The 61272-nt window shown below is 43.2% G+C and overlaps 1 non-coding gene and 1 pseudogene across 1 annotated transcript; both read right to left on the reverse strand.

Moving 5' to 3' along the window:
• Positions 1–12014: 12014 nt before the first annotated feature.
• LOC112233560 lies at positions 12015–16331 on the reverse strand. The gene is made up of 4 exons (XR_006081595.1): positions 15744–16331; positions 15228–15325; positions 14915–15092; positions 12015–12059 (listed from the first exon to the last, which is right to left on the reverse strand). It is a non-coding gene; the product is annotated as an uncharacterized LOC112233560 (transcript).
• A 6609-nt stretch (positions 16332–22940) lies between these two features.
• Positions 22941–36850, reverse strand: LOC112242013 (annotated as a pseudogene).
• Between the last annotated feature and the right edge of the window lie 24422 nt (positions 36851–61272).

Consider the following 61272-nt stretch of genomic DNA (forward strand, 5'->3'; position numbering starts at 1 on the left):
AAAATGGAATTAGGTTAAATAAAACAGATTAGATAGAGATGTTATAAAGCCATAAATATTCTATACATTTTCTCTCATTACTGTATTATCTAGGGATAGTGTAGAGTAACAGCTGTTTCCTGAAGTGACCTTTAACCTCCCTGCTCCTCAATACTTCTTCCACTGGATCAAAGCTTCAGCCAAGTAGGATACATGATAGTGGCAACACATGGAGTTGGGTTGATATAGTCATGGTAGGATACATGATAGTGACAACACATGGAGTTGGGTTGATATAGTCATGGCAGGATACATGATAGTGCCAACACATGGAGTAGGGTTGGATATAGTCATGGTAGGATACATGATAGTGACAACACATGGAGTAGGGTTGGATATAGTCATGGTAGGATACATGATAGTGGCAAAACATGGAGTTGGGTTGGATATAGTCATGGTAGGATACATGATAGTGACAACACATGGAGTTGGGTTGATATAGTCATGGTAGGATACATGATAGTGACAACACATGGAGTTGGGTTGGATATAGTCATGGTAGGATACATGATAGTGACAACACATGGCGTAGGGTTGGATATAGTCATGGTAGGATACATTGAGCGGCAAGATGTTCTTTACCATTCGGCCATCAGATTTGCCACCAATGCTGCTTATAGGACACATCACTGCACTCTATACTCCTCTGTAAACTGGTTATCTCTGTATACCAGTCGCAAGACCCACTGGTTTAGTGCTTATTTATAAAACCCTATTAGGCCTCACTCACCCCTATCTAAGATATCTTCTGCAGCCCTCATCCTCCACATACAACACCCATTCTGCCAGTCACATTCTGTTAAAGGTCCCCAAAGCACACACATCCCTGGGTCGCTCCTCTTTTCAGTTCGCTGCAGCTAGCGATGGGAACAAGCTGCAGGAAACCCTCAAACTGGACAGTTTTATCTCCATCTCTTCATTCAATGACTCAATCATGGACACTCTTACTGACAGTTGTAGCTGCTTCGCGTGATGTATTGTTTTCTCTACCTTCTTGCCTTTGTGCTCTTGTCTGTGCCAAATAATGTTTGTAGCATGTTGTGCTGCTACCATGTTGTGTTACTACCATGTTGTTGTTATGGGGTGTTGCTACCATGTTGTTGTCATGTGGTGTTGCTACCATGTTGTTGTCATGTGGTGTTGCTACCATGTTGTTGTCATGTGGTGTTGCTACCATGTTGTTGTTATGTTGTGTTGCTACCATGTTGTTGTTATGTGGTGTTGCTACCATGTTGTTGTTATGTTGTGTTGCTACCATGTTGTTATTAGTACCATGTTGTTGTTATGTGGTGTTGCTACCATGTTGTTGTTATGTTGTGTTGCTACCATGTTGTTATTAGTACCATGTTGTTGTTCTTTAGTAATAAAACATTAGTGACATAATTTTGTATTTAATATTACATAGTACATTTTCATAATTGTAATATGTATGTTTAAACCTAAGTGATTGAGGAGAGAGCATCATTGCTATATTCTAATTAAAATCATTGACCCATCGTAACGGCATTCATAGGAGGAAGGTGAGGACCAAGGTGCAGCGTGGTACATGTTCATATTATTTATTCGAAACTGAACACTAAAATGCAAAACAACAAAGAGAACAACCGAAACAGTTCTGTCAGGTGCAGATACACAAACAGAAAGCAACCACCCACAACTAACAGTGGGAAAACAGGCTACCTAAGTATGGTTCTCAATCAGAGACAATGAAACAGAGACAGCACACCACACACACACACATACACACACATACCACACACACACACACACACACACACACACCACACACACACACACACACACACATACACACACACACACACACACACACACACACACACACCACACACACCACACACACACCACACACACCACAGATAAACACACACCGCCTGAGTTTGAAAAATATGATTTAATCCAAGACGTAACATTGAAACTGACATACTCCATATTTAGATCAAATAAATTGTTATTTGTCCCATCAATACAACAGGTGTAGTAGACCTCACTGTGAAATGCTGAATACAGCAGGTGTAGTAGACCTTACTGTGAAATGCTGAATACAGCAGGTGTAGTAGACCTCACTGTGAAATGCTGAATACAACAGGTGTAGTAGACCTCACTGTGAAATGCTGAATACAGCAGGTGTAGTAGACCTTAATGTGAAATGCTGAATACAGCAGGTGTAGTAGACCTTACTGTGAAATGCTGAATACTTACAAGTACAGTAGTCAGTACAGTACAGAGTCAATGTGGAGGCTATATACAGGAGGTACCAGTACAGAGTCAATGTGGAGGCTATATACAGGAGGTACCAGTACAGAGTCAATGTGGAGGCTATATACAGGAGGTACCAGTACAGAGTCAATGTGGAGGCTATATACAGGGGGTACCAGTACAGAGTCAATGTGGAGGCTATTTACAGGGGGTACCAGTACAGAGTCAATGTGGAGGCTATATACAGGATGGGGGTACCAGTACAGAGTCAATGTGGAGGCTATTTACAGTAGTTTATGTGTCGGGGGCTGGGGGGTACCAGTACAGAGTCAATGTGGAGGCTATATACAGGAGGTACCAGTACAGAGTCAATGTGGAGGCTATATACATGATGGGGGTACCAGTACAGAGTCAATGTGGAGGCTATATACAGGGGTACCAGTACAGAGTCAATGTGGAGGCTATATACAGGGGGTACCAGTACAGAGTCAATGTGGGAGGCTATATACAGGAGGTACCAGTACAGAGTCAATGTGGAGGCTATATACAGGAGGTACCAGTACAGAGTCAATGTGGAGGCTATATACAGGAGGTACCAGTACAGAGTCAATGTGGAGGCTATATACAGGAGGTACCAGTACAGAGTCAATGTGGAGGCTATATACAGGGGGTACCAGTACAGAGTCAATGTACTGAGGTACAGGTCAGGAGCAGGTGTTGAAATAAAAAACTTGCAGCTTTATACAATTTGATTTAATGACCAAAAGCACAATTCTATTTTTGTAAACATGAGACAAGTGTACGAGCATATAACACAGTGGCCTTCTCTCATGAACTTTAAGTAGCCTTTATTTGATGTGATATAATCCTTTCGAGACAAGATTGTGTCACGGATCTGGGGAAGTGGACCAAAGCATTTCTGCAGCATTGAAGGTCCTAAAGAACAGTGGCCGCCATCATTCTTACATGGAAAGTTTGGGACCACCAAGACTCTTCCTAGTGCTGTCCGCCCGGCCAAACTGAACAATTGGGGGAGAAGGGCCTTGGTCAGGGAGGTTACCGAGAACCCGATGGTCACTCTGACAGAGATCAAGAGTTCCTCTGTGGAGATGGGAGAACCTTCCAGAAGGACAACCATCTCTGCAGCACTCCACCAATTTGGCCTTTTTGGTAGAGTGGCCAGACGGAAGCCACTTCTCAGTAAAAGGCACATGAAAGCCTGCTTGGAGTTTGCCAAAAGGCACCTAAAGGACTCTCAGACCATGAGAAACAAGATTCTCTGATCTGATGAAACCAAGATTGAACTCTTTGGCCTGAATGCCAAGCGTCAGGTCTGGAGGAAACCTGGCACCATCCCGATGGTGAAGTGTGGTGGTGGCAGCATCATGTTGTGGGGATATTTTTCAGCGGCAGGGACTGGGAGACTAGTCAGGATCGAGGGAAAGATGAACGGATTGAGAGGATCTGCAGAGAAGAATGGGAGAAACTCCACAAATACAGGTGTGCCAAGATTGTAGTGTCATACCCTAAGCGGCTTGAGGCTACAATCACTGCCAAAGGTGCTTCAACAAAGCACTGAGTTAAGGTTCTGAATACTTATTTAAATGTGATATTTCAGTTTTAATTTTAAAATGCTTTTGCAAACATTTCTAAATCCTGTTTTTGCTTCGTCATTATAGGGTGTTGTTGTGCAGATTCATGAGGAAAACCTCCCAATTTAATCCATTTTGGAATGTTCCAGTAAATTCAGGAAGTAAACTGAAAATTCCAATTCTCTTCTATGGTTTTCAATGAGGAAAATTTGGAATTTGGTTTACTTTCTGAATTGACTGGAATTGAAATGGAATTGACTCCAACCCTGGTTTTACTACAAAGCTGTCAACGTCATAATTTAGTCAATCAATGTTATAATACATACCGCTCACAGATGTGCTTGTTCAGAGAACATTTTCTAATTGGATAAAACAGAATTAAACAAATCAAATGTATTATGCACCTGAATAACTTCAACAATCTGGTTGATTCTCTGGTTGATTCTCTGCTCAACAACACTGACTGTGAATCAATCTGGTTGATTCTCTGGTTGATTCTCTGCTCAACAACACTGACTGTGAATCAATCTGGTTGATTCTCTGATTGATTCTCTGCTCAACAACACTGATCGCATCAAACTTTGCTGTGTGTCCAGGCGGTCATTTCTGTCATCAGCTACTAACACCAGTGCTGCACCTTTGTCCTTGAGAGACTGGATGACGGCATCCTGCTCCCTCTTCCATCGTGAAAACACTGATGGCTCAACATGGTTTTCTGAGAGACTGGATGACGGCTGCCTGCTCCCTCTTCCATAGTGGGAACACTGCTGGCTCAGCATGGGCTTCCTGGTTATGAAAGAAAGTGTGGTGGTCAATGGTAGCCACTCCCATTGTGTGAAGCAGTTGTAGTCTTTGTTGGCATGTATCCAGACCCCAGAATGGTAGTAGAAAGGAGCCTGTTCCCCGCATGCTTCCTCACAATCATTGGCTGCCTCGACCACTCCCCCACCTGACCACAGGACCAGCACTACTGTCTGATCTTCATTCCTACAGCCTTCATCTCCGTCCCTGGAGTCTCTTCACTGTCTGATCTTCATTCCTACAGCCTTCATCTCCGTCCCTGGAGTCTCTTCACCGAATAAGTAAAGCTAGTATAAGAAACCTGTCCCATTCTACTTGTCTATTATCTTTGTTTAGAAATGGTCATTTATGTGACTTACTGATTTTCCCCACAATTTATTTTAATGATTTAGAAATATAGAAATAGTAGAACGAGCAAAGTCAGAGTCTGGTATATAAATGTATACAGTTTGTTTACAATGTATATGATGGTGTGTATAGACATTATGGACCGTATTTTAAAAGGAAAGGTGTGAAAAGCAGTAGTTATATAGGATGAGCCTTGACTAGAATACAGTGTGGAGTAATGGGTGGTAGACGGCTAGTAACAGTGACTAAAGTTCAGGACAGGGTACTGTGAGGAGGCCGGCTAGTGGTGACTATTTAACAGTCTGATGACCTGGAGACAGACCACACATTAACCACACAATAAGTATTGTGGTGGCAGCATCATGTTATGGGTATTCTTGTCACCGGCAGGGACTGGGGAGTTTGTCAGGATCAAAATAAATATGAAAGTGTGTATTGAACATTCATATTGGACAGCCTTACCTATAGAGTAGCACCACCACCAATCAGCCCATTCTCTTCTTGATGTCAAAGTTGCATTGTATTGTTGCTATAGGAGTTTATGATTAATAATCCTATTTCAAGACACACTAAGATGTCACCATACTATTCATTTAAAGCCCCTCTGTCAGATATAAATCATCAGAGTGGGCCTCCATTTAAATGTAAACAATGGAAACAATGGAACAAATGTATCACTATCAGAGGGGTGTATTATGACATCATTATAGAACTACTCAGACATTCCAAATATCACTTGATTATCAGAGGGTGTATTATGACATCAGATAGAATACTCAGACATTCCAAATCAGGCTTCATCCATATCATGAAGGTGGATATTGATCCAACCATTTCCAAAGTTATGACCGGGCTGATGGAAACAGGATATTGTACTTGACAATAAAATAATGGGTCTTTTTCTCAGTCATCCATAATTTAATCATCATTGATTTAATAAGCATCATATCTTAGTTAACACTGTATCTGTGAGCTGTTGGCTACAGTGCACGGGACAAGAGCACGTTTGCTATATAACTCATCAGTAAATGAAAAAATGGAAAAACATTTTTCATTCAGTAGAGTTGAAAATGCAATGGAAACCCATTTAACTTGCATTTTTCATTCTGGTGACATGTGATGATTGAATTCAACAGACAAAAAAATTTTTGCATGGAAATTTAGCTACTAATGTGGATATTGATCCAACACCTGCTGCTTATTCAAACCAGTCCCACTGGGCACAGCGTTCAACATCTAGTTTCTATTTACATTTCTTTGATTCGTCAACTAAAGTGAATTCAACATGAAATCAACACAAATGTCCACCGTCATTGGATTTAGGTTGCCAGTTGGGTGAAACACAAAATGTCACCAGTCACTGGTTACCAGTTGTTCAAATTGAATAAAAATACATTTCTTTGTAGATGGATTTTTACAAATCCAATCCGTTTTCCACATTGATCAAACATCACATGGATTTGTTTTGTTCAAATCAAATGTCACAAATGTTATTGGTTAATACACATGGTTAGCAGATGTTATTGGTCACATACACATGGTTTCCAGATGTTATTGGTCACATACACATGGTTAGCAGATGTTATTGGTCACATACACATGGTTAGCAGATGTTATTGGTCACATACACATGGTTAGCAGATGTTATTGGTCACATACACATGGTTAGCAGATGTTATTTCACATTGGTCACATGGTCACATGGTTAGCAGATGTTATTGGTCACATACACATGGTTAGCAGATGTTATTGGTCACATACACATGGTTAGCAGATGTTATTGGTCACATACACATGGTTAGCAGATGTTATTGGTCACATACACATGGTTAGCAGATGTTATTGGTCACATACACATGGTTAGCAGATGTTATTGTGAGTGTAGTGAAATGCTTATGCTTCTAGATCCGACAGTACAGCAGTATCAAACAGATAATATCTAACAAATTCCACAACTAAACCTAATACACATAATCCAGTAAAGGAATGGGAAATATAGAAGTATAAAACATGGATGAGCAGAAACACAGCAGCTAAGATGCAATATATAGTGAAGAATAGATAGTGAAGGATACAGTATTTACAGTTGAAGCTAAAGATTACATACACTTAGGTTGGAGTCATTAAAACTCATTTTTCAACCACTCCACACATTTCTTGTTAACAAACTATAGTTTTGGCAAGTCGGTTAGGACATCTGTGTTAATGACACAAGTCATTTTTCCAACAATTGTTTACAGACACTAAGTTGACTGTGCCTTTAAACAGCCTTGGAAAATTCCAGAAAATTATGTCTATAGCTTCTGATAGGCTAATTGACATAATTTGAGTCAATTGGAAGAGCACCTGTGAATGTATTTCAAGACCTACCTTGAAACTCAGTGCCTCTTTACTTGACATCATGGGAAAATAAATAAAAATCTGCCAAGATCTAGACCTCCACAAGTCTGGTTCATCCTTGGGAGCGATTTTCGAATGCCTGAAGGCGTCCTCTGGTCTGATGAAACAAAAATAGAACTGTTTGGACATAATGACCATCGTTATGATCGGAGGAAAAAGGGGGATGCTTGCAAGCCGAAGAACACCATCCCAACCGTGAAGCACACAGGTGGCAGCATCACGTTGTGGGGGTGCTTCGCTGCAGGAAGGACTGGGGCACTTCACAAAATAGATGGCATCATGGGTGAGGAAAATTATGTGAATATATTGAAGCAACATCTCAAGACATCAGTCAGGAAGTTAAAGCTTGGTCGCAAATGGGTCTTTCAAATGGACAATGATGCCAAGCATACTTCCAAAGTTGTGGCAAAATGGCTTAAGGACAACAAAGTCAAGGTATTGGAGTGGGCATCACAACGCCCTGACCTTAATGCTATAGAAAACAGATCATTTTTACCCTTTTAAAAATAGTTATAGGGGGAGGTCCGGGGGATGTCTGTCTTTGAAAGGGTCATTGTAATATTTAAGATGTCCCCTTTACTGATGACCTAAACCTAAAAGTCAAGGGGTCTGAATACTTTCCAAAGAAACTGTAAGTGATTGAGGAGAGAGCATAATTGCTATATTCTAATTACAATCATTGACCCATAAGGGACCACATGACCAAAGCAATGCGTGACCCATGCAGAATTAAAACAATATTCATCTTAATGAGAAATATAATCTAATAAACAAATGTTTGCATAACCAAAGACATGAAAACGGGTGGGAACATTGTATTTAGCTAGGATTTCATAAGGCCAGGAATGTCATTGAGAATAACAATAGACAATAGTTAATGTTGCTAGTTTAGGGATGAAGATAGTGAAGGTTCATCAATGTTAAGGATGTTTTTTAATTTGACGTGGAAACAATGTTTATTCAACCAGTGGGAGGCTTGTAAAAGCCCACAGGAAAGTGGAATGAGGAACTCTTCATTGAGACAATCATGAAACAGCAATCTGTGGGTGAGTTGTAGTGGATATTATAATATAAGGATCTGCTGGAGTCCAAGTCAAACCAAGATTCTTTATTTCTGAGCTCAGAGAGAACAACAGAGTTTGGTATTTGGTATTGTACTAGGATCCCCATTAGCTGTTGCAAAAGCAGCAGCTACCCCTCCTGCGGTCAACACAAAACATGACACAATTGTCACGTCTCTCGTCGGAAGGCATGGACCAAAGCGCAGCGTGGTAAGTGTTCATGAATTTTATTTAATCAAAAAACATTCAAACAAAATAACAAAGAGAAGAACGAACAGTTCTGTAAGGCACATCAACTATACAGAAAACAACTACCCCAAAAACAGGTGGGAAAAGGCTGCCTAAGTATGATTCACAATTAGAGACAACGATAGACAGCTGCCTCCGATTGGGAACCACACTCGGCCAAAAACAAAGAAATACAAAAACACAGAAAAAGGAACATAGAATGCCCACCCTAGTCACACCCTGGCCTAACCAAAATAGAGAATAAAAGCTTCTCTATGGCCAGGGCGTGACAGCCGCTCTGTTCTGGGCCAGCTGCAGCTTTACTAGGTCTTTCCTTGCAGCACTGGACCACACGACTGGACAATAATCAAGATTAGACCAAACTAGAGCCTGCAGAACTTGCTTTGTGGAGAGTAGTGTCAAAAAAGCAGAGCATCTCTTTATTATGGCTAGACCTCTCCCCAGCTTTACAACCATTGAATCTATATGTTTTGACCATGACAGTTTACAATCTAAGGTAATGCCAAGTAATTTAGTCTCCTCAACTTGTTCAACAGCCACACAATTCATTACCAGATTCAGCTGAGGTCTAGAACTTGAGGAATGATTTGTACCAAATACAATGCTCTTAGTTTTAGAGATGTTCAGGACCAGATTATTACTGGCCATGCATTCCAAAATAGACTGCAACTATTTGTTAAGGGTTTCAGTGACTTCATTAGCTATGGTTGCTGGTGCTTATATAGTTGAATCATCAGCATACATGGACACACATGCTTTGTTTAATGCCAGTGGCAGGCCATTGGTAAAAATAGAAAAGAGTAGAGGGCCTAGAGAGCTGCCCTGCGGTACATCACACTTCATATGTTTGACATTAGAGAAGCTTCCATTAAAAACCCTCTGAGTTCTATTAGATAGATAGCTCTGAATCCACATTATGGCAGAGGTTGAAAAGCCATAGCACAAACATTCTTAAACAACAGGTTATGGTCAATAATATCAAAGGCTGCACTGAAATCTAACAATAGAGCTCCCACAATCTTCTTGTTATCAATTTCTCTCAACCAATCATCAGTCATTTGTGTCAGTGCAGTACATGTTGAGTGCCCTTCTCTGTAAGCATGCTGAAAGTCTGTTGTTCATTTGTTTACAGAGATATAGCATTACATTTGGTAAAACACAATGTTTTCCAACAGGTTGCTAAGAGCTGGCAGCAAGCTTATAGGTCTGCTGTTAGAACCAGTAAAGGCCGCTTTACCACTCTTGGGTAGTGGATTAATTTGGCTTCCCTCCAGGCAAGAGAACAAAGACCTTCCTCTAGGCTCATATTAAAAATATGTCAGATAGGAGTGGCTATAGAGTCAGCTACTGTCCTCAGTAGCTTTCCATCTAAGTTGTCAATGCCAGGAGGTTTGTCATTATTGATCGATAACAATTTTTCCACCTCTCCCACACTAACTTTACAAAATTCAATACTTGCACTGCTTTTCTTTCATTATGTTTTTTTACAAGTTTTTTTCCATCATTCTTTATATCATTGATCTTGGCTTCATAATAAAGTTGATTATTTTTGTTGAGTTTGGTCACATAATTTCTCAATTTGCAGTATGTAAGCCAGCCAGATGTGCAGCCAGACTTATTAGCCACTCCTTTTGCCCCATCTCTTTCAAACATACAGTTTTTAAATTCCTCATCAATCCATGGAGCCTTAACATATCTAACAGTCAGTTTCTTAACAGGTACATGTTTATCAATAATTGGAAGAAGCAATTTCATCTGGTAAAAACAGGTCAACACATTATCAGTCAACAATATAAGACAATGGGAGCACTGTGTATGTTCTCTGATGAGTTGTGAGAAAAATGAGATGTGAAATATCAATATACACGCTAAGAGAAGTAATTTCTCTCTCCTGTGTGGATTCTCTAATGACGTTTAAGTGATTGTTATGAGTAATATGTTTTCCCAAAATCTAAGCTTTTGTAAGCCTTCTCCTCTGTGTCATGTTCTTTCAGGCTTCCTAAATGGGCAAAAGCTTTGCACCCTGGGAGGAGTGGTAAATGCATCTCCCCTCTGTGTATTTTCTCATGTTGGTTCAGGCTGTTTTTCTGGTTAAAACTCCTTCCACACTGGGAGCAGTGGTAAGGCTTCTCCCCTGTGTGTATTCTCTCATGTTGTTTCAGGTTCCCTGACTGGTTAAAACACTTGCCACACTGGGAGCAGTGGTAAGGCTTCTCCCCTGTGTGTATTCTTTCGTGTTTTTTCAGATCCCCTGACTGGTTGAAACACTTTCCACACTGGGAGCAGTGGTAAGGCTTCTCCCCTGTGTGTATTCTCTCGTGTTTTTTCAGATCCCTGACTGGTTGAAACACTTGCCACACTGGGAGCAGTGGTAAGGCTTCTCCCCTGTGTGTATTCTCTCGTGTTTTTCAGGTTCCCTGACTGGTTGAAACACTTTCCACACTGGGAGCAGTGGTAAGGCTTCTCCCCTGTGTGTACTAGTTCCTCATGAGCTTCAGGTGTCCTGACTTTCTGCCACAAACACTTTCCACACTGGGAGCAGTGTAAAAAAGACCCGAATGAAATCTCCACCTGTGTGTACGTGTTTTTCAAATAACGTGACTGGCTGAAACACTTGGCACACTGGGAGCAGTGGTACGGCTTCTCACCTGTGTGTATTCTTTCGTGTTTTTTCAGATAACGTGACTGGCTGAAACACTTGGCACACTGGGAGCAGTGGTAAGGCTTCTCACCTGTGTGTCCTAGCTCATGTTGTTTCAGGGTCCATAACTGGTTAAAACACTTGGCACACTGGGAGCAGTGGTAAGGCTTCTCACCTGTGTGTCCTAGCTCATGTTGTTTCAGGGTCCCTAACTGGTTAAAACACTTGCCACACTGCAAGCAGTGGTAAGGCTTCTCTGTGTGTATTCTTTTGTGTTTTTTCAGATCCCCTGACTGGCTGAACCACTTGCCACACTGGGAGCAGTGGTAAGGCTTCTCACCTGTGTGTACTAGCTCATGTTGTTTCAGGCTCCCTAACTGGTTAAAACACTTGCTGGGTTGGGTTTAAAGCAAATGGTGCACTTGTTCCAACAGCATGAACCCAGGTTACGGAGTTTTTTGATGGATCAGCATGGGAGGGTTGGAAAATGCCAGTGGTAAGGCTTCTCCCTGTGTGTATTCTCTCTGTTTTTCATTGACTGGTTAAAACACTTGCCACACAGCATGGTAAGGCTTCTCCCTGTGTGTATTCTCTCAACAGTTTCAGGGCCCCTAACCAATTTACAACCCTTTCCACAGTAAGAGCACTGGTGTCTTCTTGCTGATTGTTTGGAAATCCCTGGCTCTGGTTCCTCTGAGTCTGGTCTTTCTCCTGCCAAAGACAGTGTTTAAAGAAAAATAGAGACCCGAATGAAACCTCCACATGATAAACCATCCAAATGTCAGTGTTGATGTTTCAGAGCTGGTAAATCCTAATCAGATCCCTCAATAACCTAAAAAATTTAAAACAATCTTAGTGTGATTTTTCAAACAAATGTTGAGTTTCCAGTAATTTTTCCATTGTGCTGGGGAGAATTCTGTTGCCACACAAATTTGTACATCCCTTTGTCAAACAGTTCAATGCCACAGATGTCTCATCCAGACTTTCCAGGTGGTGCAATTGGCATGCTGACTGCAGGAATATCCACTAGAGCTGTTACCAGATAATTGAATGTTCAATTCTCTACCAGAAGCCTCCCAATGATCATTTTAGAGAATTTGGCAGTACATCCAACTGGCCTCACAACCACAGACCATATTACTAACAGACGCCAGCCCTCCACATCGTCTGAGACCAACAGAGTTTTGTTTTATTTGATGAAGCCCTTTTTGGGGAAAAACTCATCCTGATGTGGGCCTGGAATGATGGAAGCCCTCCAGGGCCCACCAAATGCTCCCCTGCCCAGTCATGTGTCCAAAGGGCCTAATTTATTTATTTACAATGACATGACTTATATGAGCTTAAATGCGTTGAAAGTGCTGTTTATATTTTGTTCAGTATACACACAGACCAGTGCATTCGTTAAGCATTGTCACCTTTTCCATCCTTTTTTGATTTCCCATTTTGCATAATCAATGCTTGGATATTGTCAGAATTGGTGGGTTTTCCTTGCTTCCACTAGATGTCAACCTTCTTTGACTTTGTTTTGGCCACAGGGGTTCTCAATAGGAATTAAGGTCTGGCAAAGTTGCCTTGGTCCATGGACCCAAAATATTTCTCAATGGTTCCTGGTTGGAACATTATTGAACTTATGATAAAAACATCCTAAATATTGTACCATTCTATATATGGCTGTGTTTTGATATGTTTATACGACCAGTAATATAACTTTTTGGAATTCTCAGGATCTTTACTGTTGGAAGTTGCACAGGCGTTTGATTTGTCTTACCAAACGCTAACAAAAGGATGTTTATGGACATAAATATGAACTTTATCGAACAAATCAAACATTTATTGTGGAAAATTCTTTACCCCAAGTGCATTCTGATTAAGATCATCAAAGGTAACTTTTGAATATTTATAATGCTATTTCTGACTAATGTTGACTGCAACATGGTGGATATTTCTTTGGCTGGTTTAGGCTCTGAGCTCCGTACTCAGATTATTGCATGGTATGCTTGCAGATGCGTAAAGTTTTTTCAAAAATCTGACACAGCGGTTGCATTAAGGAGAAGTTTATCTAAAGTTCCATGCATAACACTTGTATTTTCATCAACATTTATAATGAGTATTTCTGTAAATTGATGTGGCTCTCTGCCTTCTTCACAACAATTGAACCGCTCTCCTTGAAGTTAACCCTGCATGTTTTGGAACTACTGAACATAACACACCAATGTAAAATGAGATTTTGGGATATTAATATGCACTTTATCGAACAAAACACACATGTATTGTGTAACATGAAGTCCTGTGAGTGTCATCTGATGAAGATCATCAAAGGTTAGTGACACATTTTTATCTCTATTTGTGCTTTTTGTGACTCCTCTTTGGCTGGAAAATTGGCTGGGTATTTCTGTGACTTGGTGGTGACCTAACATAATCGTTTGTGGAGCTTTCGCTGTGAAGCATTTTTGAAATCAGACACTGTGGCTGGATTAACAAGACTTTTATCTTTAAAATGGTGCCTAATGCTTGAATGTTTGAGAAATTTGATAATGAGATTTCTGTTGATTTGTATTTGGCGCCCTGCAATTTCATTGGCTGTTGGCGGCAGAACCCCGTTCCCATACAGGTTAAGACTCCATAATGTTTCATCATTAGATGCTACAGTCCTCCTTTAAGACTCCAAAATGTTTCATCATTAGATGCTACAGTGCTTTCCTCCTTTAAGACTCCATCTTTAAGTGGACTCCTGTTTCATCATTAGATGCTACAGATCCTCCTTTAAGACTCCATAATCCATCATTAAGACTTTCCATAATGTTTCATCATTAGATGCTACAGTCCTCCTTTAAGACTCCATGTTTAGAATGTGTCTGGAAGCGCTACTCTATTCTACTCTCATCCTTTCAGTTTTTATAATATTTAATAATAATAATAATGTTATAATAGGTAATAACTAACTTTAATAACTAGGGTTAATACCTGCCTGGCGCCCCAACAAAATATTTCTTTACCCCCCTCTAACAATACCGCTACAGAATTAGCATAGTAGGCCATGTAATTTAAGGTAATCTGAAATATTTAGGACTAACTTATTCCTTGCCACCCATTCTGAAACTCACTGCAGCTCTTTGTAAGTGTTGCTGTCATTTCAGTTTCCGTGGTAGCTGACGTGTACAGTGTTGAGTCATCCGCATACAGACACACTGGCTTTACTCAAATGTCGTTGGCATGTCGTTGGTAAAGATTGAAAAAAGTCAGGTCATCATTTTTAAGGAAAAGTTTTTGTAAAACAAGCAGCTTACATTGGATCATCTTGAAACTCTCTCTCTGAAGCGAACTTTATCAAGGTTTTATATGGTCTATTAGTTCCTCTCTAAAGCTAACTTTTATCAAGGTTTTATATGGTCTATTGGTTCCTCTCTTTTCATTGGTAGAATCCTTTTCAGTGTTATGATATTCATAACATCCATATCCACCAGTCTATCTTCCTGTCAACTAACAGAACTCTGCTGGTTGTCCTGGTAACAGATACCAGTGGGCAGATTGTATTTTATTTGTTCAAACTGAACTACAGCACTTACTTTGATGTGTCAAATCTGATCCTTTCTTCTCTTCTCCTCCTCTCACAGTTCCACTCAGCCCCGTTGTTTTCCTGCAGTCCACCAGCAGCACAGACAACCTCTTCATACCCAGCAGTAAGGCGCTACTGGAAGAGGTACGACACGGGGACTCCGGGAGGGAGGAAGGGCTAGCGTTGTCCTGGTAACCATAAAGAGGGGACACAGACACATATCATTATGGATGCTGATGCCACTGTTGTCATGAAGTGCTTTACAGAAATCCAGCCCAGACCCCGATAGAGCAAGCTGTATGCTAGACCAGACCAAGCTGTACCATCTGGTGTTCTGATCTGGAGAGACTCTTCTCTTCCTCGTCAGCATCAGGATGTTGTTGATGCTCCCCAGAGGATCCACGATAGTCACGTCTCTCTCCTGTGTGAACGAGAACAGCAAACAGACGGTAAACTTATGACCGTCTATTACAATCAAGAGGCATGAATATGTCAAAAATGGCCACTTCCATCATGATTTTGTAAAATATTGTTTGTGTTGCAAATGTAAAGGGTCATTTCCACAAAATGGGTGCCTTTTACATCCCTTTGATATTTTAAGTAGATTTTAAAAGCCTGTTATATTAGATGAGGTGAACTTTAATGTAGACCACATGGAGAATGAGAATTCAATACATCGAAGTCCCAAAAACATATGTACCAATGGCAGATTATCCCTTAAACAATTCCCACAGTACTGAACAACATATTCAAGTGTAGAACTGAAGTAGAATGCCCCTTTAAAACAATACATTATTTCAAGAACTACATAGTGTCCCTGTTTTTAAGACAGTACTCACTGGTGGTAGTCTGATCTTCAGCCTCCTCCGCTTTCACTCCCAAAACGTCTTCCTCCTTTTTATTGAGATAGCCTCCTCTTCCTCTTTTACTCTAAAAGGTTCTTCCTCTTCTTTCACTACATTCTCTTCTTTCAATGTTATGGCATCTTCCTCGTTTTTGATTCTGAAAGCTTCTACCTCCTCCCCTTCCACTTTGACAACCTCTTTCCCATCTTCCTCTTTCACTGTAATATCATCCTCTTCTTCTTTCAATGTGATAGCGTCCTCTTCCTCCCTTTTCATCCTGAAAGCTTCTTCCTCTCCTTTCACCAGAGCTTCTTTCTCGGTCGAGCTTTGTGAGCTCATGCTCCGGTCGATTAGCCTAATGCAGTATCAATTTAGTAACACATTTGCTAATTTAACGAGCAAATGACGTTAAAATGAACTAGTAGATGGGTAAACATAATTATATTCAAAACACTAAGAGTAATATACACACGATTGGTCTAAAGAGCTTCAAAGACTCAACTTTATGTTCGCTAGCAAAACAACACGTTCGTTGAATCAGAAGCCTTTTGTCGCTGTTGAAGAAGCCTCCAGTTCCGTCCACTAGATTATACGTCACGCAAGCAGCATCACCTGAAAGACTCATATCGCTCTCTGCTGACTGGAGTGGGTAACGCAGTTTGGAAAAATATTAATAACAATGTTTATTCTGGCAAGCCATGTCATGCGAAGAAATTTAAAAAGAACCAGATGTTATGTTTTCTCTTACTTCTTACAGGCAATACTTTCCTCCAGGGCTGACCTGCCCGTTAGACAGGATTAGGTGACAGATGAAAGAGTATTCGATTTTTGTCATCGTTATTCTGAACCCACTGCCTGCAAGCCATCGTTAAATTAGCCTCAGTGATTTGTATTTTCCTTCAACTTTCTGAAGAGGAAACAGCCAGGAAATGCCCCTGTCTGAGTGCATTTGTCTACCACTATGTTTAGCTGTTAGCGATGATGCTAATGACAACTATCTTCTGGTTGATGGAAAAGCTTTCCCAAAAACCTTGTCAATTAAATGTTAACTACAAAGTAGTCTATGCCTCCCTGGCAGAATGATACCATGACTATTAGCATCAATCCAGTGATTTGTTCAGCAGACTCTGCAATCACATGTGTGCTACAGAGACACCACTAACCAAGCAAGGCTCTTGCTGGTGTCACTTCAATTAAAGGGTATCTACACACAAAAATGAACATGTCTTAGATTTTTCTCAGACTTCAAACGTGTTCTCCTGATGTGGTTTAAGTGTTGTTGTGGACTTAGAACATCCAATGTTGTTGTTTTCTATTAACAGTGTGATTTAGAGAGAAAAACAGACAAACAGGGACAAATCAGAAACCTGGAAAAACTAAATGGAGAAAATGGAATTAGGTTAAATAAAACGGATTAGATAGAGATGTTATAAAGCCATAAATATTCTATACATTTTCTCTCATTACTGTATTATCTAGGGATAGTGTAGAGTAACAGCTGTATCCTGAAGTGACCTTTAACCTCCCTGCTCCTCAATACTTCTTCCACTGGATCAAAGCTTCAGCCAAGTAGGATACATGATAGTGGCAACACATGGAGTTGGGTTGATATAGTCATGGTAGGATACATGATAGTGGCAACACATGGAGTTGGGTTGATATAGTCATGGTAGGATACATGATAGTGACAACACATGGAGTTGGGTTGGATATAGTCATGGTAGGATACATGATAGTGGCAACACATGGAGTTGGGTTGGATATAGTCATGGTAGGATACATGATAGTGGCAACACATGGAGTGGGTTGATATAGTCATGGTAGGATACATGATAGTGCAACACATGCTCCTTATAGGACATAGTCATGGTAGGATACATATAGTGCAACACATGTAAACTGGTTGGATCTGTCATGGTAGATACATGATAGTGACAACACATGGAGTAAGGGTTGGATATAGTCATAGGATACCATGATAGTGACAACACATGGAGTAGGGTCAGATATAGTCATGTAGGATACATGATAGTGACAACACATGGAGTAGGGTTGGATATAGTCATGTTAGGATACATGATAGTGACAACACATGGGGTGGGTTGGATATAGTCATGGTAGGATACAATGAGCAGCAAGATGTGCTTTACCATTCGGCCATCAGATTTGCTACCAAATGCTCCTTATAGGACACCTCACTGCACTCTATACTCCTCTGTAAACTGGTTCTCTCTGTATACCAGTCGCAAGACCCACTGGTTTAATGCTTATTTATAAAACCCTCTTAGGCCTCACTCACCCCTATCTAAGATAACTACTGCAGCCCTCATCCTCCACATACAACACCCATTCTGACAGTCACATTCTGTTAAAGGTCCCCAAAGCACACACATCCCTGGGTCGCTCCTCTTTTCAGTTCGCTGCAGCTAGCGATGGGAACAAGCTGCAAGAAACACTCAAACTGGACAGTTTTATCTCCATCTCTTCATTCAAGGACTCAATCATGGACACTCTTACTGACAGTTGTAGCTGCTTCGTGTGATGTATTGTTGTCTCTACCTTCTTGCCTTTGTGCTCTTGTCTGTGCCAAATAATGTTTGTAGCATGTTGTGCTGCTACCATGTTGTGTTGCTACCATGTTGTTGTTATGTTGGGTGTCATGTTGTTGTCATGTGGTGTTGCTACCATGTTGTTTGTTGTCATGCTACCATGTGTTGCTACCATGTTGTTGTCATGTGGTGTTGCTACCATGTTGTTGTACCATGTTGTATTGCTACCATGTTGTTGTCATGTGGTGTTGCTACCATGCTGTTGTCATGTGGTGTTGCTACCATGTTGTTTTTACGTGGTGTTGCTACCATGTTGTTATGTGGTTCTGCTACCATGTTGTGTTATGTTGTGTTGCTACCATGTTGTTGTCATGTGGTTCTGCTACCATGTTGTGTTGCTACCATGTTGTTATGTGGGGTTGCAACCATGTTGTTGCCATGTGGTGTTGCTACAAGTTCTTTAGTAAATAAACATAAAGTAAATAAACTTAGTAAATAAACTTTAATAATTGTAATATGTATGTTTAAAAGACTGTACTAAAGTTTTTGAATAAAATAAAAGGTTTGAAAGAAAATTTAATTTACTTTCAATGAATTTAAATCTTTCTCTCTCTCTTTCTCCCCATCTATCTCTCTCCCTCTGTCTCTCCCCTTGGCTGGGAATGTTAAGGGTTAAGAAGTTGTGAATCTAGGGGGCCCTTGCACACAGGGGAACTATATGGACACAAAATAATTAACAACCTGGACTCCCAGGTGTCTTTGAAAACATCTGTTTTACTAACGACCTAAACAGATCATTTTTACCCCCAGTAAAAGAGATGTCCGGGGGATGTCTCAGTCAATCCCCCCCCAAAAAAAAAAATCCCCAGAGGCCTCACACCATCCTCTTTGAAAGGTTCATTGTACTCTTTAACTATGCTTCCTTTACTGACGACCTAAACAGATAATTTTTACCCTTTTAAAAATAGTTGTCAGCTATCCAGATTTAATGGTCAAGAGGTCGTGAACCTAGAGGGGCCCTTGAACACATGTTGTGTTTAGGTACATATGTTTTCGGTTTATGAAGGAATAAATGATTGAGAGGATATAGACCACAAAATAAAAGATAACTGTATTCTTGAACGATGTGCCCTTTACTAATGACTTAAACAGATCATTTTACTCCACAAATAACCTTTTACTGCAGGGGGCTAAAACAGGGGCCTTCAATGCTGCAGACATTTTTTGGTATTTACCACAGGTGGACTCCAATTAAATTGTAGAAACATCTCAAGGACGATCAATAGAAACAGGATGCACCTGAGCTCAATTTCGAGTCTCATTCAGCAAAGGGTCTGAATACTTATGTAAATAATTTTGTGTTTAATACATTTGCAAAACATTTATAAAAAAGCTTGTTTCTGCTTTGTCATTATGGGGTATTTTGTGTAGATTGTTGAAGAAATTGTTTTATTTAATCCATTTTAGAATAAGACTGTAACGTAACAAAATTTGAAAAAAGTCAAGGGGTCTGAATACTTTCCAAAGAAACTGTAAGTGATTGAGGAGAGAGCATCATTGCTACATTCTAATTAACATCATTGACCCATAAGGGAACACATGACCAAAGCCAGGCGTGACCCATACAGAATTAAAACAATATTCATCTTAATGAGAAATATAATCTAATAAACAAATGTTTGCATAACCAAAGACATGAAAACTGGGGTGAACATGGTATTTATCTAGGATTTCATAAGGCCAGGAATGTTACTGAGAATAACTATAGACGATAGTTAATGTTGCTAGTTTCGGGATGAAGATAGTGGCTCATCAATGTTAAAGATGTATTTTAATTTGACATGGAAACAACATTTATTCAATGATAAAACATGACACATAACATCAATAGACAAGAACAGCTCAAGGACAGAACTACATACATTTTGTAAAAGGCAAACGTAGCCTCCATATCAATGCATACACACAAACTTATATGGTATTAAAGTTAAGGGACATCAGCCTGGGTGGGGTGATCCTCAGTAGGGGATAAAAAGGGAAAACACCATCTTTTGAACTGAGTGTCTTGCTTGCAAATTGCTGTAAGTGTAAACTCCGGGTTGCAATCCTTATTAAACAAACTAACCTCTGATCAAAGAAGTTTTCCTGTGGTCTCTTCTGTGCACATAGGGCAGAATTCCCTTACAGACTATGCAAACAATTTGGGATTTTCAACATATTCATGTTTCTTATAAAAATAAGTGATACAGTCAGTCTCTCCTCAACTCTTAGCCAAGAGAGACTGGCAGCATAGTATTTATATCAGCCCTCTGATTACAATTAAGAGCAAAACGTGCCACTCTGTTCTGGGCCAGCTGCAGCTTAACTAGGTCTTTCCTTGCAGCACTGGACCACACGACTGGACAATAATCAAGATTAGACAAAACTAGAGCCTGCAGAACTTGCTTTTTGGAGTGTGGTGTCAAAAAAGAAGAGCATCTCTATTACAGATAGACCTCTCCCCATCTTTACAACCATTGAATCTATATGTTTTGACCATGACAGTTTACACTCTAAGGTAATGCCAAGTAATTTAGTCTCCTCAACTTGTTCAACAGCCACACAATTCATTACCAGATTCAGCTGAGGTCAAGAACTTAAGGAATGATTTGTACCAAATACAATGCTCTTAGTTTTAGAGATGTTCAGGACCAGTTTATTACTGGCCACGCATTCCAAAACAGACTGCAACTCTTTGTTAAGGGTTTCAGTGAACTCATTAGCTGTGGTTGCTGATGCTTATATGGTTGAATCATCAGCATACATGGTCACATATGCTTTGTTTAATGCCAGTGGCAGGCCATTGGTAAAAATAGAAAAGAGTAGAGGGCCTAGAGAGCTGCCCTGCGGTACATTACACTTCATATGTTTGACATTAGAGAAGCTTCCATTAAAAACCCTGAGTTCTATTAGATAGATAGCTCTGAATCCACATTATGGTTTACAATCTAAAACCAGAGGTTGAAAAGCCATAGCACAGACATTCTTAAACAACAGGTTATGGTCAATAATATCAAAGGCTGCACTGAAATCTAACAATAGAGCTCCCACAATCTTCTTGTTATCAATTTCTCTCAACCAGTCATCAGTCATTTGTGTCAGTGCAGTACATGTTGAGTGCTCTTCTCTATAAGCATGCTGAAAGTCTGTTGTTCATTTGTTTACAGAGAAATAGCATTGCATTCAGCATACATGGACACTTAAACAACACTTTGTTTAATGCCAGTGGCAGGCCATTCTGTAAAAATAGAAAAGAGTCCAGGGCTTAGAGAGCTGCCCTGATTGACATCAAATTTCATATGTTTGACATTAGACAAAGCTTCCATTAAAGCCCTAGCAAGACAGTTCTATTAGATGGATAGCTCTGCAGGTGGGGACCACAGACCACAAACAGTTCTTAAACTTCCATGGTTTTGGTCACTTTTGAATGCTGGCTGCTTTCACACTAGTGGTAGCATGAGACGGAGTCTACAACTGAAATCTAACAATAGAGCTCCCACAATCTTCTTGTTATCCATTTCTCTCAACCAATCATCAGTCATTTGTGTTAGTGCAGTACATGTTGAGTGCCCGTCTCTATAAGCATGCTGAAAGTCTGTTGTTCATTTGTTCATTTACAGAAATATATAGCATTGTATTTGTTCAAACACAATTTTTTCCAACAGTTTGCTAAGAGCTGGCAGAACCAGTAAAGGCCGCTTTACCACTCTTGGGTAGTGGATTAATTTGGCTTCCCTCCAGGCCTGAGAACAAAGACTTTCCTCTAGGCTCATATAAAAAATATGACAGATAGGAGTGGCTATAGAGTCAGCTACTGTCCTCAGTAGCTTTCCATCTAAGTTGTCAATGCCAGGAGGTTTGTCATTATTGATCGATAACAATTGTTCCACCTCTCCCACACTAACTTTACAAAATTCAAAACTTGCTCTGCTTTTCTTTCATAGTTTTTTTACAAGTTTTTTTTCATCATTCTTTATATCATTAATCTTGGCTTCCTAATAAAATGTATTATTTTTGTTGAGTTTGGTCACATCATTTCTCAATTTGCAGTACATAAAACAGCCACAGATGTGCAGCCAGACTTATTAGCCACTCCTTTTGCCCCATCTCTTTCAAACATACAGTTTTTAAATTCCTCATCAATCCATGGAACAGTTCTAACAGTCAGTTTCTTAACAGGTACATGTTTATCAATAATTGGAAGAAGCAATTTCATCTGGTAAAAACAGGTAAACACATTATAAGGCAACAATATAAGACAACGGGAGCACTGTGTATGTTCTCTGATGAATTGTAAGAAAAATGAGATGTGAAATATCAATATACGCGCTAAGAGAAGTAATTTCTCTCTCCTGTGTGGATTCTCTAATGACGTTTAAGTGATTGTGATTGTCATGAAGTTCAGGTTCCATCTGTGTTCATGTTCTTTCAGGCTTCCTAAATGGGCAAAGCTTTGCACCCTGGGAGGAGTGGTTGCTCTCCCTGTGTGTATTCTCTCATGTTGTTTCTGGTGCCTTAACTGGTTAAAACACTTTCCACACTGGGAGCAGTGGTAAGGCTTCTCCCCTGTGTGTATTCTCTCATGCTGTTTCAGATCCCCTAACTGGTTAAAACACTTTCCACACTGGGAGCAGTGGTAAGGCTTCTCCCCTGTGTGTATTCTCTCATGTTGTTTCAGGTTCCCTAACTGGTTAAAACACTTGCCACACTGGGAGCAGTGGTAAGGCTTCTCCCCTGTGTGTATTCTCTCATGCCTTTTCAGCTCCCTGGCTGGTTGAAACACTTTCCACACTGGGAGCAGTGGTAAGGCTTCTCCCCTGTGTGTATTCTCTCATGTTGTTTCAGGTTCCCTAACTGGTTAAAACACTTGCCACACTGGGAGCAGTGGTAAGGCTTCTCCCCTGTGTGTATTCTCTCATGTTGTTTCAGGTCCCTAACTGGTTAAAACACTTGCCACACTGGGAGCAGTGGTAAGGCTTCTCCCCTGTGTGTATTCTCTCATGTTGTTTCAGAGCTCCCTAACTGGTTGAAACACTTGCCACACTGGGAGCAGTGGTAAGGCTTCTCCCCTGTGTGTATTCTCTCATGTTGTTTCAGCTCCCCTGACTGGTTGAAACACTTTCCACACTGGGAGCAGTGGTAAGGCTTCCCCTGTGTGTATTCTCTCATGCTGTTTCAGGTTCCCTAACTGGTTAAAACACTTGCCACACTGGGAGCAGTGGTAAGGCTTCTCCCCTGTGTGAATTCTCTCGTGTTGTTTCAGGTCCCTTAACCGGTTAAAACACTTGCCACACTGGGAGCAGTGGTAAGGCTTCTCCCCTGTGTGAATTCTCTCATGCTGTTTCAGCTCCCCTGACTGGATGAAACACTTTCCACACTGGGAGCAGTGGTAAGGCTTCTCCCCTGTGTGTATTCTCTCATGTTTTTTCAGATCCCTGACCGGTTGAAACACTTTCCACACTGGGAGCAGTGGTAAGGCTTCTCCCCTGTGTGTATTTTCTCATGTTGTTTCAGGTCCCATAACCGGTTACAACCCTTTCCACAGTGGGAGCACTGGTGTCTTCTTGCTGGTTTGGACGTCCCTGGCTCTGGTTCCACTGAGTCTGGTCTTTCTCCTGCCAAAGACAGTTTATTTTTTTAAATAGATACCCGAATGAAACCTCCACATGATAAAACAACAGTGCTATGAGAGTAAATCCTAATCAGATCTCTCAATAACCTGAGGCCAGTTTTAACAATCTTAGTGTGATTTTAAAACAAATGTAGAGCTTCCTGGTAATTACTTATATGTTTACACTACTTATTTTATTCATCCTGTTTTACAAGTCAGAACACAAAAAACTAAACAGTTCTAGGACACTGAAGACACAGACGTCACTGGATTCCAATCGAGCAGGTGGTTCTAAATATATAACTTTCATAGCTGTATGATACAGAATGTGACCTACACACTTCCTTAAACATAAAATAACTAAAGAAGTAATTTTGTGTGATAGTCAAAAACTAGTTTTTACATCGAAGACACAAAGCACATCAGTAAAATCTCCCCTTTGTCGAAAGGGTTTGACACCTGCTGTTTAAATGGACCAATTTCTTATTTAGACATTGACAGGTTTTTAACATTTTGACTATCGCTGATGTCATATTTTGGGTAAAGAAAAAATTAAGGTGAAATATTTGGAAAGATGTTCCCAAAACTGACAGTAACTACAATAAACAAAAATATAAATGCAACATGTAAAGTGTTGGATGTTTCATGAGCTGAAACAAAAGATTGCAGAATTGTTCACATCCTTGTTAGTAAACATTTCTCCTTTGCCAAGAAAATTCATCTACCTGACAGGTGTGGCATGTCAAGCTGATTAAACAGCATGATCATTACACAGGTGCACCTTGTGCTGGGGAGAATAAAAGGCCACACTAAAATGTGCAGTTTTGTCACACAACACAATGCCACAGGTGTCTCAAGTTTTGAGGGAGCGTGCAATTGGCATGCTGACTGCAGGAATATCCACTAGAGCTGTTACCAGATAATTGAATGTTCAATTCTCTACCAGAAGCCACCTCCAACATAGTTTTAGAGAATTTGGCAGTACATCCAACTGGCCTCACAACCACAGACCACATATAACGACGCCAGCCCAGGACCTCCACAGCATCTGAGACCAGCCACCCGAGTTGTATTTCTATTTGTAATGAAGCCCTTTTGTGGGGAAAAACTAATTCTGATTGGCTGGGCCTGGCACCGCAATGGATGGGCTTATGCCCTCCAGGGTCCACCAATGGCTGCTCCCCTGCCCAGTCATGTAAAGTCCATAGATTTGGGCCTAATGTATTTATTTACAATGAATGACTTATATGAACTGTAAATCGTTGAAATTGTTGTTTATATTTTGGTTCAGTATACACACAGACACAGTGCATTCGTTAAGTATTCAGACCCCTTCACCTTTTCCAAATTTTGTTACATTTCAGCATTATTCTAAAATTGATTAAATTGTTTTTCCCCCTCGCCAATCTAAACTCAGCAAACAAAGAAACGTCCTCTCACTGTGAACTGCGTGTATTTTCAGCAAACTTAAGACGTGTAAATATTTGTTGGATCATAACAAGATTCAACAACATTCAAAACTGAACAAGTTCCACAGACATGTGACGAACTGAAATGGAATAATGTGTCCCTGACCAAAGGGGGGGGGGTTAAGTACTGCACTGCATCTACTCATGAACTGCACCAGATTTGACAGTACTTGCAGTGAGATGTTACCCCACCTGCAAGTTCCCGGAGATTTCTGGGGAGAATGGCCCTAACCTTCACCCTCTGATCCAACAGGTCCCAGACGTGTCCCAGACGTGCTCAATGGGATTGCGATCCGGGCTCTTCGCTGGCTATGGCACAACACTGACATTCCGGACTTGCAGGAAATCACGCACAGAATGAGCAGTATGGCTGGTGGCATTGTCATGCTGGAGGGTCATGTCAGGATGAGCCTGCAGGAAGGGTACCACATGAGGGAGGAGGATGTCTTCCCTGTAACGCACAGCGTGGAGTGTAGAGGCGGCAGGGTAGCCTAGTGGTTAGAGTGTAGAGGCGGCAGGTAACCTAGTGGTTAGAGTGTAGAGGCGGCATGTAGCCTAGTGGTTAGAGTGTAGAGGCGGCAGGTAGCCTAGTGGTTAGAGTGAAGAGGCGGCAGGGTAGCCTAGTGGTTAGAGTGTAGAGGCGGCAGGTAACCTAGTGGTTAGAGTGTAGAGGAGGTAGGGTAGCCTAGTGGTTAGAGTGTAGAGGCGGCAGGGTAGGCTAGTGGTTAGAGTGTACAGGCGGCAGGGTAGGGTAGCCTAGTGGTTAGAGTGTACAGGCGGCAGGGTAGCCTAGTGGTTAGAGTGTAGAGGCGGCCTAGTGGTTAGAGGTAGAGGCGGCAGGTAGCCTAGTGGTTAGAGTGTAGGAGGTAGGGTAGCCTAGTGGTTAGAGTTAGAGGTGGCAGGGTAGCCTAGTGGTTAGAGTGTAGAGGCCTAGCCTAGTGGTTAGAGTGTAAGGCGGCAGGTAGCCTAGTGGTTAGAGTGTAGGGCGGCAGGTAGCCTAGTGGTTAGAGTGTAGAGGCGGCAGGGTAGCCTAGTGGTTAGAGTGTAGGGGCGGCAGGTAGCCTAGTGGTTAGAGTGTAGGGGCGGCAGGTAGCCTAGTGGTTAGAGTGTAGGGGTGGCAGGCGTGTAGGGGCGGCAGGTAGCCTAGTGGTTAGAGTGTAGAGGCGGCAGGTAGCCTAGTGGTTAGTGGTTAGAGTGTAGAGGTGGCAGGTAGCCTAGTGGTTAGAGTGTAGAGGCGGCAGGTAGCCTAGTGGTTAGAGTGGGCAGAAGGTAGCCTAGTGGTTAGAGTGTAGAGGCGGCAGGTAGCCTAGTGGTTAGAGTGTAGGGGCGGCAGGTAGCCTAGTGGTTAGAGTGTAGAGGCGGCAGGGTAGCCTAGTGGTTAGAGTGTAGGGGCGGCAGGTAGCCTAGTGGTTAGAGTGTAGGGGCGGCAGGTAGCCTAGTGGTTAGAGTGTAGAGGCGGCAGGTAGCCTAGTGGTTAGAGTGTAGAGGCGGCAGGTAGCCTTGTGGTTAGAGTGTTGGACTAGTAACCGAAAGGTTGCAAGTTCAAATCCCCGTGCTGACAAGGTACAAATCTGTCATTCTGCCCCTGAACAGGCAGTTAACCCACTGTTCCTAGGCCGTCATTGAAAATAAGAATTTGTTCTTAACTGACTTGCCTAGTAAAATAAAAGGTAAAATAAAAAATAAACATATTTCTAAAAAATATTTTGAATTTCGCGCTCTGCCTTTTCAGCGGAATGTTGTCGAGGGGTTCCGCTAGCCATAAGAGGTTTTAAGACTCCATGTTTCATTAGATGGTACAGTCCTCCTTTAAGACTCCATAATGTTTCATCATTAGATGGTACAGTTCTCCTTTAAGACTCCATGTTTCATCATTAGATGCTACAGTCCTCCTTTAAGACTCCATGTTTCATCATTAGATGGTACAGTTCTCCTTTAAGACTCCATAATGTTTCATCATTAGATGCTACAGTTCTCCTTTAAGACTCCATAATGTTTCATCATTAGATGGTACAGTCCTCCTTTAAGACTCCATAATGTTTCATCATTAGATGCTACAGTCCTCCTTTAAGACTCCATGTTTCGTCATTAGATGCTACAGTCCTCCTTTAAGACTCCATAATGTTTCATTAGATGCTACAGTCCTCCTTTAAGACTCCATGTTTCGTCATTAGATGCTACAGTCCTCCTTTAAGACTCCATAATGTTTCATTAGATGCTACAGTCCTCCTTTAAGACTCCATCGTGTTTTCCTGTTCAACAGTCTTGTAAAGAAAGGGGGGTTGACTGGGACAGGCAATGTAACATCCATAATGTTTTAAGGAAAGGTTTCTGTAAAACAAGCACTTCACATTGGATCATCTTGAAACTTTCTCTCTAAATCTAACTTTCATCAAGGATTAATATGGTATATTGGTTTCTCTCTTTTCATTGGCAGAATCCTTTTTCAGTGTTATGATATTCATAACATCCATATACACCAGTCTATCTTCCTGTCAACTAACAGAACTCTGCTGGTTGTCCTGGTAACAGATACCAGTGGGCAGATCTATTGTATTTGTTCAAACTAAACTACAGCACTTACTTTGATGTGTCAAATCTGATCCTTTCTTCTCTTCTCCTCCTCTCACAGTTCCACTCAGCCCCGTTGTTTTCCTGCAGTCCACCAGCAGCACAGACAACCTCTTCATACCCAGCAGTAAGGCGCTACCGGGAGAGGCACGACACGGGGACTCCGGGAGGGAGGAAGGGCTAGCGTTGTCCTAGTAACCATAAAGAGGGGACACAGACACATATCATTATGGATGCTGATGTCACTGTTGTCATGAAGTGCTTTACAGAAACCCAGCCCAAACCCCGATAGAGCAAGCTGTAGGCTAGACCAGACCAAGCTGTACCATCTGGTGTTCTGATCTGGAGAGACTCTTCTCTGCCTCGTCAGCATCAGGATGTTGAGGCTCCCCAGAGGATCCACGAAAGTCATGTCTCTCTCCTGTGTGAACGAGAACAAACAGATGGTAAACTTATGACCATCTATTGCAATCACAGTCTTACAAGAGGCATGAATATGTACACTGCTCAAAAAATTCAAGGGAACACTTAAACAACACAATGTAACTCCAAGCTGTAACTCCATGCTGTTGTGCAAATGGAATAGACAACAGGTGGAAATTATAGGCAATTAGCAAGACACCCCAAATAAAGGAGTAGTACTGCAGGGGCTGACCACAGACCACTTCTCAGTTCCAATGATTCCTGGCTGATGTTTTTGTCACTTTTGAATGCTGGCTGTGCTTTCACTCTAGTGGTAGCATGAGACGGAGTCTACAACCCACACAAGTGGCTCAGGTAGTGCAGCTCATCCAGGATGGCACATCAATGCGAGCTGTGGCAAGAAGGTTTGCTGTGTCTGTTAGCTTAGTGTCCAGAGCATGGAGGCGTTACCAGGAGACAGGCCAGTACATCGGGAGACGTGGAGGAGGCCATAGGAGGGCAACAACCCAGCAGCAAGACCGCTACATCTGCCTTTGTGCAAGGAGGAGCAGGAGGAGCACTGCCAGAGCCCTGCAAAACGACCTCCAGCAGGCCACAAATGTGCATGTGTCTGCTCAAACAGTCAGAAACAGACTCCATGAGGGTGGTATGAGGGCCCAACGTCCACAGGTGGGGGTTGTGCTTACAGCCCAACACGGTGCAGGACGTTTGGCATTTGCCAGAGAACACCAAGATTGGCAAATTCGCCACTGGTGCCTTGTGCTCTTCACAGATGAAAGCAGGTTCACACTGAGCACGTGACAGACGTGACAGAGTCTGGAGACGCCGTGGAGAACGTTCTGCTGCCTGCAACATCCCCCAGAATGACCCCCAGAATGACCGCTTTGGCGGTGGGTCAGTCATGGTGTGGGGTGGCATTTCTTTGGGGGGCCGCACAGCCCTCCATGTGCTCGCCAGAGGTAGCCTGACTGCCATTAGGTACCAAGATGAGATCCTCAGACCCCTTGTGAGACTATATGCTGGTGCGGTTGGCCCGGAGTTCCTCCTAATGCAAGACAATGCTAGACCTCATGTGGCTGGAGTGTGTCAGCAGTTCCTGCAAGAGGAAGGCATTGATGCTATGGACTGGCCCGCCCGTTCCCCAGACCTGAATCCAATTGAGCACATCATGTCTCGCTCCATCCACCAACGCCACGTTGCACCACAGACTGTCCAGGAGTTGGCGGATGCTTTGTCCAGGTCTGGGAGGAGATCCCTCAGGAGACCATCCGCCAACTCATCAGGAGCGCCACGTTGCACCACAGACTGTCCAGGAGGCACACACCTCAACTGAGCAGGCTTCAGGAGTGCAACGCATCACCGGGGGCAAACTACCTGCCCTCCAGGACACCTACACCACCCGATCCGCCAGACTCATCAGGAGCATGCCCAGGGCGTTGTAGGGAGTCATACAGGCACGTGGAGGCCACACACACTACTGAGCTTCATTTTGACTTGTTTTAAGGACATTACATAAAAAGTTGGATCAGCCTGTAGTGGTTTTCCACTTTAATTTTGAGTGTATTAGCCCTTTAAATGCCACTTGGTTTACATACTTATCTCATATGTATATACTTAATTTGATTCATCTCAAATCCAGACCTCCATGGGTTGATAAATTTGATTTCATTGATAGTTTTGTGTGATTTTGTTGTCAGCACATTCAACTATGTAAAGAAAAAGTATTTAATAAAATATTTCATTCATTCAGATCTAGGATGTTGTTGTCAGCACATTCAACTATGTGTTCATACAAATATTTCATTCATTCAGATCTAGGATGTCTTATTTTAGTGTTCCCTTTATTTTTTGGAGCAGTGTATAAAAAAGTGCCTATAAAGGCAGCTTTCATCGTGATTTCCTAAAATATTGTTTGTGTTGCAAATGTAAAAGGGTTGTTCCACGAAATGGGTGCCCTTTGCGTCCCTTTGATAATTTAAGTATAAATTATGCACCAATGTTGAATTCTGAAAAGCCTGTTTTATGAAGTGCACTTTAATGTGACCACATGGACATTTCAATAAATCTAATATAAAAGTCTAAATATATGTACCAATGACGGATTGCACCTTTAACAATTTATACAGTACTGAACAACATATTAAAGTGTAGAACTTCAGTAGAATGCCCCTTTCAAACCCCACATTAGTTCAAGAAATGCATATTTTCTGCCCGTTTTTAAGTCAGTACTCACTGGTCTCAATGGAATTTTCAGCCTCATCCTTTTTCACTCCCAAAACGTCTTCCTCCTCCCCTTTAATTGAGATAGCCTCCTCTTCCTCTTTTACTCCAAAAGGTTCTTCCTCTTCTTTAAATGTTATGGCATCTTCCTCCTTTTTGATTCTGAAAGCTTCTACAACCTCTTTCCCATCTTCCTCTTTCACTGTAATATCATCCTCTTCTTCTTTCAATGCGATAGCCTCCTCTTCCTCCCTTTTCATCCTGAAAGCTTCTTCCTCTCCTTTCATTAGAGCTTCTTTCTCCGTCGAGATTAGTGAGCTCATGTTTCGGGCGATTAGCCTAGTGCAGTATCAATTTACCACATTAGCTAATTTAACAAGCAATCTACGTTTCAATGAACGAGTAGATATGTAAACAGAATTGTGCTTAGAACACTAAGAATAATATACACAAGATTTGTCTTAAACGCTTCAATGTTTCGGTTTAATGTTCGCTAGCAAACCACCACGTTGGTTGAATCAGAAGCCTTTTGTCGCTGTTGAAGAAGCCTCCAGTTCCGTCCACTAGATTATACGTCACGCAAGAAGCATCACCTCAAAAACTCATATCGCCATCTGCTGACTGGAGTGGGTAGCGCAGTTTGGAAAAATATTAATTAATGTTTATTCTGGCAAGCAATGTCATAAGAAGTCATTTAAAAAGAAACAGATGTTATGTCTTCTCTTCCTTCTTACAGCCAATACTTTCCTCCAGGTTTGGCCTGCTCATTAGGTAGGATTAGGTGACAGATTGACAATGGTGGCATATTCCAAGCTAAATTGACCAAAGCTCATCGCTAACAACACATAATAACACTTCACATAATGGTGCCCAAAAACAAGGAAAACTTCTCACCCAGTGGCATATGGGAAGCCATTATGCCACAACTTTGGAAGTATGTTTGGGGTCATCGTCCATTTGGAAGACCCATTTGCGACCAAGCTTTAACATCTTGACCGATATCTTGAGATGTTGCTTCAATATATCCACATAATTTTCCTCCCTCTTGATGCCATTTATTTTGTGAAGTGCACCAGTCGCTCCTGCAGCAAAGCACCCCCACAACATGATGCTGCCACCCCCATGCTTCATGGTTGGGATGGTGATCTTCAGCCTGCAATCCTCCCCTTTATTCTCAAAACATAACAATGGTCATTATGACCAAACTGTTCTATTTTTGTTTCATCAGACCATAGGACATTTCTCCAAAAAGTATGATCTTTGTCCCCATGTGCAGTTGCAAACCGTAGTCTGCCTTTTTTTATGGTGGTTTTGGAGCAGTGTCTTCTTCCTTGCTGAGTGGCCTTTCAGGTTATGTCGATATAGAACTCGTTTTCCTGTGGATTTAGATACTTTTGTACCCGTTTCATCCAGCATCTTCACAAGGTCTTTTGCTGTTGTTCTGGGATTGATTTTCACACCAAAGTACATTCATCTCTAGGAGACAGAACGCGTCTCCTTCCTGAGCGGTATGATGGCTGAGTGGTCCCATAGTGTTTATACTTGCATACTATTGTTTGTACAGATGAACGTGGTACCTTCAGGCATTTGGAAATTACTCCCAATGATGAACCAGACTTGTGGAGGTCTACAATTCTTTTTCTGAAGTCTTGGCTGATTTCTTTTGATTTTCCCATGATGTCAAGCAAAGAGGCACTGAGTTTGAAGGTAGGCATTGAAAAACATCCACAGGTACACCTCCAATTGACTCAAATGGTGTCAATTAGCCTATCAGAAGCTTCTAAAGCCATGACATAATTTTCTGGAATTTTCCAAGCTGTTTAAGGCACAGTCAACTTAGTGCATATGAACTTCTGACCCACTGGGATTGTTATACAGTGATTTATAAGTGAAACAATCTGTCTGGAAACAATTGTTGGAAAAATTACTTGTGTCATGCACAAAGTAGATGTCCCAAACAATTTGCTAAAACTATAGTTTGTTAACAAGAAATTTGTGGAGTGGTTGAAAAACGAGTTTGAATGACTTCAACCGAAGTAAACTTCTGACTTCAACTGTAGCTACTAAGGTGGATATTGATCCAACACCTGCCGTTTACTCAAACCAGCCCACTGGGCACAGACGTCAGTTGAACGTCTAGTTTCTATCCACATGACTTAGTTTGCAATAATAAAAATTCCTGAATTTATGTCTTTTTACAAATCCAATCAGTTTTCTAAATTGATCTAAAACCATCACATGGAATAGTTTTGTTGAAATGACTTGGAAACCAAGTTTATTCAACCAGTGGGAGGCTTGTCAATGCCCCCAGGAAAGTGGAAGACAATGAGACAACGATGAAACAGCAAACCGTGGGCGAGTTGTGGTGGATATTATAAAATAAGGATCGGCTGGAGTCCAAGTCAAACCAAGATTCTTTATTTCTGAGCTCAGATAGAATAACAGAGTTACACAGCGCAGTGTAGACAGTCTGAATTCCAAAGCATTGGGTGATGAGCACATATCTTTATAGTTTCCTGTTCCTGGGCGGGATATTTTTCATACAAGGACGCAGGTCCAGCTGGTTTGCAACACAGGATGATCCTCCCAAGAACAGGAGATTATAATAGGTCAGTTTCACAAGGTTAGTCACATACTCAGATATGTGGACACATACAATTAATATTTTGCATGACAGAGTCTGTGAACATTTTAATTTCATTAAATCATCAGTGGGCCAACAATGCAAATGTAAACAATGGAACAAACGCATCACATCCAAATATCACTTGATTATCTGTAGTGCTGGAGGAATGACACACCCAGATAAACACACATAGAGTTTAAAGAAGGACCATTTAAACACATGGAATCTGATCTACTCTATATTCAAACTGACATACTCCATATACAATTTATGGTTTCTAATAAAAACATACAAATATATATATTTGAGTTTACTGTGTACAATTTAATTTCTTATAGTATAAACAAATAAACATTCTCAGTCAACAACATAAGACAATGGGAGCAGTGTGTACGCTCTCTGATGAATTTTAAGTGTATGTGATGTGAATTACAAGTTTACACACTAGGATAAGTAATTATTCTCTCCTGTGTGGATTCTCATATGTTTTGTAAGTGACTGTGATGAGTAATATGTCTTCCTACAGTCTGAACATTTGTAAGTCTTCTCCCCTGTGTGCTGTCTCATTTGTTCTTTCAGGCCTACTAAATAGGTAAAACACTATGAACTCTGGGAGCAGTGGTAAGGCTTCTCCCATGTGTGTAGTCTCATGTGTTCCTTCAGGCTTCCTGAATGGGTAAAACTCTTTCCACACTGGGCACAATGGTATGGCTTCTCAAATGTGTGTAATTTGCTCATGGGCTTTCAGGTTTCCTGAATGGCTAAAACTCTTTCCACACTGCGCACAATGGTATGGTGTCTCCCCTGTGTGTATTCGCTCATGAGCTTTGAGGGCGTCTAACCGCTTAAAACTCATTCCACATTGGGAGCAAGGGTGTGGCTTCTCTCCTGTGTGTATTCTCTGATGTCCTTTCATGCTACCTAAATGGGTAAAACTCTTTCCACAATGGGAGCAGTAGTAAGGCTTCTCCCCTGTGTGTAGTCTCATGTGTTCCTTCAGGCTTCCTGAATGGGTAAAACTCTTTCCACACTGGGCGCAATGGTATAACTTCTCCCCTGTATGTATTCGCTCATGAACTTTCAGGCTTCCTGACTGGCTAAAACTCTTACCACACTGGGCGCAATGGTATGACTTCTCCCCTGTATGTATTCGCTCATGAACTTTCAGGCTTCCTGAAAGGCTAAAACTCTTTCCACACTGGGAGCAATGGAAAGGCCTCTCACCTGTGTGTGTTCGCTCATGAGCTTTCAGATTTCCTAAGTGGCTAAAACTCTTTCCACAGGGGGAGCAATGGAAAGGCTTCTCCCCTGTGTGTGTCCTCTCGTGTCTTTTCAGGCTTCCTAACTTGTTAAAACTATTTCCAATCTGGGAGCAGAGGTGTCGTATTGCTGGTTTAGACGTCATTGGTTCCTCCAAGTTTGGTTTTCCTCCTGCGAAAGACAGTGTTTATTTTAAGAGAAACCAGCATGAAATCTTCACATGATAAAACTGCCTTGCTATGAGGTTTAATCCAAATCAGATCCCTCAATAGCCCAAGGCCAGTTTTCAAACATTTCATAATTTAAAACAAATGTTGTACAGTTTCCTGGTAATATGTTTAAATTACTTATTTTATTCATTCAGTTTTACAAGTGAGAACACAAAAAACTAAACAGCTCTAGGACACTCAGGACACAGACGCCGCTGGATTCCTATCAGCAGGTGGTTCTAAATATATAACTCATTTCGTGTGGAAGTCGACACAATGGCTTTTTTAACATTTCGACTATCATTAATGTTACAATAATTTGGGTAAAGTAAATTAACAGTGTCTTGAGTTTAGTTTGCCTGTTCTACAGTCTTGTAAAGATAGGGGGGTTGACTGGGACAGGCAATGTAACATCCATAATGTTTTAAGGAAAGGTTTTTGTATAACATTGACCTTACATTGGATCATCTTGAAACTCTCTCTAAAGCTAACTTTCATCAAGGTTTTATATGGTATATTGGTTTCTCTCTTTTCATTGGCAGAATCCTTTTTCAGTGTTATGATATTCATAACATCCATATCCACCAGTCTATCTTCCTGTCAACTAACAGAACTCTGCTGGTTGTCCTGGTAACAGATACCAGTGGGCAGATCTATTGTATTTGTTCAAACTAAACTACAGCACTTACTTTGATGAGTCAAATCTGATCCTTTCTTCTCTTCTCCTCCTCTCACAGTTACACTCAGCCCAGTTGTTTTCCTGCAGTCCACCAGGAGCACAGACAACCTCTTCATACCCAGCAGTAAGGTGCTACCGGGAGAGGAACGACACGGGGACTCTGGGAGGGAGGAAGGGCTAGCATTGTCCTGGTAACCATAAAGAGGGGACACAGACACATATCATTATGGATGCTGACGTCACTGTTGTCATAAAGTGTTTTACAGAAACCCAGCCCAGTCCCCGATAGAGCAAGCTGTATGCTAGACCAGACCAAGCTGTACCATCTGGTGTTCTGATCTGGAGAGACTCTTCTCTTCCTCGTCAACATCAGGATGTTGTTGAGGCTCCCCAGAGGATCCATAATAGTCATGTCTCTCTCCTGTGTGAATGAGAACATCAAACAGATGGTAAACTTATGATCTTCTATTGCAATCACAGAGTCTTACAAGAGGCATGAATATGTCTAAAAAGAGCCTAAAATGGCCACTTTCATCTTGATTTCCTAAAGAAATATTTGTGATGCAAATGTAAAAGGGTTGTTCCACAAAATGGGTGCCTTTTTATATTTTAAGTAGAACATATGCACCAATATTGAATTTTAAAAGACTGTTATACTAGATGAGGGGAACTTTAATGTCGACCACATGGAGAATTCAATACATCTAATTGAAAAGTCCCAAAAGTATATGAACCAATGGCAGATCGACCATTTAACAATTCCTACAGTAAGAATGCCCATTAAAAACCCCACATTAGTTCAACAACTGCATAGTTTGTGTCCCTGTTTTTAAGACAGTACTCACTGGTGTCAATCGGATCTTCTGTCTCCTCCTTTTTCACTCTCAAAACGTCTTCCTCCTTCACGTTTATTAAGATAGCATCCTCTTCCTCTCTAAAAGGTTCTTTCTCTTCTTTCACTATAACAGCCTCCTCTTCCTCCTTTTTCATTCTGAAAGATTCTTTCTCCGTAAAGCAGACCTCCTCTTCATTAGCAAGGGAGGAGTAGTTCAGTGAGCTCATGGTCAGGGATGTTAGCTAGCTAGCTAGCATTAGCGACTAGCCTAGTGCTAACCTCAGTATCAATCTTTAACAAGTTTGCAAATTGAACAAGCACATTAGGTTAAAGTTCACCAGTAGACACGTCAACCGAAATTTGTCTAAAACACTGAGATTAGCTAATGTACAATAACATGGTCTAAAGAATCAATCTTTCAGTTTTATGTTGTCTAGCAGGCTACCGAGGTGGTTGAAAGAGTTGGCGCCTTGTTGTTCCTGAAGAAGCGTCCGTCCAGTCCATTATACGTCACGCAAGAAGCATCACCTGAAAGACGCCCATCGCCATCTGCTGGCTGGAGTGGGTAACGCAGTTTGGAAACAATAGGTACTACACTTTTTGTGTTGGAAAGAACGTCATAATAATTTAACAATAAACAGATATATTTTCTCTTACGTCTTACAAATAATACTTTCCTGTACACTGACGTAGAAGCTTAAAATGAATATGTGGATGATGAATAAATACTTCTACGAATAGGTAGTGTGTTAAAACACATTTGTGTTAATACTCTGTTCATTTTTCACATTTGTTTTTATTAGATGTGACCATACTTTTCCCTTAAAGCCACGCACTATACGATACAAATCATACTGTAAACAATAGAGCAAATGCATCACATGCAACAGAATCAGCTGAATGAATTCACCCCTGATGATGCGTAAACACAGTTCACTTTCACAACTGCCACGTTGTATTTCCTCTCACATCAATTCGCTCACCTTTTCCCTTCGCTTGTGGACGTCAATGCACAACACATCAGCTGTAGGTGACCAGGAGTTAAAACCTTTCCAAACCAAACCATTTCAGCTACACACAGCCTACATCGTTGTCACCATATTAGCTAAAGTAATGTCATAGTCAACACAGCTAATATAAGTAACTTGTTAGTAAACCTGCTACAATCATGACAGAGCTCCTCTGTGGAGATGCTACATGTTTCATCATTAGATGCTACAGTCCTCCAACAATGGATGTCATATGAATCTTTACCACTTCCTCTGTAATAGGAGTAGTATTTTTCCTCGACTCACCTGTGTCCCCGCACATTGACTCTGTTCCGGCACCTCCTGTATATAGCCTCCACATTGACTCTGTACCGGTAGTACTGTTCCTAGGCCGTCACTGAAAATAAGAATTTGTTCTTAACTGACTTGCCTAGTTAAATAAAGGTAAAATAAAAATAAATAAAAATACCTGTATATAGCCTCCACATTGACTCTGTTCCTGTTCCGGTACCTCCTGTATATAGCCTCCACATTGACTCTGTACCGGTAATACCTTGTATACCGGGTTTCACTGTGTGTTTGTGGGTGATTGTTCATGTCTCTGTGTGTGTTAGCACAAGATAGACTGTTTAGGTTTTCACGTTGCGTTTGTTGTTTTGTTTTGTTCGCTTTTTTCTTCTTCATTAAATATGTATCTAACTTACCACGCTGCATTTTGGTCCGACTCTCTTTCAACGGAAGAAAGCCGTAACAGAATCACCCACCACAACTGGACCAAGCAGCGTGGTGACAGGCAGCGACAGCAACAGCAGCGAAAAGAGGAATGGATATGGGAGGACGTTATGGACAGCAAGAGTATACAGTATACGACTTGGGAGGAAATAGACAGGTGGGCGGTCGACCCAGATGGTCGACCCAGAGAGAGTGCCGGAGCCCGCCTGGGATTCGCTGGAGCAGTGCGAAGAGGGCTATAGGAGAATGGAGTCTAAGAGAAAAGCACGGCGGCGCAGAAGGAAGCCCGAGAGTCAGCCCCAAAAATTTCTTGGGGGGGGGGCTCAGGGAGAGTGTGGCAGAGTCAGGATTCAAACCTGAGCCAACTCCTCCTGTTTATCGTGAGGAGCAGCGATCACAGGACTTCTGGACGTGGGAGGAGATATTGGACGGAAAAGGACCCTGGACACAGCCTGGAGAATATCGCCGCCCCAAAGAAGAACTGGAGGCGGGGAAAGCGGAAAGGCGCTGGTATGAAGAGGCAGCACGGCGACGCGGATGGAAGCCCGAGAGTCCGCCCCAAAAATGTATTGTGTGGGGTGGGGGGCTCAGGGAGAGTGTGGCAGAGTCAGGGTTCAGACCTCCCCTGTTTATCGTGAGGAGCCAAGGAGGAGACCAAAACCAGAGCCGGTGTTGGAGGTGAGTGAAGCAGAGACTGTGAAGGAGTTAATGGGGAAAGTGGAGGAGAGAGTTATGAGGGAGTTGCTAGTTTGGTGCTTTAGGTATGATATTCGTCCGACGGAGCGTGTTGGGGATTTGATGGCACCTGGGTCAGCGCTCCATACTCGTCCTGAGGTGCGTGTTAGTTGACTATTGAAGAGTGTGCCAGCCTCACGCACTAGGCCTCCTGTGTACCTACCTAGCCTTGCACGTCCTGTGCCAGTCCTGCTCTCAGGCTCTCCAGTACACCTTCACGGTCCGGTCCATCCTGTGCCACCTTCACACACCAGTTCTCCGGTGGCAGCTCCCCGCACCAGGCTTCCTGTGCGTGTCCTCGGTTCAGTACCACCAGTGCCAGCACCACGCACCAGGCCTTCAGTGCGCCTCGCCTGTTCAGCGCTGTCAGAGCCTTTCTCCTCTCCACTCCAGCGCTGTCGGAGTCTCCCGCCTGTTTAGCGCTGTCAGAGCCTTCCTCCTCTCTAGCGCTGTCGGAGTCTCCCGCCTGTCTAGCGCTATCAGAGCCTTCCTCCTCTCCAGCGCTGCCGGGGTCTCCCGCCTATTTAGCGCTGACCGAGCCTTCCTTCTCTCCAGCGCTGCCGGAGTCTCCTGCCTGTTCAACGCAGCCAGAGCTGCCAGTCTGCATGGAGCAGCCAGAGCTGCCAGTCTGCATGGAGCAGCCAGAGCTGCCAGTCTGCATGGAGCAGCCAGAGCTGCCAGTCTGCATGGAGCAGCCAGAGCTGCCAGTCTGCATGGAGCAGCCAGAGCTGCCAGTCTGCATGGAGCAGCCAGAGCTGCCAGTCTGCATGGAGCAGCCAGAGCTGCCAGTCTGCATGGAGCAGCCAGAGCTGCCAGTCTGCATGGAGCAGCCAGAGCTGCCAGTCTGCATGGAGCAGCCAGAGCTGCCAGTCTGCATGGAGCAGCGGTACCTCCTGTATTTAGCCTCCACATTGACTCTGTACTGGTACCCCTGTATATAGCCTCCACATTGACTCTGTACTGGGACCTCCTGTATTTAGCCTCCACATTGACTCTGTACTGGTAACTCCTGTATATAGCCTCCACATTGACTCTGTACTGGTAACTCCTGTATATAGCCTCCACATTGACTCTGTACTGGTAACTCCTGTATATAGCCTCCACATTGACTCTGTACCGGTACCTCCTGTATTTAGCCTCCACATTGACTCTGTACCGGTACATCCTGTATATAGCCTCCACATTGACTCTGTACTGGTACCTCCTGTATTTAGCCTCCACATTGACTCTGTACTGGTAACGCCTGTATATAGCCTCCACATTGACTCTACTGGTACCTCCTGTATATAGCCTCCACATTGACTCTGTACTGGTACCTCCTGTATATAGCCTCCACATTGACTCTGTACTGGTACCTCCTGTATATAGCCTCCACATTGACTCTGTACTGGTACCTCCTGTATTTAGCCTCCACATTGACTCTGTACTGGTAATACCTGTTTACAGCCTCCACATTGACTCTGTACTGGTAACTCCTGTATATAGCCTCCACATTGACTCTGTACTGGTAACTCCTGTATATAGCCTCCACATTGACTCTGTACTGGTAATTCCTCGCGTTCCTAGGGAACTATGCAGTTTTTTTTTTTACGTGTTATTTCTTACACTAGTACCCCAGGTCATCTTAGGTTTCTTTACATACAGCCGACAAGAACTACTGAATATAAGATCAGCGTCAACTCACCATCAGTACGACCAAGAATATGTTTTTCGCGACGCGGATCCTGTGTTCTGCCTTACAACCAGTGTAACCGAGTGGATCACATGCAGCGACCAAAAAAAAACGACTCAGAAAAAGAGGGAAACGAACCGGTCTTCTGGTCAGACTCCGGAGACGGGCACATCGTGTACCACTCCCTAGCATTCTTCTTGCCAATGTCCAGTCTCTTGACAACAAGGTTGATGAAATCCGAGCAAGGGTAGCATTCCAGAGGGACATCAGAGACTGTAACGTTCTCTGCTTCACGGAAACATGGCTAACTGGAGAGACGCAATCCGAAGCGGTGCAGCCAGCGGGTTTCTCCACGCATCGCGCCGACAGAAACAAACATCTTTCTGGTAAGAAGAGGGGCGGGGGCGTATGTCTTATGGCCAACGTGACATGGTGTGATGAAACATACAGGAACTCAAATCCTTCTGTTCACCTGATTTAGAATTCCTCACAATCAAATGTAGACCGCATTATCTACCAAGAGAATTCTCTTCGATTATAATCACAGCCGTATATATCCCCCCAAGCAGACACATCGATGGCTCTGAACGAACTTTATTTAACTCTCTGCAAACTGGAAACGATTTATCCGGAGGCTGCATTCATTGTAGCTGGGGATTTTAACAAGGCTAATCTGAAAACAAGACTCCCTAAATTTTATCAGCATATCGATTGCGCAACCAGGGGTGGAAAGACCCTGGATCATTGTTACTCTAACTTCCGCGACGCATATAAGGCCCTGTCCCGCCCCCCTTTCGGAAAAGCTGACCACGACTCCATTTTGTTGATCCCTGCCTACAGACAGAAACTAAAACAAGAAGCTCCCACGCTGAGGTCTGTCCAACGCTGGTCCGACCAAGCTGACTCCACACTCCAAGACTGCTTCCATCACGTGGACTGGGAGATGTTTCGTATTGCGTCAGACAACAACATTGACGAATACGCTGATTCGGTGAGCGAGTTCATTAGAACGTGCGTTGAAGATGTCGTTCCCATAGCAACGATTAAAACATTCCCTAACCAGAAACCGTGGATTGATGGCAGCATTCGTGTGAAACTGAAGGCACGAACCACTGCTTTTAATCAGGGCAAGGTGTCTGGTAACATGACTGAATACAAACAGTGCAGCTACTAACCCTCGCAAGGCTGCAGGCCCAGACGGCATCCCCAGCCGCGTCCTCAGAGCATGCGCAGACCAGCTGGCCGGTGTGTTTACGGACATATTCAATCAATCCCTATACCAGTCTGCTGTTCCCACATGCTTCAAGAGGGCCACCATTGTTCCTGTTCCCAAGAAAGCTAAGGTAACTGAGCTAAACGACTACCGCCCGTAGCACTCACATCCGTCATCATGAAGTGCTTTGAGAGACTAGTCAAGGACCATATCACCTCCACCCTACCTGACACCCTTGACCCACTCCAATTTGCTTACCGCCCAAATAGGTCCACAGACGATGCAATCTCAACCACACTGCACACTGCCCTAACCCATCTGGACAAGAGGAATACCTATGTGAGAATGCTGTTCATTGACTACAGCTCGGCATTCAACACCATAGTACCCTCCAAGCTCGTCATCAAGCTCGAGACCCTGGGTCTCGACCCCGCCCTGTGCAACTGGGTACTGGACTTCCTGACGGGCCGCCCCCAGGTGGTGAGGGTAGGCAACAACATCTCCTCCCCGCTGATCCTCAACACTGGGGCCCCACAAGGGTGCGTTCTGAGCCCTCTCCTGTACTCCCTGTTCACCCACGACTGCGTGGCCATGCACGCCTCCAACTCAATCATCAAGTTTGCGGACGACACAACAGTGGTAGGCTTGATTACCAACAACGACGAGACGGCCTACAGGGAGGAGGTGAGGGCCCTCGGAGTGTGGTGTCAGGAAAATAACCTCACACTCAACGTCAACAAAACTAAGGAGATGATTGTGGACTTCAGGAAACAGCAGAGGGAACACCCCCCATCCACATCGATGGAACAGTAGTGGAGAGGGTAGCAAGTTTTAAGTTCCTCGGCATACACATCACAGACAAACTGAATTGGTCCACTCACACAGACAGCATCGTGAGGAAGGCGCAGCAGCGCCTCTTCAACCTCAGGAGGCTGAAGAAATTCGGCTTGTCACCAAAAGCACTCACAAACTTCTACAGATGCACAATCGAGAGCATCCTGGCGGGCTGTATCACCGCCTGGTATGGCAACTGCACCGCCCTCAACCGTAAGGCTCTCCAGAGGGTAGTGAGGTCTGCACAACGCATCACCGGGGCAAACTACCTGCCCTCCAGGACACCTACACCACCCGATGCTACAGGAAGGCCATAAAGATCATCAAGGACATCAACCACCCGAGCCACTGCCTGTTCACCCCGCTGCCATCCAGAAGGCGAGGTCAGTACAGGTGCATCAAAGCTGGGACCGAGAGACTGAAAAACAGCTTCTATCTCAAGGCCATCAGACTGTTAAACAGCCACCACTAACATTGAGTGGCTACTGCCAACACACTGTCAATGACACTGACTCTACTCCAGCCACTTTAATCATGGGAATCGATGGGAAATGATGTAAATATATCACTAGCCACTTTAAACAATGCTACCTTATATAATGTTACTTACCCTACATTGTTCATCTCATATGCATACGTTGATACTGTACTCTATATCATCGACTGCATCCTTATGTAATACATGTATCACTAGCCACTTTAACTATGCCACTTGGTTTACATACTTATCTCATATGTATATACTGTACTCGATATCATCTACTGTATCTTGCCTATGCTGCTCTGTACCATCACTCATTCATATATCCTTATGTACATATTCTTTATCCCCTTACACTGTGTATGACAGTAGTTTTTTTTTTGGAATTGTTAGTTAGATTACTTGCTCGTTATTACTGCATTGTCGGAACTAGAAGCACAAGCATTTCGCTACACTCGCATTAACATCTGCTAACCATGTGTATGTGACAAATAAAAATTTGATTTGATTTGATGATTAATACCTGTTTACAGCCTCCACATTGACTCTGTACTGGTAATACCTGTTTACAGCCTCTCTACTGTTATTATTCTGATGCTCTTCAGTTATTTATTTGTATTTTTTACTGAACACTTATTTTTCTTGGAACTGCATTGTTGGTTGTCAGTCAGCATTCCACTGTAAGGTCGACACTAAATTTGATTTGTATTTTGATTTCATTCATACATTTCTTACATTAATTTATTAATATAGAAAATATAAATATGAATATTGAAAATATGAATGTTTAGATTTTTTTACATATATTGTTGAACATAATAGAAAAAAGTTATGGGCAATTTAATACAGAGACATTAGCATAGTAGGACATGTAACTTAAGGTTACCTAACATAACCCCTGTTCTATGATATTATAAGCCTCGTTAGGGGCGGAGTCTAGGGAGATCCAATCAAACAACATCTGTCACGCAACAGCTAATAGCAGACGACTCCACTTCCTATATAAGGGACATGGTCGCTCCCATCTTCACATCTAAGTACGTTTGTCTTCCATGTGTGAAAGGTAACCTGGTGAATATCATAGAACCAGGGTTCTGTTAGGTAACCTGGTGAATATCATAGAATCAGGGTTCTGTTAGGTAACCTGGTGAATATCATAGAATCAGGGTTCTGTTAGGTAACCTGGTGAATATCATAGAATCAGGGTTCTGTTAGGTAACCTGGTGGATATCATAGAACCAGGGTTCTGTTAGTTAACCTGGTGAATATCATAGAATCAGGGTTCTGTTAGGTAACCTTCCGTTCTATTTCAATGACTTGTTAGTCTCTCACTTTGGGGATATAGTCAACATAGAGCTCATATATCTCTGATGCCAAGTCTAGACAGGATCATCCCTCAGAGGTCCCCACTCTACTCACCGTAGGTACACTTCAACTCTGAGAGACGGAATCTAACTGACATAACGGCCCTTAGCATCATCTCCATCCACGTTCAACATGGGCACTCTTCACACAGAACAGCTTCACTGAATGATTGTCTCATGGAGGCCTTTGTAAAGCTCCTGTGCATTATTGACATAACGGCCCTCAGCCACCAATGTACTGAGCAAATTCAAATTCTTTTCAAATTACCGTTCAACAGACCATGTATTCACCCTGCACACCCTAATTGACAATCAAACAAACCAAAACAAAGGCAAAGTCTTCTCATGCTTTGTTGATTTCAAAAAAAGCCTTCGACTCAATCTGGCATGAGGGTCTGCTATACAAACTGATGGAAAGTGGTGTTGGGGGTAAAACATACGACATTATAAAATCCATGTACACAAACAACAAGTGTGCGGTTAAAATTGGCAAAAAACACACACATTTCTTCACACAGGGTCGTGGGGTTAGACAGGGATGCAGCTTAAGCCCCACCCTCTTCAACATATATATCAACGAATTGGCGAGGGCACTAGAAAAGTCTGCAGCACCCGGCCTCCCCTGCTAGAATCCGAAGTCAAATGTCTGCTGTTTGCTGATGATCTGGTGCTTCTGTCACCAACCAAGGAGGGCCTACAGCAGCACCTAGATCTTATGCACAGATTCTGTCAGACCTGGGCCCTGACAGTAAATCTCAGTAAGACCAAAATAATGGTGTTCCAAAAAGGTCCAGTCACCAGGACCACAAATACAAATTCCATCTAGACACTGTTGCCCTAGAGCACACAAAAACTATACATACCTTGGCCTAAACATCAGCACCACAGGTAACTTCCACAAAGCTGTGAACGATCTGAGAGACAAGGCAAGAAGGGCATTCTATGCCATCAAAAGAAACATAAATTTCAACATACCAATTAGGATCTGGCTAAAAATACTTGAATCAGTCATAGAGCCCATTGCCCTTTATGGTTGTGAGGTCTGGGGTCCGCTCACCAACCAAGACTTCACAAAATGGGACAAACACCAAATTGAGACTCTGCACGCAGAATTCTGCAAAAATATCCTCCGTGTACAACGTAGAACACCAAATAATGCATGCAGAGCAGAATTAGGCCGATACCCACTAATTATCAAAATCCAGAAAAGAGCTGTTAAATTCTACAACCACCTAAAAGGAAGCGATTCACAAACCTTCCATAACAAAGCCATCACCTACAGAGAGATGAACCTGGAGAAGAGTCCCCTAAGCAAGCTGGTCCTGGGGCTCTGTTCACAAACACAAACACACACTACAGAGCCCCAGGACAGCAGCACAATTAGACCCAACCAAATTATGAGAAAACAAAAAGATAACTACTTAACACATTGGAAAGAATTAACAAAAAAACAGAGCAAACTAGAATGCTATTTGGCCCTACACAGAGAGTACACAGCGGCAGAATACCTGACCACTGTGACTGACCCAAAATTAAGGAAAGCCTTGACTATGTACAGACTCAGTGAGCATAGCCTTGCTATTGAGAAAGGCCGCCGTAGGCAGACATGGCTCTCAAGAGAAGACAGGCTATGTGCTCACTGCCCACAAAATGAGGTGGAAACTGAGCTGCACTTCCTAACCTCCTGCCCAATGTATGACCATATTAGAGAGACATATTTCCCTCAGATTACACAGATCCACAAAGAATTTGAAAACAAATCCAATTTTGAAAAACTCCCATATCTACTGGGTGAAATTCCACAGTGTGCCATCACAGCAGCAAGATTTGTGACCTGTTGCCACGAGAAAAGGGCAACCAGTGAAGAACAAACACCATTGTAAATACAACCCATATTTATGCTTATTTATTTTATCTTGTGTCCTTTAGCCATTTGTACATTGTTAGAACACTGTATATATATATAATATGACATTTGTAATGTCTTTATTGTTTTGAAACTTCTGTATGTGTAATGTTTACTGTTAATTTTTGTTGTTTTTCACTTTGTATATTCACTTTGTATGTTGTCTACCTCACTTGCTTTGGCAATGTTAACACATGTTTCCCATGCCAATAAAGCCCTTGAATTGAATTGAATTGAGACAGAGAGAGAGAGAGACAGAGAGAGACAGAGAGAGAGACTGAGAGAGACAGAGAGAGAGAGAGAGAGGGAGAGAGAGACAGAGAGAGAGAGAGAGAGAGAGAGACAGAGAGAGAGAGAGAGACAGAGAGAGAGACAGAGAGAGAGACAGAGAGAGAGACAGAGAGAGAGAGAGAGAGACAGAGAGAGAGAGAGAGAGAGAGAGAGACAGAGAGAGAGACAGAGAGAGAGAGAGAGAGCCAGAGAGAGAGAGGGAGAGAGACAGAGACAGAGAGAGAGAGAGAGAGAGAGAGAGACAGAGAGAGAGAGGGAGAGAGACAGAGACAGAGAGAGAGAGAGAGAGAGAGAGAGAGAGAAAGAGAGAGAGACAGAGCGAGAGAGAGACAGAGAGAGACAGAGAGAGAGAGAGAGAGAGAGAGAGAGAGAGAGAGAGAGAGAGAGAGACAGAGAGAGAGAGAGACAGAGAGAGAGAGAGAGAGACAGAGAGAGGCAGAGACAGAGAGAGACAGAGAGAGAGAGAGAGAGAGAGAGAGAGGGAGACATGATGTTTAACAGGTTGCTCTCTGTCCCGTCCGTGTTATGGAGGGAGAGGTGGAGATTTAGCGGACATCATCACGTCTCAGCCTGAGCGGTTACAAAACACAAAATCTTCCTCGTAGAGGATTATCAAACATCTAAAATGCCAGTTATCCACTTTGTATAGTTTAATAAAACATCTGCTAGCCGGGTTAGTACTTTCTTCTCTTTAAAAAATGAGCGACTCCATTGCCAGAGAATACGTTTCTGAATGATGAATCCCAGAGGAAATCACAGTAGTTCTCTCTCCATTCCTTCTGTATTCCTCTTAATGGAGTCCTTATTTATAACGTTATACTCCTCTTAATGGAGTCCTTATTTATAACGTTATACTCCTCTTAATGGAGTCGTTATTTATAACATTATGTTCCACTTAATGGAATCCTTATTTATAACATTATATTAGTCCTAATGGAGTCCTTATTTATAACATTATATTCCTCCTAATGGAGTCCTTATTGTATAACATTATATTCCACTTATTAATGGAGTCATTATTTATAACATTATATTCCACTTAATGGAGTCTTTATTTATAACATTATATTCCTCTTAATGGAGTCATTATTTATAACATTATATTCCTCTTAATGGAGTCCTTATTTATAACATTATATTCCACTTAATGGAGTCATTATTTATAACATTATATTCCACTTAATGGAGTCTTTATTTATAACATTATATTCCACTTAATGGAGTCATTATTTATAACATTATATTCCTCCTAATGGAGTCTGTTACGTCCATCGTTAAATGAAGACCAAGGTGCAGCATAGTAGGCGTACATTTTCTTCATTAATGTTCCACCAAACAAAACCAATAAACAACACAACGAACGTAAAGCTTCATAGTGCAACACATGCAACAAACAAAGACAAGATCCCACAACTGAAGGTGGGAAAAAGGGCTGCCTAAGTATGATCCCCAATCAGAGACAACGATAGACAGCTGCCTCTGATTGGGAACCATACTCTGCCAACAAAAGAAATATAAACATAGATTTCCCACCTAGTCAAACCCTGACCTACCAAATAGAGAATTTAAAGGATCTCTAAGGTCAGGGCGTGACAATGGAGTCCTTATTGTATAACATTAGATTCCACTAAATTGTGTTCTTATAAGGCATCCCAGATTGTGTGTTGATTCTTATTAAAAAAGGTAATTAAACATTGATAATGTTATACTGAATTATGGTAATTATGCTCAACTAGATTATTCTCTACGGAAGTAAATGTTGGCCGGAAAATCATTGCTGCACGCCATCTCTCCATCTCTCCATCTCTCCATCTCTCCATCACGCCATCTCTCCATCTCTCCACGAAAACAACAACAAAACATCTCTCAATGGAACAAACAAAACAATTTGATTCTTATTCAGGAGTTGACCGTTATTCAAAAGCAACACCAAGCACATTTTGGGTGCAATTACCTTCTAATAGAAATGTCCACAACACTAGGTGAGATATAATTACCCTTTGATAATACCAGGGGCAGATTTCAGCGTTTTGTTTTGTAGTCTTTCAAAGACATTAAGACACTCAATATTCTTCTGATTACAATATAGAAGGGATGCTGTAACCAGATAATAATAATGGACTAAAGTAGTGCTCTATATAGGGAATAGGGTGTCATTTGGGACTCAGATAATAACATATATAGGGAATAGGGCTCTGGACTAAAGTAGTGCTCTATATAGGGAATAGGGTGTCATTTGGGACTCAGAGTAACATATATAGGGAATAGGGCTCTGGTCTAAAGTAGTGCACTATATAGGGAATAGGGCTCTGGTCTAAAGTAGTGCACTATATAGGGAATAGGGCTCTGGTCTAAAGTAGTGCACTATATAGGGAATAGAGTGTCATTTGGGACTCAGATAATAACATATATAGGGAATAGGGCCCTGGTCTAAAGTAGTGCACTATATAGGAATAGGGCTCTGGTCTAAAGTAGTGCACTATACAGGGAATAGGGTGTCAATTGGGACTCAGATAATAACATATATAGGGAATAGGGCTCTGGTCTAAAGTAGTGCACTATATAGGGAATAGGGCTCTGGTCTAAAGTAGTGCACTATATAGGGAATAAGGCCCTGGTCTAAAGTAGTGCACCCTATAGGGAATAGGGCCCTGGTCTAAAGTAGTGCACTATATAGGGAATAGGGCTCTGGTCTAAAGTAGTGCACTATATAGGGAATAGGGTGTCATTTGGGATTCAAAATAATAACAATGTCTGTTGCCTTATGTGAGTAAACAATAATATTGGCTTAATTACTGCAGTCAATCACTCTGGCAAAGCAGCAGGTGTTTTATGTTTGAGGAATACGTTTAGAGTTTATATTCTGTCTGTATTCCTGGCTGGACAAACTGAAGTATGAGTGTGATGTCATGGCTCCCGAGTGGCCCAGTGGTCTAAGACACTACAGACCCTGGTTTGATTCCAGGCTGTATCACAACCGGCCGTGATTAGTAGTCCCATAAGGTGGCGCATAACTAGCCCAGCGTCGTCTGAGTTTGGCCGGGGTAGGTCGTCATTGTAAATAATAATTTGTTCTTAACTAACTTTCCCAGTTAATTAAAGAGAGAGAGAATGAGGTCAGGAGAGAGAGAGAGAGAGAGAGAGAGAGAGGGAGGGAGGGTGTGTAAGAGAGAGAGACAGAGAGAGAGAGAGAGAAGGAGCGAGAGACAGAGAGAGAGAGAGAGATTCTATAACCACCTAAAAGGAAGCGATTCCCAAACCTTCCACAACAAAGCCATCACCTACAGAGAGATGAACAGAGAAGAGTCCCCTAAGCAAGCTGGTCCTGGGGCTCTGTTCACAAACACACCCTACAGAGTCCCAGGACAGCAGCACAATTAGACCCAACCAAATCATGAGAAAACAAAAAGATAACTACTTGACACATTGGAAAGAATTAACAAAAAAACAGAGCAAACTAGAATGCTATTTGGCCCTACACAGAGAGTACACAGCGGCAGAATACCTGACCACTGTGACTGCCCCAAAATTAAGGAAAGCCTTGACTATGTACAGACTCAGTGAGCATAGCCTTGCTATTGAGAAAGGCCGCCGTAGGCAGACATGGCTCTCAAGAGAAGACAGGCTATGTGCTCACTGCCCACAAAATGAGGTGGAAACTGAGCTGCACTTCCTAACCTCCTGCCCAGTGTATGACCATATTAGAGAGACATATTTCCCTCAGATTACACAGATCCATAAAGAATTCGAAAACAAATCCAATTTTGAAAAACTCCCATACCTACTGGGTGAAATTCCACAGTGTGCCATCAAAGCAGCAAGATTTGTGACCTGTTGCCACGAGAAAAGGGCAACCAGTGAAGACCACGCACCATTGTAAATACAACCCATATCTATGCTTATTTATTTTATCTTGTGTCCTTTACCATTTGTACATTGTTAAAACACTGTATATATATATAATATGACATTTGTAATGTCTTTATTGTTTTGAAACTTCTGTATGTGTGATGTCTACTGTTAATTTTTATTGTTTATTTCACTTTATATATTATCTACCTCACTTGCTTTGGCAATGTTAACACATGTTTCCCGTGCCAATAAAGCCCTTGAATTGAATTGAGAGAGACATAGGGGGGGGGGGAGAGAGAGAGAGAGAGAGAGAGAGAGAGAGAGAGAGAGAGAGAGAGAGAGAGAGAGAGAGAGAGAGAGAGAGAGAGAGAGAGAGAGAGAGAGAGAGAGAGACAGACAGACAGACAGACAGACAGACAGACAGACAGACAGACAGACAGACAGACAGACAGACAGACAGACAGACAGACAGACAGACAGACAGACAGACAGACAGACAGACAGACAGACAGACAGACAGACAGACAGACAGACAGACAGACAGACAGACAGAGGGAGAGAGCGGGAGAGAGCGGGAGGCAGAGAGAGAGAGAGAGAGAGACAGAGAGAGAGAGAGAGGGAGCGGGACAGTGAGAGACAGAGACAGAGAGAGAGTGAGAGAGACACAGAGTGAGAGAGAGAGAGAGAGAGAGAGAGACAGTGTTGACCAGCTAAGGCAGTGTGGAGGAAAGTCACATGACAGCTCTATGAAATGAGTTACCAGAACCCTCCATCTGGACCGTGTGTCTCCTCAACATGAGCTTCAGTCCTGATCATATTTCATGTGGGTTCTGCCACTGTATTAAGACAGTTACACACACACACACACACACACACACACACACACACACACACACACACACACACACACACACACACACACATACACACACACACACACACATACACACACACAGCATCTGCCTGCACAGGTCTTACACCTCAGGAAGGCGGAGCCTATGTCCCAAATCACACCTAATCCCTATATTGCATTATGTTTGACCAGAGCCTGTCAAAACTAGTGCACTATAAAGGGTACAGGGTGTCATTTGGGAGAAAGCCAGTTCCTTCCTTCTAATGAGGCGTCCTCAGCAGACGGTCTAGTAGAGAGAGACAGAGAGAGAGAGAGAGAGAGACAGAGAAAGAAATAGAAACAGAGAGAGAGAGACAAAGAGAGTAACAGAGAGACAGAGAAAGAAATAGAGACAGAGAGAGAGCAACAAAGAGAGAAACAGAGAAAAGAGAGTGAGAGAGAGACAGGGAGAGAAACAGACAGAGAGAGAGAGGGAGAGAAACAGACAGAGAGAGAGCGAGAGAGACAGGGAGAGAAACAGACAGAGAGAGAGCGAGAGAGACAGGGAGAGAAACAGACAGACAGAGAGCGAGAGAGACAGGGAGAGAAACAGACAGAGAGAGACAGGGAGAGAAACAGACAGAGAGAGAGCGAGAGAGACAGGGAGAGAAACAGACAGACAGAGAGCGAGAGAGACAGGGAGAGAAACAGACAGAGAGAGAGAGACAGGGAGAGACGGTGAACTTTCATCACAATAAACAAACATAAACTCATTCTGTTCACAACAACCCAGGGTGTGACCCCATGTCACCTGGTAACTGTTCATCAAACAGACTCATTCTGTTCACAACAACCCAGGGTGTGACCCCATGTCACCTGGTAACTGTTCATCAAACAGACTCATTCTGTTCACAACAAACCCAGGGTGTGACCCCATGTCACCTGGTATCTGCACATCAAACAGACTCATTCTGTTCACAACAACCCAGGGTGTGACCCCATGTCACCTGGTAACTGTTCATCAACCAGACTCATTCTGTTCACAACAACCCAGGGTGTGACCCCATGTCACCTGGTAACTGTTCATCAAACAGACTCATTCTGTTCACAACAAACCCAGGGTGTGACCCCATGTCACCTGGTATCTGCACATCAAACAGACTCATTCTGTTCACAACAACCCAGGGTGTGACCCCATGTCACCTGGTAACTGTTCATCAAACAGACTCATTCTGTTCACAACAAACCCAGGGTGTGACCCCATGTCACCTGGTATCTGCACATCAAACAGACTCATTCTGTTCACAACAACCCAGGGTGTGACCCCATGTCACCTGGTAACTGTTCATCAAACAGACTCATTCTGTTCACAACAACCCAGGGTGTGACCCCATGTCACCTGGTAACTGTTCATCAAACAGACTCATTCTGTTCACAACAACCCAGGGTGTGACCCCATGTCACCTGGTAACTGTTCATCAAACAGACTCATTCTGTTCACAACAACCCAGGGTGTGACCCCATGTCACCTGGTAACTGTTCATCAAACAGACTCATTCTGTTCACAACAAACCCAGGGTGTGACCCCATGTCACCTGGTATCTGCACATCAAACAGACTCATTCTGTTCACAACAACCCAGGGTGTGACCCCATGTCACCTGGTAACTGTTCATCAGACTCATTCTGTTCACAACAACCCAGGTTGTGACCCCATGTCACCTGGTAACTGTTCATCAGACTCATTCTGTTCACAACAACCCAGGGTGTGACCCCATGTCACCTGGTAACTGTTCATCAACAGACTCATTCTGTTCACAACAACCCAGGGTGTGACCCCATGTCACCTGGTATCTGCACATCAAACAGACTCATTCTGTTCACAACAACCCAGGGTGTGACCCCATGTCACCTGGTAACTGTTCATCAAACAGACTCATTCTGTTCACAACAACCCAGGGTGTGACCCCATGTCACCTGGTATCTGCACATCAAACAGACTCATTCTGTTCACAACAACCCAGGGTGTGACCCCATGTCATCTGGTATCTGCACATCAAACAAAGTGATGATAAACGTTGACACTGTACATGACATGAGTTGTCTGATATAGAAATGTGAAATGTACGTTTGGACTCACAGGTGTTTGTCTCTCTTGTATGACATCCAGTGGTATACAGTACTTAAGTAAACAATACTTTAAAGTACTACTTAGGTTGTGTTTTGTTGGTATCTGTACTTTACTATTTATATTTTGGACAATTTTTACTTTTACTTCACTACATTCCGAAAGAAAATAATGTACTTTTTACTCCATACATTTTCTCCTGACACCCAAAAGTACTCATTACATTTTGAATGCTCAGCAGGACAGGAAAATAGTCTAATTCACACACTTATCAAGAGAACATCCCTGGTCATCCCACTGTCTCTGATCTGGAGGACTCACTAAACAGAGAATATCCCTGGTCATCCCCACTGTCTCTGATCTGGAGGACTCACTAAACAGAGAACGTCCCTGGTCATCCCCACTGTCTCTGATCTGGAGGACTCACTAAACAGAGAATATCCCTGGTCATCCCTACTGCCTCTGATCTGGAGGACTCACTAAACAGAGAATATCCCTGGTCATCCCTACTGCCTCTGATCTGGAGGACTCACTAAACAGAGAATATCCCTGGTCATCCCTACTGCCTCTGATCTGGAGGACTCACTAAACAGAGAATATCCCTGGTCATCCCTACTGCCTCTGATCTGGAGGACTCACTAAACAGAGAACATCCCTGGTCATCCCTACTGCCTCTGATCTGGTGGACTCACTAAACAGAGAACATCCCTGGTCATCCCTACTGCCTCTGATCTGGAGGACTCACTAAACAGAGAACATCCCTGTTCATCCCTACTGCCTCTGATCTGGAGGACTCACTAAACAGGGAACATCCCTGGTCATCTCTACTGCCTCTGATCTGGAGGACTCACTAAACAGAGAACATCCCTGGTCATCTCTACTGTCTCTGATCTGGTGTACTCACTAAACAGAGAACATCCCTGGTCATCTCTACTGTCTCTGATCTGGTGTACTCACTAAACAGAGAACATCCCTGGTCATCTCTACTGCCTCTGATCTGGTGGACTCACTAAACAGAGAACATCCCTGGTCATCTCTACTGTCTCTGATCTGGTGTACTCACTAAACAGAGAACATCCCTGGTCATCTCTACTGCCTCTGATCTGGAGGACTCACTAAACAGAGAACATCCCTGGTCATCTCTACTGCCTCTGATCTGGAGGACTCACTAAACAGAAAACATCCCTGGTCATCCCTACTTCCTCTGATCTGGAGGACTCACTAAACAGAGAACATCCCTGGTCATCTCTACTGCCTCTGGACTCACTAAACAGAGAACATCCCTGGTCATCTCTACTGCCTCTGATCTGGAGGACTCACTAAACAGAGAACATCCCTGGTCATCTCTATTGCCTCTGGACTCACTAAACAGAGAACATCCCTGGTCATCTCTACTGCCTCTGGACTCACTAAACAGAGAACATCCCTGGTCATCTCTACTGCCTCTGATCTGGAGGACTCACTAAACAGAGAACATCCCTGGTCATCTCTACTGCCTCTGGACTCACTAAACAGAGAACATCCCTGGTCATCTCTACTGCCTCTGATCTGGAGGACTCACTAAACAGAGAACATCCCTGGTCATCTCTACTGCCTCTGATCTGGAGGACTCACTAAACAGAGAACATCCCTGGTCATCCCTACTGCCTCTGATCTGGAGGACCCACTAAACACTCATAAATGATGTCTGAGTGTTGGACTGTGCCCCCTGGCTCTCCCTAAATACATAAAACGGTGCCGTCTGGTTTCCTTCATAAAAGGAATGTTAAATGATGTATACTTTTACTTTTGGTACTTAAGTATATTTTATTAATTACATTTAGTTTTGGTACTTAAGTATATTGTATCAATTACATTTAGTTTTGGTACTTAAGTATATTTTATCAATTACATTTACTTTTGATACTTAAGTATATTTTAAAACCAAATAGTTTTAGACTTTTTACTCAAGTAGTATTTTACTGGGTGACTTTCACTTTTACTTGAGTCCTTTTCTATTAAATTATATAAACTTTTATTCAAGTATGACTATTGGGTATTTCTTCCACCACTGAGGACATCAAAGCGGTATGTATTACAATCCTCAACGGCTCATCTTTCAAAATACACGGAGTCCTCTCTTAATTTACAGCATTTTCCCCTCACTCAGACAACACACACTTAGAAGACCTTCTTGTGGTGTGAGATGCTCAAGTTGAGAACGGTCAAAACCTCCCCGATACAGAGCTGTGAAGCCGGAGACCCTGCGCTCTGACGTCATGCTATTATGTACTCAGCTACGATCCCATTTCAGAGCTTATTAGTGCCCAAACGAGCATATGGGTCAGAGTGTAAAGGGCTACACTCCTCAGTGCTTGGCTGATACCCTGTGTTTGTCGTAATAAATACGATGGGGAAACAGAGAATTGGTTTCAAGTGAAGGGCGCAGCAGGTGTTTATTTGTGAAGGACCACAGGAGGAGGCAGGTAGCTGGGTCCAGGGGCAGGCAGAAGGTCATACACAGGAGGAGGCAGGTAGCTGGGTCCAGGTGCAGGCAGAAGGTCATACACAGGAGGAGGCAGGTAGCTGGGTCCAGGAGCAGGCAGAAGGTCATACACAGGAGGAGGCAGGTAGCGGGGTCCAGGGGCAGGCAGAAGGTCATACACAGGAGGAGGCAGGTAGCTGGGTCCAGGTGCAGGCAGAAGGTCATACACAGGAGGAGGCAGGTAGCTGGGTCCAGGGGCAGGCAGAAGGTCATACACAGGAGGAGGCAGGTAGCTGGGTCCAGGAGCAGGCAGAAGGTCATACACAGGAGGAGGCAGGTAGCTGGGTCCAGGAGCAGGCAGAAGGTCATACACAGGAGGAGGCAGGTAGCTGGGTCCAGGTGCAGGCAGAAGGTCATACACAGGAGGAGGCAGGTAGCTGGGTCCAGGGGCAGGCAGAAGGTCATACACAGGAGGAGGCAGGTAGCTGGGTCCAGGGGCAGGCAGAAGGTCATACACAGGAGGAGGCAGGTAGCTGGGTCCAGGAGCAGGCAGAAGGTCATACACAGGAGGAGGCAGGTAGCTGGGTCCAGGAGCAGGCAGAAGGTCATACACAGGAGGAGGCAGGTAGCTGGGTCCAGGGGCAGGCAGAAGGTCATACACAGGAGGAGGCAGGTAGCTGGGTCCAGGTGCAGGCAGAAGGTCATACACAGGAGGAGGCAGGTAGCTGGGTCCAGGTGCAGGCAGAAGGTCATACACAGGAGGAGGCAGGTAGCTGGGTCCAGGGGCAGGCAGAAGGTCATACACAGGAGGAGGCAGGTAGCTGGGTCCAGGGGCAGGCAGAAGGTCATACACAGGAGGAGGCAGGTAGCTGGGTCCAGGAGCAGGCAGAAGGTCATACACAGGAGGAGGCAGGTAGCTGGGTCCAGGAGCAGGCAGAAGGTCATACACAGGAGGAGGCAGGTAGCTGGGTCCAGGGGCAGGCAGAAGGTCATACACAGGAGGAGGCAGGTAGCTGGGTCCAGGTGCAGGCAGAAGGTCATACACAGGAGGAGGCAGGTAGCTGGGTCCAGGGGCAGGCAGAAGGTCATACACAGGAGGAGGCAGGTAGCTGGGTCCAGGGGCAGGCAGAAGGTCATACACAGGAGGAGGCAGGTAGCTGGGTCCAGGAGCAGGCAGAAGGTCATACACAGGAGGAGGCAGGTAGCTGGGTCCAGGAGCAGGCAGAAGGTCATACACAGGAGGAGGCAGGTAGCTGGGTCCAGGGGCAGGCAGAAGGTCATACACAGGAGGAGGCAGGTAGCTGGGTCCAGGTGCAGGCAGAAGGTCATACACAGGAGGAGGCAGGTAGCTGGGTCCAGGTGCAGGCAGAAGGTCATACACAGGAGGAGGCAGGTAGCTGGGTCCAGGGGCAGGCAGAAGGTCATACATAGGAGGAGGTAGGTAGCTGGGTCCAGGGGCAGGCAGAAGGTCATACACAGGAGGAGGCAGGTAGCTGGGTCCAGGGGCAGGCAGAAGGTCATACACAGGAGGAGGCAGGTAGCTGGGTCCAGGGGCAGGCAGAAGGTCATACACAGGAGGAGGCAGGTAGCTGGGTCCAGGGGTAGGCAGAAGGTCATACACAGGAGGAGGCAGGTAGCTGGGTCCAGGAGCAGGCAGAAGGTCATACACAGGAGGAGGCAGGTAGCTGGGTCCAGGAGCAGGCAGAAGGTCATACACAGGAGGAGGCAGGTAGCTGGGTCCAGGAGCAGGCAGAAGGTCATACACAGGAGGAGGCAGGTAGCTGGGTCCAGGAGCAGGCAGAAGGTCATACACAGGAGGAGGCAGGTAGCTGGGTCCAGGGGCAGGCAGAAGGTCATACACAGGAGGAGGCAGGTAGCTGGGTCCAGGGCCAGGTAGAAGGTCATACACAGGAGGAGGCAGGTAGTTGGGTCCAGGGGCAGGTAGAAGGTCATACACAGGAGGAGGCAGGTAGCTGGGTCCAGGGGCAGGTAGAAGGTCATACACAGGGGATCCAACAAGGCAACAGTGCAGGCAGGGAAAACGCTGTAACGTAGTCTGGGAGATCAGTGTCACGTTCACTGTCTTCAAACTCCCTGTCATAAACGAGCCAAGGCGCACACAAACACTCACAGAAAATAAATAATTACCCACAAACACAGGTGGGGAAAAAGCCTGCCTAAGTATGATTCCCAATCAGAGACAACGATAGACAGCTGCCTCTGATTAGGAACCATACCCGCGCCAACAAAGAAACAGACAAACTAGAATGCCCACCCAACCACCCAACACCCTGACCTAACCAAATAGAGAAATAAAAAGGCTCTGTAAGGTCAGGGTGTGACAATCAGGCAATAGGTTGATAACAGGAAATCTGATAGGCTAAAGTACAGGCAGGGAATCGGTAAAAAGCGTCATTAGTGAGGATGGCCAAAAACGATCATACACAGGAGGACTAATACACGGAACCCAGCGCTTCAAATAGAAGTGTGTCACAAAACAATCAATACCTCACAGTGACGGGGTGTGAAGAACGGAACTAAATACTGTGTGGTAATGACATACAGGTGTGTGAACAGGTGATCAGAATTCAAGGTGATTGGGATCGGGAGAATGGGCTGGGTTCAGGGGATCTATGTGTTAGAGGGTGTGGGCTGGAGAGTGGGCTGGAGAGTGGGCTGGGTTCAGGGGATCTATGTGTTAGAGCGTGTGGGCTGGAGAGTGGGCTGGAGAGTGGGCTGGGTTCAGGGGATCTATATGTTAGAGGGTGTGAGCTGGAGAGTGGGCTGGAGAGTGGGCTGGGTTCAGGGGATCTATGTGTTAGAGGGTGTGGGCTGGAAAGTGGGCTGGAGAGTGGGCTGGGTTCAGGGGATCTATGTGTTAGAGGGTGTGGGCTGGAAAGTGGGTTGGAGAGTGGGCTGGGTTCAGGGGATATACGTGTTTGAGTTGGAAGCAGACATTACATTTGTCTGTCTGACTTCGTGTTGAGATATCTCTGATCAGCAAGGGTAAAGGGTTTGCTGAAAACTGTCCGCTTCTGAGAAGTTTAGAAAACGGAATGTGTGAATATTAATACCTGAAGTCTCTTGTCATCCTATTTGTTTATCCCCGTGTAACAAGACTGCTTGTTAACAAAGCAGAGAGAGACACAGGACCACATTTCTCTCCTGATTTAGACACTTTACCAATGGATAAAAAACAGAATGAGTCACACACTGTCTTTCTTTCCTCAAGAGCATGAGGTCTGCATCGTGCCTCCTCTAAAAAAAAGAGAGGGCAGGCAGCAAGCATCAGCCAATTTACACCTGAACTCATCTAAATACAGAAGCCAGTATCACAACTGCACAGCCCGCAGTCATAGAGACAGAGAAAGGCTTCCAATGCTGTTGGAACTATAGAAGTAGAATTAGAATCATTCTGATCTATGGTTGGAACACTGGGCCATTATTGTGTTCCGTGTTGTCATGCTAATGATGGTCTTATCTAATGTGAATAGAACTGCTGTGGGTGTTTATTTTCCACCAAGAGCTGTTGCATCTGGGGACACTAAGAGAAGCCTGGTCTGTGTCTGTCTCCATCAAAGTCATCACATCAACAAAAGGGACAAAAGAGTTGAAATTGACGAGAATAACTGAAGTGATGATTAGCATATCGTTGTTGTGTTCTAGAACAAAGAGAGTTTTGAAGTATGGAACACAGTTTCACTGGGATGTTTTGTATATTGATGATGCCTGGATATGATCATATATTTATTTTGAATTAGTTATATGAGTTGTTTTTCTGAGATAGTAATATATATATATAAAGCTAGGCAGCTAGCAGTGATGTCATCATCATCCATTCTCCACACAGTGCCTTTAAAAAAATGGACTGCTGAATTGATTCCTGTTTTGTCGAAAGAACTGCAAATCATTTGACATACATTAGGGGGTCCACTCTGACTAGGTGATTGTTCCACACAAGGAAAGCAAAGGCAATAGTCCAAACTATTCACCATACCATGAATATTTTATTGACTGCAATTTAAAAACTCCTTGCTGGGACGATGACAGAGTTTTGCTCCCTCTGTGATTAGAAATGCAGCAGCCGAGCAATTAGCTGGCGGTTCTGCAAGTCTGGAAGAGTGGAGAAGAGAAAGATGCTTCTAAATTTGTTCTGGACACAAAGAGGAGGATGGACTATGATCATTTCCAAATGAATATAGCCCATGATTGAAACGACTGCCACAACAGGAAATGCAAATGTGACAGAAATGATTGGCTGAGACTGTGCCATATCTCTTCCTCTCTCTCTTCTTCTCTTAGCTATACTTGAGTGTCAGGGAGTTATTTAGCCTTGGACATCAGAAACACTTAAGTGGACTGGAAAATATGCATAGCGGCATAACACACTACGGCTACGTCCCAAATGGCACCCTATTCCCTATATAGTACACTACTTTAGACCAGAGCCCTATTGCCTAAAGATATCATCCCTTATTGATGTCACCTGTTAAATCCACATCAATTAGCGTAGATGAAGGGGAGGAGACCTGGTTAAAGAAAGGGTTATAAGCCTTGAGACATGGATTGTGTCTGTGGACAATTCAGAGGGTGAATGGTTAAGACACAAGCTTTAAGTGCCTTTGAACGGGGTGTGGTAGTAGGTGCCAGGCGTTCCCGGTTTGTGTTAAGAACTGCAAACACTCCTGGGTTTTTCACACTTAACAGTTTCAGTGTGTATCACGAACGGCCCACCGCCCAAAGGACACTCCAGCCAATTTGACACAACTGTGGGAAGCCTAGGAGTCGACATGGGCCAGCATCCCTGTGGAACGCTTTCGAACACCTTGTAGAGTCCCACGCCACGACGAACTGAGGCTGTTCTGAGGGGCAAAAGGAAGCTCAATATCAGGAAGGTGTTCCTAATGTTTTGTCCACTCTGTGTATGTAGGGGAAGATTGAGGCATTTAGAACACTTCCTTAAGCCATTTAATAGACAGGGGGTGTCTCCATAGATACTGTTAACATTCCATACGTTGTGGTTGCCTTTGGCAACGCCTCGGTTAAGCAGTAGGTTGACAGATAATGTATAGAATCTCCATTGTAATAGTAATCTAAATTCCATTGGTGAAAGAAATATCACAATGGTAGTTTTAATAAGGGGGGTAATTGATTTTCATCCCATAATATACCGTCGCAAATTCAATATCACATTAATAACATTTACGCTAAACGGCATTCAGTTGTTTGTTGTTTTTCGATACACTGTGAACTCCATTACTGTTCAACACTGTCCTTTGTCATGCTAACGCTCCTGTAATCGAACACACGGGAGTAGTGTTTCATTAACCAGGTCAGACTTAACGTATCTCTAATCCAATCACAAACGCAGCTCGGTCGGGGGAGAGCGAATAGGAGCGGGACGTGTATGATTTGCATAATTGTTCCATCATTAATGTTGCATTAATTGCATGGGTATCATTGGCCTTTGTTGTGAATGGGGCTTTACTAGAATATCTCTACATTTGCATTACATTCCAGCAAGAAGTGAAGATCACATG

Source organism: Oncorhynchus tshawytscha, unplaced genomic scaffold, assembly GCF_018296145.1.
Source record: "Oncorhynchus tshawytscha isolate Ot180627B unplaced genomic scaffold, Otsh_v2.0 Un_contig_2276_pilon_pilon, whole genome shotgun sequence".
In the NCBI taxonomy this organism is placed as follows: Eukaryota; Metazoa; Chordata; class Actinopteri; order Salmoniformes; family Salmonidae; genus Oncorhynchus; species Oncorhynchus tshawytscha.